The sequence below is a fragment of the Malus domestica genome, chromosome 15 (genome assembly GCF_042453785.1).
Source record: "Malus domestica chromosome 15, GDT2T_hap1".
In the NCBI taxonomy this organism is placed as follows: Eukaryota; Viridiplantae; Streptophyta; class Magnoliopsida; order Rosales; family Rosaceae; genus Malus; species Malus domestica.
The window spans coordinates 36,534,966-36,607,054 of NC_091675.1; the positions used below are offsets into that span (position 1 = coordinate 36,534,966).

Here is a 72,089-nt window from a genome sequence, read left to right on the forward strand (position 1 = left end):
GGTAAATCAACAATTATGTTTAGTAATTACAGGCAACTAGAAAATATAGAATATGATAAGAATGAGATAAAAAATGAGAGTATTCATATGGCTTTTGATAATTTAGATATCAATTTAGTTGAGCAAAATTTTGATCATATTATAGATAAGCTTAGAGAAGATATGACACACCCCGACCAAAGATCAAGGTGTGCTAGCCGTCACATGAGAGTGACGTAGCCATGTGCACAGTACGGAAACAATAAGGATAAGAAATATATGAATAAATAAGAACCGAAAGCTAATTAATGTGCACTAATAAACAGAAAGTGCTAGGAATGAGATACAAGTGTAAATACACCTAATCAGAGTATAGAAGCCTAGGTGCAGTCCAGTAGGACAAGTACTAGTTATACAGTACCATAAGAAATCCTACGAATATTATACTTTGTCAGAACCGCCAAGATCCACAAATGCCACCAACAGCAAGTCTACCTAAAACCTAGAGGGACACAAAACAAAAAGTGTGAGTGGGCAAAAATAAAGCTTTTCAAAATCATTTCATTTACCAAAAGCTCTAACCCCTCGTCGTAAAATATGTATAATTTTCCCAGAAATGTAATATAAATATATATATATATATATATATATATATATATATCAAATCATACTTCACAAATCCATAATCATAAGTATGCCATGCCAAAAATATTATTTATCAAATCATGCTTCACAAATCCATAAGCATAAGTATGTCATGCCAAAAATATAAAACAGAATAAGTAACTCGGGTGAAAATTCATGGAAAATAACATATTAGCCGGAACCCCTGCAGAAGTCTGTACGGTTGAATTCATAGCTCATTAATCAATCTAGCCGGAGTCACTACAAGTGACCTATACGGCACTACACTGCACACGAATCGGAACCACTGTAAAGGTTTATACGACAAGACTGAGTGTAATATAGTTATACTCAATGCTATGCACTTATGATAGCTATGCGATAAATCGCTAGTCACCAATGAGTCGGAACCACCTATGATGGTCTGTACGACAAGACTGTGCACCTAAATTGAATCCAATGTGAGCATAAAGTGCGTGAGGTGACATTATAAACAGGCATGTACCATATCTCTGCCTAAATCACAATCACCCGGGATGCAGGTTTATGAGCCTTATGCTTCTCAATTAATCACAACCGTTATTCACATTCACAATTTATAAACTCACTTGGGCTTACCTGAGCGTCCACAACACCACAATTATATATTATGCATCATATACTAATTCATATGCTGAATATAAATTATATACATGGCATTTCAAGGCATACATTTATTTAAACGCATTTTTTGGGAAAATATCAAGTATAAATATATACTGAAAACCAAAAGCTCACTTACTAGTATGTCGAAGGGTCGTAGCCCCTAAGTCGCCCTTGATTGCGCTCGTCCTTGGGATAAGTCTTCTCTATATGCGAAACAATTATAAAAACGTTAATTTAAAGCACATAACCGATACTAACTAATAATTTCTCATACATTGTTCAACTGAGGTATATAAATATACCATCGTGACCTACACAACTTCATAAACACGCTCAAAATTTTAAAATAATTTTTGAAGCCGTCACGCATCGACAAGGGCACGGCCCTATGTGCGACCACACGCAGAGAACCCTAACAGAATCCCCTGACCCCGTTAGGAATATTATGTTAAAAAGTAACAGAAACCATTAAACAGGCTTTTACCATATATGGCTGCTAATCCGGTCACGAAATATATTGCTTTGGATTATCATTTCGTCCAAGAACGTGTTGCTTCAGGAATTCACCATGTTCACTTTCTTCATTCCATTTCGCAACTGGCTGATCTTTTTTACCAAAGGCTTGTCGAAGACGCGTTTTTAGTCCTTGTGTTCTAAACTTGTCTCCTCTCCGGTGTCAAGTTTGCGGGAGAGTGTAAACAAGGGCAATTAGGATGAGCTGTTATCATTTAATTGTAATTTGTATTTAATTGTATTGTATAGCTGCTACAGGACCATTATATTCTATAGACCTCTTGGTGTATAAAGCCTTGTAAAGTTTGCTTAAAGTTTAATGAAAATCTGAAACTTCACAAATAGAAATCAGAATCTTGACACACATTTCATATTAGAATCCCTAATTTTATTTCAAAACCAAAATCAAAATTTCGAAACTCTAATCATTAATTTTAGAGACCCATATCGAAATCATAATAAAAATTCTGAAATTAGAATCCCAAACACATTTTAAAATCAGAATCCCGAAACGCATTTCATATCAAAATCCCTTGTTTTAATTCAAAATCAAAATCAATATTTCAAAAGTCCAATCCCCAATTTCAGAATCCTACATCGAATTCGAAATCAAAGTTGACAAATGAAGGTGCAATTTCTTAACTTGTGCAATGCAACTGTCAGATGAGAATAATAGAAAGTCGAAAGACAAATTGCCACCCAACTCGAGCGAGACTGGAACCAGACTCGGGCGAGAGAGAGAAGGAGACCGAGAAACTACGAGAGAGAGTGAGAGAGTCGATGTGGTCACGATGGTGTGGTGTGGCCAGGGGCGACACTTGAGAGCCGGATAATTAGGGGAGGAGGAGAGATCGGTAAAGTTGGACGGAGCCTCAAATGAGTCGAGAAAGATAGACAGACATGAATGAGTTGAGGTTGATTTTAATTCAGCGGTTGAGATTAAATCTCAATCTATTCGACGGCTATAATAATTTATAATCTTATATATTATAAATTTAAAATTAAAATCATACTTATTTAATTCAGTTCGGTCATACAGAACTAACCAACGGTTCATACCAATTCTCGTACTCAATGTTTCAGTTTAGGTTCGATTTCCGGTACCAGATTTATTGGTATTTTTGGTACTTTTGGTTCAGTATTTTTCAATGAAGGACGTGAGAAAACGTGATCAAAGACATGTGGAGAGGTTATTTTCATAATGTTTTTAATGAAGGACATGAAATGAATACGTACTTTCTTGGGGGAGTTGAGTAACTCAGAAGAGTGTAGAAACTATTCTTTTTATCGCCGAATTAGGAAGAAAGAAGTGGTTGTAGTATTGAAAAAGAAGAAGCATAGAAAAGCAGTAGGCACATATGATATACCGATCGAAGTCTGGAAAGTCTTGGGAGAGACGGGTATATCATGGCTCACAAACATTTTTAATAGAATTTTGAAAATGAAGAAGATGCCAAATGAGTGGTGAAATAGCACTATGGTACCTATCTACAAGAATAAGAGCGAAGTACAAAATTGCATGAACTACATGGGTATTAAGTTAATGAGTCACACAATGAAGTTTTGGAAGAAAGTAATTGAGTATAGATTGAGACAAGAGACACGGGTCTCAGACAACCAATTCGGGTTCATGCCAGGGTGCTTAACCATGAAGGCAATCTGTCTCTTATGAAGATAAATGGAAAGATATAGAGATATGAAAAATGATTTGCACATGACCTTTATAGATTTAGAAAAAGCGTATGATAGGGTCCCAAGATACATTCTTTAAAGGATTTTAGACAAGAAAGAAGTACGAGTAGCATATATCCAAGCTATAAAAGATATGTATGATGAAGTAAGGACTGCTCTAAGAACTCATGAAAAACAAACCGAAAAACTTTCTCATAACTGTAGGGTTATTACATTAAGACTCATCTTTAAGTCCTTACCTTTTTGCATTGGTAATTGATTAGTTAATGAGACATATTCAAGATGATATTTCTTGGTGTATGCTTTTCACAGACAATATAGTGTTGATAGATGAAACTGAGGAAGGAATAAATGCGAAGCTTAACTTTTGGAGAGAAGTGTTAGAATCTAAAGGTTTTCGCCTAAGTCAGTCAAAGACAGAGTATATGGAGTGCAAGTTCAGTGCAAATAGAGGCACAAATGAGTTAGGAGTGATGATTGGAGATCAAGAAGTACCAAAGAGCGATAGCGTTTGCTACCTAGGATCTATCTTGTAAAAGAATTAAGAGTTGGATGGAGACCTCAACCATAGAATACAAGTTGGATGGATGAAGTGGAAGAGTGTATTCGACGTGTTGTGTGACCGTCGTATGCCAACGAAGCTCAATGGAAAATTTTATAGGACGTTAATAAGGCCATCAATGCTTTATGGCATGAAATGTTGGATGCTGAAGTATCAACACGTACACAAAATGGATGTAGCAGAGATGAGAATGCTTCGTTGGATGTGTGGGCATGTGAGAAATGATAAGATTAGGAATGATGATATCCGAGGTAAAGTATGAGTAGCTGAAATTGAAGGAAATATGAGAGAAAATCGGTTACGGTGGTTTGGACATGTGAAACAAAGGCCTACTAATGCTCCGGTTAGAAGATTTGATTACATGATAGAGGTTCAAGGTCGAAGAGGTAGATGAAGACCTAGAAAGACTTTGGAAAAGACTCTAAGAAAAGATTTAGAATACTTGAATCTAACGAAAGACGTGACACAGAACCGAGCGTAATGACGTTTTAGGATTCATATAGCCGATCCCACTTAATAGGAAAAAACATTGTTGTTGTTGTTTGGTTCAGTATTTTTGCAGTTGGATTTCTGTATAGTTTTGGTCTTTGATTTTTAAGATATTTTATTCCATCCGTACACGTACAAGTAAAAGTAATAAGCCGAAAGACACAAAGTAAAGCGAGTCACGAAAGTGGCATTTATGTAAATGAACAGCAAGAAGAGGACTATTACCGTAAATGCAATCTTATATATATTTGTGTGCCGTGCTATGTTGGGACCGTCTGCTCTCCTCTGCTTTTCCTCCCACCAAAGCCCTCAACTTTTCTGGGTTTTTTAATTTTTACTTTTAACTATTTTCGTTGAATTTGATTTATCTTGACAATTATAAAGGTGGAGGATCTGGGACGAGTCTTTATCTCATGGAGGATCGAAAGGAGGTGATTCTCTTTTTCTTCTCTCTCCTTTTAGTTGTTTGGTTTCTCAAAAAAAAAAAAAAAAACAGTGGGAGAAGTATAGGAAAATATGGGAGTGTGTTTATGAGTGCATGTTTGAGTTCGTTTTTCTTGCAGACGGAGAAAGAAAGAAAAACACAATTAGCTAATTTTCTTTACGTATGCAAATAGCTCTATTCTGGATTCAGAAACATAGTGTGTTTTATTTTCTTCCTGCGTTTTCTGGGTAACCAAACAGAGCATAAACATTTTTTGGGCTTTTATTTGTTGCTGCCAGGGGAGCGGGGTTGGTTGTGAAATCTGTTTTATTTCTTTATTCGCTTGAAATTGGAGAGAAAATTAATTAGATCCATGAATATGGTTTGAATTAATTGTTGGTCCATTTTCCTTGTCCTTGTTTGTCTTAATTCTGATCAGAAAAACTTGGGTGTTGAATTGGTTTTGATGTATCAAGCTTAAGAAAGAAACAGTCAAAGTTATTACCTGTTTTATATAATTTTGGTTTTTTTTTTTTTTAATTTCAATGCTTGTCACAATCAGCTTTAGAGCCCTCCTGCTGTATACAATTTGACAATTTTGGGGATGAATGAATTTTGGAATCGCAAGTGGAAATTCAGGAATTTGTTTTCAAAGTTTGAATCTTTACCCAAGTTATTTTTTTTAGTTGTCATATCAATCGCGCATAGTATCCTACTTTTTAGAGATTTTTCGTATCGTCATCCATAGACCACATCCTATTAACCAAAATCTTATAAAGTCCGCCGTCCGTTGGCTTGGTCTTACCCAAACTCTTTCTTACAATTCACTTCAATAAATCCATTGGAGTGATTGCATGAGATTAAAATGGCTAATTTTTAATGTGTATTTATTTCATAAATCATGTCTCTTCATTATATCACCTGGGTGTGATTGAATTTTTTGTATCATGTTTCCTTCCACCAACAGAGACTTTAATTGTGGCTTTGGAAGTCACTTTTAATCTTACCTATGAGTGGATGGTGAGCAGTGCCGCCAAGTTAATTATCGTTGTTGGATGAGTTTGAACTAATCTATCTGCTACACAAATCTCAAAATTTGAACTCGTCCAATGTCAGTCAATTAACTAGTTTGTTTGTTGAATGCAGAAAAATGCGCCATGGTTGTCAGTGCCGCAATTCGGGGACTGGGATCAGAAGGGGCAAGTGCCAGACTATTCTCTTGATTTCTCAAAAATAAGGGAAATGAGGAAGCAAAACAAGAGGGATGTTTCCAGAGCCAGTCTTGGAAATGAAGAAGAACTCGTTGCCTCAAACACTGCTAATGCGGGTGCTGTTCACAATGAACCCCATTACCATCAGACCTCCCACTCTCCAACTGTATGACTCCTTTCCCTTTTCTTTCAATTTTTTTTTATTTTTTATTTTTGCTTGGTATTAAACATGCAATTATTGAATATACAACTACATATACAAGTAGTAGCAGGAGTAGTTGGTGTACTTATAAATGAAGCTTTATGAATTATGAGCATGTGGTAGCACTGGCACTTGAAGGATGGGTGGGGATTGGGGAATGGACTACCCTTTTATAGGTGCTATCTAATATGGTATTGACATGTAATTTACAATTTTTCTTCAAGAGTACGTCGCAATGAGTGGTTCGGGAAATGAATGACTGAGATTGAAAATAAAAGATGTAAACAGTTGCAAAATCAAATCTAATGAATGAGTGCTACGTAGCAATGAATCCACACCCTTAAGGGACTTTTGATGCACTTATTTTAACATAATTCAATAGGCCTAATTCTAATTGCGACTTTAGTTAGGTTGAACAATGACCATTGAATTGATGCATCTGTTTTCATGAAGATTTTTTGGCTTTGTGGTTATTATATTTAAAGAAAAAAAAATCACCTGATTTGGTCAAGGAGGTTCATTCTGGTCGTAGTTGATGATTCATGATCACTTTCAAAATTAATTTTCAAGCTTCATCCAAATTTGGAAGACGTGGCACCAAAACCGAGCGCAATGATGTTTTAAGATTCATATAGCCGACCCCATTTAGTGGGATAAAGATTTGTTGTTGTTGTAAGCGTCATCCCAATTTCGTACCTTTAAAAGATTCTTTGCCCCCTAAGGAGTACATAGGATGGATTAAAATTCTTTTATTCCTGGGAGTTTAATACAGGGTAGGAGTCATCTAAGATATAATAAAAACGCAAAATTCGTTGTGTTTTGTGTGTGAGGGTCGCACGGTCACATGGTCTGAGACAGTTGCAGAAGAAAGCTTTTTTGTTTAATATACAGAAAATTCCTGGGAAAATCCCATGAAATGGAGATTGTGCCAACTTTACTGTTAAATGGCAGAAGGAACTCAGATGGTTGCACTTAGAGAAATAATATAGAATGTTCTTAGTAAATGTATTAAGGATGCATACATTCCATCCTAAAAGACGAGTGGTTGGCACATGCATGAGATGAGGTGCGCTAATGCTCTAGGTCTGGGCCATTAAAATAATATATCTTCTTTTTTATTAAAAAGAAGGAAGATATTCTGACTTGTGTGTGTTAGAAAAACAATTGAATGAGTGATCCTAGATACTTACACGCAAGTCCACGTGGTGCACGTGCACCGGCCATTTTAGATTTTAATTTTGTTGGTGTGTGTTTGGACTTTGGAGGGGAGAACACAAGATTATATGCATCATCTGATCCATTGGATCATTATCCCAATGGTGTTGTTTGCGATGGTATTCATGTCGTTTTCGATCGTTTTTCTTTTTCATACAGAGATATATTCGAACTTAAGATCTCTCACTTACAAGTGAAAGAAAAATACTACTTGAACGTAGTACTAAGTGGCCGATCGTTTATATAAACAAAGAAAACTGATAAAGTAATTAGTATGGATCCAACTTTTATAAGCCTGGCCCTAGTGAGTAGTGATGGTGAAAGGAAAGGATTTGACTCAGCTACTTGGTAATCAAGTGTCCTTTTCACTTATTTTGAATTTGAAACTTTCTTTTTAGAGGGATATATATCTTTACACGGGAAAGGATTATAAAATTATAAATTGTGCTGCTGCTTATTGTTGACAACTTCAATCTTTAATTTGTTTTTTATTAACGTAATTGTGTTTTTATATTTGTATTTTGCCAACAGACTCGACGGAGCATTTTCAGCTACTTCAACTGTTGTGTGAAGGGCTGATGATGTATGTGCTCGAAGATTACCTCTACTGCTCCTTACCCTTGTTATGTCTTTCATTGGTTTGTACTTGATAAAACTAGTATTGGCTTCTTTTTCTTAGCACGATAACGATGTGCTTGTGATGTATTTATCGGATTCGGTGATTAGTGGTTTTTATCTGATTTTGCTTTCCTCTAGTTGTTGCTCTCTGCGTGTATAATGCTGCCTTGGCCTCTAAATGCAAGATTTCTTCCTTTGGTGCTTTTACTGCTCTAGTAATCTTATATGAATTGTACAAAATTACTATATATAAAGGGCACCACATTTTTTTACACAATTTTTGACACAAGTCTTTAGCCATTCGATGCGAAGACTCTCAACGGGTTAGATGATAGCTGACATGGATTTTTAATTTTGGAATTAAAATAAATCAAATGCTTGCTCCTCAATGCAAAGACTCTCAATTGCTTGCTCCTTAGGCAAGTTGAGTGAAACTATATTTAACATGAGGCTAACTTTGTTGTGGATGCCTTGGCCCACATTGGTCTTTCCTTGGAATCGTCACATGTTTGGGATTACTGCTTACCTACTAGTGCCCTTCTTGCTTTTAACTTTTATTGTACTGGAAAAGGTTGTACTTGTAATTTTCGCTTTAATGCCAAATCTTTTTTAAATAAAAAAAGTATTTCAATCAAATCTCTCTCTCATTTATGTCTAATAATAGGTGAATAATGAGAACAATTATTAGATTTTTCATCAAATCAATCAATCAATCAATCTCTCTCTCTCTCTCTCTCTCTCTCTCTCTCTCTCTCTCTCTCTCTCTCTCTCTCTCTCTCTCTCTCTCTCTCTCTCTCTCTCTCTCTCTCTCTCTCTCTCTCTCTCTCTCTCTCTCTCTCTCTCTCTCTCTCTCTCTCTCTCTCTCTCTCTCTCTCTCTCTCTCTCTCTCTCTCTCTGATTACACAAAAGAACCGAAGAAGAGCAAGTGATTTTTACACATAATGAACTTTTTAAGGTTTTGAGATTTTAGTATAAACAACAATAGCCTCTTGTGAAGTCTAGAATTATTGTTTGGCTTCCTTTGTCAAATGCTATAATTGTACCACCATGCTCTAGTTAGATTTAGGGTTAAAATGTTACTTTGAGATGTTGCTGCTGGAAATATCATTTCAAGAGCTTAACTTCTCACATCAAGGTTTGTTCATTCATATGAATTTCACGCTATTATTTTCAATTCATTCTGTCTAGTGGTTTTGTCTCATCAAAACTTCTTGCTGCTTTCACGTAAGCTGGGCACACACACACTTTAAGACAACCCACATGAGACATCTAACAGCTTTTTCCCGAAAATGGTTTTTCTACCCTAGATCTTTCTATATTGATTTTGCACATGACGTGTGGCTTTTCTGGTCCTTTTCTTGTTTGAACATCAATCCCTCTTTAACTCAATCTAGGGTTTCAATTCAACTTGCTAGGAGATTTACATTTTCGGAAAAGAGTTGTTTTAGTTTTGAGTTGCCTCCTTGTGTTCCTTATCAGAAATCCTAGCCACAAAATCACACTTATGCACTAAACACCCAAATCCTTGCATATTAGGGTAGTATTGTTTTTGTGATTTTGATTTATGGTTTTGGTCAAGTTTTTCTAGTTTCAAATCTTTGAACTGGCCCATTTTCAGATTCTTTTTAGTTTCTTCCTTCTATTGTTTAAATGGAGAAACTGATTGGACATTTGAATCAAGATCTGCAAATCATCATCATATGCATAGTTTGTGTGTTGGTCTTGATGCCACAAGGTTAAGAGTTCAAGAAGAGCTGCCATCTTATGAAGACTGGAGACAACACCATTTCGGTGCCACAAGGTGAAGAGCTCAGGAGGAGCTGCCACTTCGTGAAGACCAAAGGAATCCTTCTCGTGTAAGGCAAGTTTGCACAAAGGTAAAGTTGTTCCGTGGACTAGGTCTAGAATTGAACTTGGCGTGGTATTTTGTAAGAATCTTGTTTACACTAGTGGATTGGACTCAGTGGAGAGTCCTTTATTTTTTAACCCAGAGGTGGGTTTTTTCAACCAAAAACTCCCTGTGCAGTTTATTGCTCGAGTTTACTTGTCTTACTTTTAGCTTGTGATATATGTTCGTCATTATTTGCAAAAAGTAAGTCAATGCAACTAAGCTTGTCAGAGTTAAAATGTGCACTGAACTGGCCTTAGTTAACTAGGAACACTTCAATAAATTGAACTTTAAATTAACTACTTCTGTTGTTAACAAACTAACATATTTGATCTTAGTTGTTTGGTGCTTTGACTAGTCAGATAAGCACATATATGGATTTTTAATTTCAGGATATTCCGCCTCGTACCAATTTCACCCCCAACAACTATCATGGATTTTTGCTTTCTATACAAATTATAAATTAAAATAAGTTTTGTGATTTTATTATAAATTTCCAATATTTCCAATGTTCTTTTTTATAGTGGATTATAGAAGTATGGTAAAATTCTTTGTTTGTATCATACTTGACTAATCCCGAAACTACCTAGCACCGGTTAATGTCATACCTTCAAGGACCCATTAAGGGGTTCATGCTAAGGTACCCTTGCCGAAGCACAAGAGTTTCCCTTCAACCAGGAGGCCAATCACAGCGCGACACATGTCAACGTCAGAATAAAACTCATAGAGTCCCACATCGACCAACAACAAAAGCTAAAGACTCTCCTCAACTATAAAAGGAGACCATTCTCCTACACTTAATCCCTAATGTCATTATTGTACTTAAACTAGTCATTATAACTCACTAATGATGATTATGCTTGAACCTATGTATTTGTGTAAATCTTTCACTATTAATAAGAACTCCTCTACTCCATGGATGTAGCCAAGCTTAGGATGAACCACGTACATCTTGTGTTTGCTTCTCCATCTCTATCTCTTTACAGATCATCATCACTAGGTGACCGGAGCAACCGAGCGAAGGTCAAAAACTTGACACTTTACGTTGTTCTAAAGTCTCACTGATTTTGTGCATCAACATTCTTATTTCGCATTTTGGTTATAAAAAAAAAAATCAAATCTCTCTCTCTTTCTCATAAGGCTTCACGGAAATTGACTTTTTCAGGTCTCAATAATGTTAATAAAACATAACCAATTCCAAGACACTGTTAGCATAAACTTTAACAAAATAAAACCAATTTTAGAAACTATGAAAAGTGAAAGCTGCAACAAAATAGCACAACTCAGTGACATTCTATCCTACAAAACTTAAACATCATCACTCTCCACATATTCGCCCAAGTCTTCTTGTTCCTCATTCCTTGATAGATTGCAAATAACAAAAAAAAAAAATATTATACACAAATAGGTAACCTGACATTGGAAAATATCAATAAAAAAAAGTTAATTTGACATACATTCTTTAGTTGATTCGATCTTTCTTCTTTTCAGATTCGATGCGCAAGTTCTTGTATCATGTCGTACTAACTTATTGCATGAACTACATTTACTTTTCTTCTTTTGTTGAGCCCATTCAATACCACTTTTCATCATTTTCGAAGTGCTAACATTGTCCTTTTTATCCATTTGTGAGATATTTGGGTCCAAAAGTAGCAATAGAGAGTCACTTTTTGTTGAGGAATCAAAATTTTGGTTCGATTTCGATTTTGGCAAAAAACCGAAGCAAATGAAACCGAACCCACCCTTACTTTTGGCCACTTGATTCTTTTAATGAAATGTTAGTGTTTTTACACTATATTAGTCAACTTGTTTTACCACAATTAGGTGTCTCAATCATTTACGAATTGGCTAACAATTTTAAATGATTTATGAACTAAAACTTGAAAAATAGACAGTTTGGTTATTATATAGGTGTGTAATATCCACATACCACCTTTTACTTCTTACACATCCTTCTAATTTTCAACCATTAGATCAGATGAATTGAAAAAGATCAAAAAATTTAAAAAGAACGTATGAGAAGTACAATAAAGTATGTGCATAGCACACCCCATTATATATTATGTATTTTTTTTTCACTTCCTTGCATTCGTCTTGTGACTTCTGTCTGCTCATCAACTTTCACCCCCTTCCCCTTCATTTCTTAAACTGAACTAATCCATCATTATCTACCCCAACCAAATGTAGCGCACATTGTGATCGCAGTAAACCAAGAACACAAAACTTGACCATAAAATAAGAGCTTCCTTATCCCATTTCTTGAGCTCTTTGGACTTGCAAAAATTAGACAACTTATCTAAATAGCTAAAGCAAGGGAAATAAACCGAGCCCAAAATAGAAGCGATCCTCCCAGGCGTTAGGCTCTACTACTATTTACGGCATTACGCTCATGCAGTAATCCACAATTCGATGTAACCTCACGCCTGGAGCATCTCACTTCCGTTACTTTCTTAAAAAAACAACTTTCTTTGTGATGGATGATACTTTTTATACTACAAACTAAATAAATTTTATGACGACGTGCAGTATGATATTAAATATCAAACTGCCTCAAGTTCTGCCTACCCCCAATAAGCAGACACCGGAGGAGGTGCTGTATGGTCTACAAAATACAAACAATCCAGTCGGGAGAAAAGAAAAGCTTCATCTCAAAATGCTTTACCTCTCGTACATGACATCCTGATATTCACCAAATCACACCTTTTTGATAATCTGAACAACATCTTCGTCTTCAAGCAGATGTTCCTGTTGTGTCAAAGCAGCAAATATGCATCTTAATTAACACAGTCAACGTCCATTAATAGAAATAAATCAAGTAGTCGCACGTGGAAGAGATGACCATGGTGTAGCATATATTTAATATTCAAAAATAAATAAATAAAACTAACCAACCTTGCCAACTCTTTGGGGCTTGTGCTTCGCGCTTGACCCCCAAACAAGAGCACTGCAAAAAAATAAAAAAAACACCAAAGTTAACTTTAAATGAAACAATGAGCCATATAAAAGTGTCCGTGGGACACGTCCCAAGTATAGCAACCAGATTTACATGGGAATAAACAAATGCCATATTTTGAACCACTAAAGAAAGAAAGGAAAGAAACAGATTCTGAACTGCTATATATTTGAAGATGGATGAAAAATACTTCAATGTCCAAAAAGTAACATACCGCCACCCAATTAAAACTACGATGCAAACATAAAATCTGTGTCCACCTTAAAGCTTTAACTTAGCACGGAAGTTGACACAAGCACCTTTTTCCTTTCCCCAGAAGTTGGTGTTATCATTTTCAAATCAGAAAAAGATGAAGAGTCTTTTAATGTCCAGAAGTACCATTGAGTTGAAACTTCCAAAGAACGTGGAAGCTTATATTACTTAAAGCTCTAATTTTGCACAGCTGTTGAGACAAGTGCCTAGAGTACCTTTCTCAGTTTTCAGAGTGCTTGATATCATTTAAAAAAACAATTAAATATTAAATGGTTCAACATTAAGAAAATTTAAGAGAGGTACTTGCTACTTAAATTGTTTGATAAAATCTTTATGAATCCGTTCGCAGAAATCCTCAACGGTCCTTGTCTTAGATGATAGGATCACAGGGTCTTCATAGTCTGGATTCATCCCCTTAGGTTTTGTATATATGCGAGTTAAATTAAGATACTCCCATATTTTCTCCAGCAAACCATCAAGGTTCCACTCCAGGTGAGCACTGCAGATCAGCCATGGAAAATTGCACAAGTTAACAAAACTACTAAACAATAATTTCAGAAATTATATGCCAGCCAAACTATACCTGAAAATGAAGAAAAGTTAAAAAGAAATAGAAGCATTAATATAATAACAAATATTTCCAAGGAAAAACAAATCTAAACAATGATTCGTGGGCGCTACACAATCCAACTCCAACTGGATCAATGACTAGAAGCTGTGCACTATTATTGAAATTTATTCATTTTGCCATGCTTTGTGTAACTGCAAACTGTTTTAACACCGAGTCTGGTGTTTAATTAAGCACTATTAAGAATTACAATGTTTTTCATGTGCTTCAATTACAATGGTTTATATATGCTTCAATTACAATGTTTTCTATAGAAACTCCTGATAACTAATGCATTGTAGAGCTGTCAAACACTGAAGTTCAAGTTCTCTAAAGAGAGGTAGATGGAACATCCAAAAATTTCAAATAACCAAGATTTTGCAACAATAATCCAGCATGAAACTATAAACTATGGTATTAAATAAAAGATTACCTGACAGGACAGTAGTGAGGAAGTTTATCCAAAATCTCAAGCTCTTCAAGTGTAATCTGATCAATCTTGTTCACAACATAGATGCAAGGCATATATATCCTACTGCCTTCAATAACATCAATGAGATCATCGGCAGTTGCATCAAACCTAAGAGTGATATCAGCATTGTGAATTCTGTATTCACTGCATATTGCCTTCACAGTTTCAAGATCCAGATGTGTGTTTGTAACCGTTGAAGTGAAATTGATACCACCTTTATCTTTCTTCCGGAATGTAAGGTTAGGTGGTTCCTTGTTTAACCTGCTCACAATAAGCATTTAGCTAATTATAAGTATAAACTATTTAGGAAGAGAATGTACGAGCAAAGAGTCTAGACAATGTGAGAAAGATTACATACACATACATCTAGATATACTCATATACACATAAAAAAAATATTATAAGCATTACCTGTGTACGTACGTGGACACTTGAATAAATTGTCACAAGCATGTAACTTATAGGTTTTGTCAACTAACTCACTAGGCATGGTGTTTGCAGTAAAACAATCCATATTTGATAAAAGGAAGGATTAATAGCCGCTGACGTGTACCAAAGGGGAAAAAAGCTTTGAAGAAGCATTAGAAAAAGGTTTCAAATCCAGACAAGCCTTTACCAGCTAAATTCAACAACACATCATCCACAGAAATGTAGATCCTAGGAATATTTCAATCAAATTTTTATTTTTATATTAAAAAAATGTTGAATCAGTATCATGTAAAGGCTTTCGAAAAGAGTTTATATGATGTAATCAAAACGTAGAGCAAAGATACAACCAAATTTTGAAAATCCAGCAGATTCAAATTATCTAAACGAAAAGGAGAACTTCTGAAAGTCATGGATACTGACCAATGCATAAATGGCCTTAAGATCTGCTAAACTGAAGTAACTAAATAACAAAGCTATAGCGATCAGAAACAAAGCTATAGCTGACCTTATGCCAAATCCCTCGAGCTCTTTTTCAATTAGACGCTTGTGAGTTATTGGCTTTATTGCATCAAGAACAATTAAAATGCAATTGCACGTCCTAGCAGTGCTGATAACCTGGATGCCATGAAAGTTCAATAAGTGAATCTAAAAGCATATAACGAACACCCATGCACAGAGAAAAAGGGGAAGAAGAACAACTCATTTTCTGTATTCCAACAATCTCTGACATATCTCAAGCCTTCATTAGTGCGACATATCAAACAAATTATAACAACATTAATCACAGCCAAAAGGAAAATATACCTCAAGCATGTTTCACTACTAGAAAAGGTTCATAACATATAAGGAAAGTCCTTTTGCAAAAGTATGTAGTCCAGATCTTTATAAACTACCCAAGATCATTTTTATGCAAACCTATCTTTCTGGAAGCCATTCAATACACTTGCATGATCAAAAACCATCAGAACACTTGTAAATCCACGCAAGGGTGCAATATTGGTCATCTAATTATTTGAAAGTTGTTTAGTCTATCTAACAACATATTGTATAAATTTCTTGCAAGGAAAACAGAGCTTCTTAGGGCAAGCATCTATATTCATAGAAAACACCCTTGTTCAGGTCTTGTCCAGCGGCCTTGTAAATTATAGCCTACTTTGCATGGACATGGACAGGCTATTGAAGCATATATACACACTGTATGGTTTGGCTAGAAAACAGAAGACAATTATGTGAGAGGCTTGAAGAGAAAGAAAACAGCAAGTTCAAACAAAATAAATAAAAATAGGGGCCTGTTTGGTAACACACTTATATTCTTTTTCTAATTTGTTTAATGGAAAAGTGACAGGGAAGAGGGGAGAAGGAGAGAAGAGGAGGAAGATGTGAAAGAAGTGAGGAAGGATGAAGGAAATACACAGGATGATGTTAAAGATAACAACTGAAGTTATAAAAGGTTTAAATGAGTTTCGGTTATCAAAAAGACAAAGGAGAAATGTTATTATACGGGTTCTACCATTCAATATCGGAATGCAGACATAAAAAACAAACAAGAGTATAAGAAATAAGTGCACTTAAATAAATCAGCATGTTTGGGTAGCACAATGAGAAACAAATATCACATTTTACCTGTCTTCCTCTACCCTTTCCATCCTTAGCACCCTCAATAATTCCAGGGAGATCTAACAACTGCAAATTGAAGTGCGACAATTAAAAAATATTTATGGTAAGGGATCAAATGGATCATAAATCTAGAACAGCTATTTTGAGTATATCAAAAACTTCTCTTTATTGGGAAAGAGCTTATAAAACACACACGCACAAACAAATAGACATACATACAAGAATAGTGAACAAGAATTCCAAATCTAAAAAAACACAAAACTGTAACCACCAACTAAATTATAAAAATTCCAATTATATAAGCAAATGTAACAAACAAAGCAAAATATTATAATACCTGAATTTTCGCACCTCGATACACAATCACTCCTGGTATGCAAGTTAAAGTAGTGAATTCATAGGAAGCAACCTGTACACAACACCCATTAGGTGGTCTTAAAAAAATATCAAGAATTTTCTTAGCAATGATAGCATATATCTTAGTAGGCAGCCTACATTTTATTGCATGGCTGCACAACGAAGGAGAGAATAACAATAATAACATTCAGGTTTCACATAGCAAGCAAGAATTTAGGTCTTATCACACACATAGACATTAGAAGTATACAAGGGAATCTTGAAACCCCCAACCCCAACGTTTTCATACAGAAGGTACAAATCAAATTTCGAAAGGATTTCAATACAATCCTCCACCCAAACAGTTCCCTGGAGTTTCAGTGCATTATAAAGCTTGGAAAACATCAGACCAAAGAGAATATCAGGAACCTGTAAATGGGTGGGGCCCTAATATTGTGGTTGAGGCTCCAGGTAGGATCAATTGTTTCTATCATTTCTGCATTAATATTAGGTTCTAGGAGGATTGATGATCCAAAAGTAACCAATTCATATAATTTCTACGCCATAATGGATGCAGGACTCTAAACTCTTAACACTGCCAATTTGTCAATCTCTGTTGAATCCTTTTCCAACCAGTAAGAACTTTCTTTTCCAGAGAAGTTTAAATAATCTGGAGGCAGGGGAGCTGTCTCTCCATTCTCTTTGCTTGAAAATAGCTCCTTTCAACCGAATAAAGGTACAAAAAATTAGTGAACAAGGAGGTCCACTGATAAAAAAGTACAACTGATTACAAGGAAAAAAAAACAACTAGAAGGAAAGAAGAATGTAAGATGTCTGACTTCTGATGTAACTGAAGACCAAAGGAACAACAAAAACTTCACCCTCTCCAACGATCTTCTGGCTCTAGATTAGATTAGAGCTCATGACAAAGTCAATACTTGCGACATAGTCCAGAGGAGGCCTTATGTTTGCTTATCTTCCTATTGACTTTATTTACAAGAATGAGGTTGCACTTGTTGACCACCTATTTTTTCATTGTTATACCACTTTAAAGCTTCAAAAGAAATTGATTGTGTAACAGGTGATTTCTATACTTTGCATTTCCATGCTTGTTGAGAAGCACTATGCTTTTGGAGAAGTGGAGAGAAAAATTCTTGGAGTTGTGGGCTGGCTGCTTTTTGGGCAGTGTGAATGGAATGAAACTCAACTTTCGAAAAATCTAGGGAGGAGGTAGGTTATGGGGTAGGGTAGTGTGTTACTTTTTGGCATCTTCGTGCCTTCAGTTTCCTCTGAATTTTGGGATGTCATTTTTCCTTATCCATGTATACTCTAAGGCAGCTAAATATACACATTTACATATTAAAAATAAACTATAGGGTCACTTGTATATACAAAAGTTAAGATGAAGGTAAGCAAAGCAGAACGTTCCCACTGGACATAAATCATATGTCTCATTCCACTATACAATCTCAGGTCATCCTGTTCTAACAACATCAATCAGAGTAGAGCAAATTTTATGGTCCATGAGCCAAGTTGTGGAATAAATAGATCAAAGGTTGAAAGAGGGCTTATCACTATGTTCAATTAGTTTTAGTGCAGACCTGAATTTCCCATTAAGTTAATCCATCTAAGAGAAGAAAATTCAGCTAATATTTTACAAATGGCATCACTTAAAATAAACTTTTACATTTGTGATGATGAATTTCCACAGTATATAAGATCTCTATACAGACAGAAACCGGTTCTAAAGAATCTCTGGGAGACCAGGCAATGAGTCCCAGTAGACTGCACAGATTGTTAGAAGATCAAATTCGGCTTAATATTGGAGACCCACATTTAAACATAATAAGTGATCTCAATCAAACTCTACATGCTTTCATGCCTAATATAAATAATCTCTGGGAAATAATTTTATCTCTCTTCAAATAAAAAATGTATTTGCCTCGCATAGATCATGTGTGAAATGAGATAAATGGAGAGTTCTCTACCTCTGAAAAGGTCCCAGTTAATTTATTCAGCAGTGTAGATTTCCCAACTGAAGGGAAACCCACCAAACCAACTCTTGCATCTCCGCTTTTAGTGACATCAAAACCTTCACCAGCACCGCCACCGCCTTTTGATGGAGGCTCAAGTAGATCTCTCCTTAGCTTTGCAAGTTTAGCCTAGCAAAAATTGATAGATCACTATTGTCAAAAAATTTGACCATGCACAGCAATATATTGACGAACATTACAATGAAAAAGAATATAACTCACCTTCAGCAAACCCAAGTGATGGGCAGTAGCTTTGTTCTTTTGAGTCCTAGCCATCTGCAATTAATAAGTAAAGAAATATTAAAATTCTAGTTACTACTCAAAGAATCTGACATATCCAGATGCCAGAAACACCACCTCCAACACAATAAACGCATTTCAACGGCAAATTGAAAAAACAAGAAATCAAATTTACCAAAATCTGGACCTATAACTATTCCATAAAACTAAACTTTACATGTTAATCATACTGGTCTACAAAAACAAGATAATAAATTAAATTTTCAAATTATGTTTTCCTTGATTGGAGAGAGTTGAGTTGGTAATGCTATAACAAAATTTTTACTTGACAAATTTTGTTTTCCTCTTCTAAGTTACATTTTATTCAACTTTTTTGTTAATTACTCGAAACCGAATAAAAGGAACTGCCCAAAAAAAAAAAACATTGAAACCCTAAGCATCTAACAAGTGATAAGGCTATACATAAAGTATTCAATCTTCCCTAAATTAATTTAGGGTTTGTCGTTGGCAGAGAAAGTAGAAGAGAGGGTATTGGGGTTGCAGGCAAAAGTACCTCATCTTCGATATCCTTGATTTTCTGCATCAGAGTCGCCATTGTTGAAGCACGCTAGCTCCGAAACAGAGGAAAGGTTTAGTCGGCCTGTAATGGATTCTGCTCAAATGCTTCTCCGAGAAAGAAAGAGAGAGAGAGAGAGAGAGAGAGAGCAGAAGGTACCAGAAGTAAATAGGGTTAGGGCGCGTCCTAGTCTAACCCGTTTATGAATATTTTGTAGAGTCCCATTTTACCCTCCAACTTGCCTTTTCGCGCGGTCCACACGAGAAATTACAAATCATGTGTCATGTGCGACTTCCAAATTTTTGAGACAAAATTTCATGCATAAGCTTGTGGGTTAGCAACTTCCAAATTTCAAGGAATTAGATATGTTGCGATCATAAAAAACTAAATATAAGGGATTAGAAAATGCAGCACATAAGCATGGCTGTTCCTAAGGGTGATTTTTTTTATCGAATTGGATAGGAGGTTTCTAATGCCAATCCCAAAAAATGGGGATCAAACTTTAGCACCAATGTTAGAATATTCAGCTTTTTTGAAATCAGTATTATCTCGAAGTTTCATAACATAATTCAGATTTCCTGTATTTTGCAAGATCTTACAAATTTTCAAATTATTATGTATTAACATTCATTTAAAAAAAAATAAAAATAAAAAACTGTTATGTATTTGTGTATACTTCTAATTAATGACGAGTATGTTTGCATGCAATTACAGGTGTGTATGACACATAATCATATCAAACAAGATAAAATATGGATAGTTAGAGTTGATGCAAAACTTGGCAACTTTCTATGTCCCTAAGGTTGGTGGCAGTCCTTTATTTATGCTTTTTGTTCTCTTCCTTACCTTCTGCTACTAGTTTCCCCCTACTATCCTTTCCCACCAGTGTGTTTTGTCCACCCCACAAGCTGTTGGTCTTGCTCACCAATGTCCTTAGAACCATTCCTATCTTTTCTCTAATCCATGCTTACCCCTCCAACTTCAAGGCCCTTCTCCATCCTTCTAAATCTTTTTTGATTTAGCTCCATCCTTCATCAATATTATACCAACTTCGATTTGCAATCACTTTTAACGGCAATATGTTGCAGTACATCAAGAAGGTGTGTAAAGTTCAAGAGTTTACATCGGCTCGAGTGCTCACACCACCTCCTTCTCTTGGTCTTCTTTCGTTAGCAATTTCGCAAATGGGTTTCCACTATCTTCTTTGATTTTTTCTACTTGGTGGCTGCAATCGGAGAAGGTTTATTTGCTAGATGATGGAGCCTTCCTTCCTTCCATCTCTATGGCGTTGTTTAACCAGATTTATGGTGATCGATGAGGTCGATGGCTCGTGCTGATCGGAAGGTGATGCAGTGAAGGCTATGGTTTTCTCTCTCTGTTGGTTTGTTTCTATTTGTGAACCCAATCTATTGGTTAGGCTCTTGGTGTTTGTTTTGCAGGCCCACATTTTCTTTGTATATTTGTTTGGGACCTCTGCTTTGTAAATTTCTTTTTGTTGGCAATGAAGCTTTGTCTTTGTACCAAACAAAAAGTGATAATTTCACACACCCTTGTTATTTTTTGGCCGTTGATCTTCTTCAATTCATTCGATACGAGAGCCAAAAATTGAGAGGGACGTGTGGGAAGTCAAAATGGGTGTATATGAATAGCATTTCTCTAAAATGGATAATGCTAAGGGACCATATTTGCAAACCAAATGATGTGTTTGTTGATGATTGGATTATTAGTTAAGCGTTGATTAACGTACCTTATTTCCTATCATTTGGTTTGCAAACTTGGTTTAAAATTTTGGTCTTCATAGCATTACCCTCCTAAAATATTATGTATGCTTATACTCCTCATTGTTAATATATCTAGGGGTGGTTTCGGTCGGGATCTCGAACCGAAACTCTCAACCCGAATCCCAAAATCAAAATATTTCGATATGAGATTTTATATCCTGAAATCAAACCAAACACTCAAGATTCCCGAATTTTAGGATGCCTAAATTTTTTTCGGGATTTCTGGTCACTTTGGGATTAGGCCTTGATAATGTTGGGCTTTTTAAAAACTTTAGACTCAAATCACATACCAATCACTCCCTTAGGTGCTTGTTGCACCTACCTTTCTTTGTTAGCTTCTCAAGGTACTTCTTCCATTTTATGCAACAACTAGTATTATGACCTAGACCATGATGGAATGCATGTACTTTATTTGACCAGTCTGATGATGTTTTCCTTTATGGGTGGTGGTAGCTTGAACCAAGATTTGTTTTTGAAGTCGGAGAGAATGTGGTGGATCGGAAACTGAGAAATTGGTGAATGTCTTAGGTGTTGAGCCTTCTTTTGCTAGAGAATGGTCCTTGCTTTTGTTCCTTAACTTTTTCTATCACGCCACGATCCCAAGATACCTCCAAAACTGACACATGATATCAAGGCATAACTGTACCACCAACACGGATAGCTACCAAGACATGACTAAAATAAAACATTAGTTTAACAAGGCGAAATTGTTTTCTTTTATGTTATGGTTGCATCTAACATTTGTGTTAGATTGCGTACATACCCAAAAGATGAGATCAAACCATTCGTAGTTCACCTTTCTCTTAAACTCTATAATTTCTCAAGGCATTAATTGGCAAGAAACATAGAGTTCCAGAATCACTCAATGAAACTTAACTAGCACGACTCACTAGATTCTAGAAAACTTAACGCAACCATTTAACAACCAGAATACTTGACAACAATTCCACAACCACAATAAATAATTAATCCAAAGAATAAAAGGTGTATAATATTAACATTAAACTATGTTAATCAACCACTAAGATCATATATCACTTCAATATGTTTAATAAAGCCGACCTCTGTAAGGTTTGCCGTATTTCCCTACTTGAAATCCAAATCTCCAACATTGTAACCTTAAGTGACAAAACCAGTATAAACTTGAGCAACTTCTATGCACAAGGATCTACGGTTCCAAACCAATGCAATGAAACCAAATAAGGAAAGGAATTCTAGACCACTCAATGAAACTGAACAGAGAAAGAGATTCCGGACCACTCAACGAAATTCAACTAGAAAGTGGTTGCCCATTGTGGATTTGCCAAGCACAAATACTCCTTACACAATGCAAATTAACCAAGATAGGCAATGATTACTTATCGTCGATATACCAAGCATGATCACCCTAAAATATATATAGTCCCCTAATGCAGAGTAACCAAGTAGAACAAAAAACATTCATCTAATAGTGTGGTCCCCCCCCAACCCAAATGCGGATTAACTAATCAGGATCATATCTTATAGTACTAGGTAGTGATCACTCATCGCAGATATACCAAGTATGATCACCCCTAGAATGCATATGGTTCCCCATTGCGGATTAACTAAGCAGAACCAACCATAATCACAATCTAATAATGTGGTCCCCCAATGAGAATTAACTAGGCATGACCATTTCCTATAATAATAGGTAATGGTCACTCATCGTGGATTACCATATAATGCGTATTGTCCCGCTTTGCAGATTAACCAAGCAAGACCTTCCATGTACCACACTGCTACATTGTGACATCCCATATCGCCCAGGGAAGTGGATCATGTAAGCCTTATATGTATATTCCCATCTTTACCTAGCACGAGGCCTTTTGAGAGCTCACTAGTTTCGGGTTCCGTCGGAACTCCGAAGTTAAGTAAGTTCGCGCGAGAGCAATCCTATGATGGGTGACCCACTGGAAAGTTCTCGTGTGATTTCCCAAAAATAAAACCCTGAGGGTGTGGTCGGGGCCCAAAGCAGACAATATCGTGTTACGGTGAAGTCGAGCCCAGGATGTGGTGGGGGCCCAGGTTAGGATGTGACTTACATAGTGCAGTCGATCATCACCCATCATACAACATATCCATACATCATACATCTAAGGTTCTAAAAGACGCTAGGCGCTAGTCGGGTAGTGGGCTACGACCTAGCGCCTAGGCGGCTAGGTGGGGCCTAGTCAAAGACTTAGACGAACTAGGCGAATTTAATTAAATTTATTATATAACATATAAATAAGTGCCTACTTACACTCTAAAAAATAAAAATATACTTGTATTGAGAATTTGGGAAAGTTAAAACTTAAAACTTAAGTCATCATGGCAATGCCATGATGACTTAGACGGACTACGCGAATTTAATTAAATTTATTATATAACATATAAATAAGTGCCTACTTACACTCTAAAAAATAAAATTGAGAATTTGGGAAAGTTAAAACTTAAAACTTAAGTCATCATGGCATTGCCATCATCACAAATTAATGCAGTAAAAATAAGAAAGACCTAAAACAAAAATCAAAATTGAAAATTCACTAATTCGTTATCTAGGTTCTTTTTTAGGAGGTTAGAAAACCTTTTAAGTTAATTAAAAAAATTAAAAACAATAAAATCGCCTAGCCACCGCTTAACTCATCTAACCTGTCTAGTCGCCTAGGCAGCCACCTAACCTTTACCTGATTTTTCTGTCAGTTTTGGCCTAAACCGCATCGGTCCTCCATCGCCTAGTATATGGGCAGCTGCCTAGGCCGATTTGTAGAACAGTGCATACATTATACATCAACACCCATGATTTGCATTGTGAGAACATATATTATCATGTTCGCATGACAAAAAAAATATCTAGTCATGCAGATAAGTCCTATAGAATACTTTTAATATAGTCATCGCCTCATCTTTGCATACTTGCAAACACATTATCCTTCATTTCCTTTAGAAGTTCAATACACATTTAAATCTCGGTAAGGTGCCACTTACATGCAAATTGAGTGGTTCATACCATGCTAATCAAAGTAGGCCTACTAAGCTCCATTGGGTCTCTAATAATACTAATCTCAGTAATTAAGGTTGATTTGAAACATGTTGACCAAAAGTTAACCATCGGTTTAAGGCAACAACCTAGTAATCCAATCTGGAATATTCATACATAAGATTTTTGATCTGTAAATTTCTAAGATCTTCAAATAAAATGCACAACATAATATAATTTCATAACAATCCAACGGTAGGATCTTCACTTACCACAAAGGTCAATTGGTGACCATTTACAAAACTAGACTCAAAGAATGGAATATATCAAACGAATATGAAATATGAATCTAGAGCATCACAATTAGCTTAGAAAGAAAAGGTCGGGTTACTAGTCAAATGCCTCCGCCACGCATCGCCGTACGTGGTGGCATGCGGCCTTGCTTTGTTGGAATTTTCGACAATCACCAAGATGACTCAAAATTTACTAAGAGGTAGATTTCAAAGAGGAGAGTAATTTTTATACATTCGCGGGAGTCTAGAACTGGTCAGCAGACGATGAAAACCATCGGGAACACTTAGGTCGCTGGAAAGGTTGAGCCTCACCGTTCAACCATCATTGCACCGATAGACGAATGAAGGGCAAGGTTTTGGTCAAGAACCCAAAAATTGTAAGATGGGGTGGTGGTTCTTAGCCTCATCAATGGCGACGGCGAAAATTGTACCTACAAAACAAATTAAGCACCTTGGTTACGACCAAAGCCACACGCCCAGTGAAAGGGGGGTTTGGCCAATGAATTTCAGTTCGGGGTGTGATATCCACACACCCCTTTTTACTTCTTTCACACCTTTTTAATTTTCGACCGTCGGATCGGATGAATTAAAGAAGATCAAATGACAGAAATTAACAAGGGGTGTGGGAGAAGTAAAAAGAGGTGTGTGGATAGCACATCCCTTTCAGTTCCCAAGTCAGTTTCTCTGGAAAAAAAATCAACTTCAACTACTTGAGAAGTGTGTAGAATGAGGTATTTATAGGAAGCATGGCCGACCATATAAATGGGGAACCCTACGCCACATGTCAATTTCTAGTTGGACAAGTTGTGCCATTCAGTGAATGAAATTGTACTTATACAATGACACTAACAAGGCGTAGGGTTCCCCACCTATACTATGACTATTTAGATACTTCTGATGAATACTCAAGTATTATACTATGACTATTTAGTAAATATCACATTAATTTTTGGTTAGATAACTTGTAAAAAAAGGGTGAGCCTATGTAAAAAAATGAATATAAAAACACATTTTAGTTGTGTTAGTACTGACATATGCCACGTAAGAAAATAGTATAATGATAAGCTAAACACACCCAAAACGGTATCGTTTATTACCCAATAAACTAAAGGCGTGAAGAATCCCTAAAATTATTTGGGTTAAGTGTAGACTGTGCAGTGGACTGGAAGTTTCACATCGCGACGAAGCAAGCAAGCCTAGAATGATGACTACAACTGTGTCGTTGAAGCTCTAATTAAATAGAGAGACGAAGAGCACCGCCATGCCTTGAATTGTTTCTGGTAGGGCACGACATCATTTTGGTAAGGATAATAACATTTTCTTATGTGGCAAAAATCTTCACCATAGGAAATTGTTTCAATAACTGAGAATGAAAGTAGGCAACATAGGAGAGAGAATGTACATCCAGAAAACACGGGGAAATTAGGAAAATAACCAAAATTTTGGATCATGAATAGAATTTTAACCAACCATTATAACTTTTTATAATTCTGACCAAAACTTGACAAGAATATACTACAGTGCTTTTTACTAAAATATTTACAAACTATATGTTTTCCGTGGTTGGAAGGCCATCGCCATCTCTTGCAACAAGATGAACACCAACTCTTGCAAACAGATGAAAACCAATTTTGGCACCAGACACTCCACCTTTCAAAAAAAAAAAAAAAGTTATAACATCAATTTTGAAGTAGATAACTGAAGCAGAACTGCTTGAGAGAGCACAGTCCACCATTCTTCAGATTTTCTGGGTAGACCCAAGTGCAACCATGGCTACAACTACCCTGCCACGAAAGCTCTGTTTGCTACGGTGTAAAAACCCAACAAACCTTATCAAGATTCAATGTAGATGAATCATGGAAGCGGGCCTTTGATTTCCTTGGACCATGTAACAATTCATCATCCAATTGAACCTTCTTGTTCCTGGATGCTCTATAGAAATCCATTGCTATTTCTTTTCTTCCACTAAGAAAGGTTCATTCCAAATCACAAGAAAATTTTCTTTTTTTTTTCTTCTTTTCATTATGGTTGTTTGGGTTAATATTTGAACTTTGAGTTGCAAGTGTGTGGAAGCCCAAAAACACCAATTAAAGGAAGACCTGCCTAAAGCCCAGCATCAGGCCCAGAGACAAATTGGCACTTTCTCATTAATGTATAGGCCATGTGCCCATGATTTAAATGTCAAGTGATGGGGACTAACTCATAATTAGCCAAGAAGCATTTTTCAATGGCAATACAAGTAAAAAGATGATGACTCACTACCCTTCAATTGTTTTCGGGCAAAAGCAAAGTTACAACAGTTGGGTTAATCTGCCTATAAAAGGAAGAAGAGGCCCCAGTGATAAAGACACTTAACCAATCAAACAAACAAACATACAAACTCTACTCTCAAGCCAGATTTGCATATAAAAGATGTAATCAGCTCATATCTCAATCATTTTCAGAATCATCCCCCACAAAAGCCATTTTTTGTCTAGTTTAGAAGCTCTGCTATCACCCCTAGTGGCGTAGTATCGATTCCCTCGTGTAAACTTGTTTACCATCCATCCCTTCTTAGCATATAAACCCTGTAAACTTAAAAGAGAAGTGATTGTAAGAAGTTCAACCTTGCCCGACAAAGTAAAATCTTGCTCAAAGCTCTTTGTTTGTTTTATAAGTTAATAGATCTACTGCTTAATGTATTCTCTAGCATGTATTCAAGTCATATCCATCTATTTTCATACTTTAAGAGTTTCATTTATGCCTGGATCTGGTCACCTTAATGAATACGCCTTCATTTAAAACCAATCAAGAACCGACTAAATGACTTAAGGGGATCTGGACTCCCTTTACTCAAACATACAAGACTATGAACTGAAAGTCCTTGGTCATAAGGCAAGAAAAAGAACTTAATGTGGACTTAACCCATCCACGACAATCCTTTGATAACAAGAAGTCCGAGTAACTTGGGATGTAAGTAATCAACTAAATACACTTGTTCTACATTTGCTATACTGAGATAGTAGTGGCACGTCTAGCACTCAGTTAGTTTTTATTGCGAGCTTCAAGGCCTACATCTAAGGCCCTACAAAGGCACCTTTCAAAACTAACTCTATCCTCTTCTTGCACTACATCAGCAAGCAAGAGCCTGACTACACATCCAAAGTGCCAATTCCTTGGGGAGCTGTGCTAAGAGCCGATGAGCCTTCTCTGAAGAAATCTTTACCCGACCGGTGGGACCATATTAGTCTTGTATGCTAAGAAAGAGAAAAAAGGAGAAAACCTTCAGGTGGAACATAGAGTACAGGTTACCCCAGTCTCTACCAAAATCAAACATGGCAGACCGTACAAAGAAAGTTCATTCCATACAAGAACCAGCTGTTTTGAGAAGCCCGACCTCATATGAGAAGTCAGGAGGAATGGTAAGCAATGAAGACTTTCAAGCCACCATGGTGCAAGTGTTAAAAAGTAAGGATAAAATTTCCTTGGAAACCAGAGGAGAAGTCAGCAGACCCTGTTCTTTAACAGGGAGTTTGCAGAGACGACTAGATCTGGAGTATTGTACTCCAAAAAATGGTTATGTAAGGGGAGCATGCCTCGAAGAAGAACCAGTTATTCCATTCTTTCTTTTGCTAGAGGAGAAGAATGGTAAGGATAAAAACAAGGAAGAATTTGGCACCAGTGAGCTAGTGTTGGAGGAAATCCTAAAAGTAGAGTTGCTCGACCCTTCACTATTTCTATTTAATAATAGGGGGCAGGGTGGTCAAGAAAGAACGAAGTATGGGATGCCCCAATTGATCTAGGAATCTAGTGGAAAAGGCGGGCCTACCAAGCCAGATAAACTTCTTCCTTATAGGCCACCACCATTGGCTAGTAAGGGAGGGGATGCTAAGTGGAAGAAGCTCGATCCAAGAAAAGAGCCTTTTTCGGGCAATGATCGTAGCCCGAAATAGGAACCCCCTCATACTCTTCCTCATAATACAGCTCACCAACAACTAAGGGATGAGTTAGCCGAGTTAAGGAGGATGGTAGCCTGGAATGCTCAGCCACAAGCTTGCCCGTTATTTAGGATCACTTATCAGAAACCCTATCCTAAGTACGTTAACGAGTAGAATCCTTTTCCAGTCAACTTTAAGATGCTCGCATTCCCAACATTCAACGGAGAAAATGGTAATATGTCTTCCAGAGATCACATTTTCAAGTTCTCTAATTATTGTGTGGCATTTGAAGACAATCCCAACTACAAGTTGAGATTGTTTAGGAACTCCTTGGTGGGCTTAGCATCTCAATAGTATTCTTTGTTGCCCTCTAATTCTATTGCCAACTAGGGGCAAATAGAGATGACCTTCCATGAGCAGTTTTACAGGGTCGAGCCCGAGATGTCTATCAATGACCTTGTAGAGGTGAAGTAGTACGAGCATGAGTTTACAGAAAACTTCATGATGAAATTCAGGAAGATAAGGATCAGGTGCCAGTTCCCTATAAATCATGCACATCTTATAACTATTGCTCAGAAGGCGTTGAGATTACCTTTAAGGAAGAAGTTTTATGACGTGCAGTTCAATGAGCTGCAAGAGTTGGTAATTGTGGCTACCAAGTATGAGAAGCTGTTGATAGAGGAATAACAAGTAAAGCATTTATCTAAGGTGCCTCCTTTGTACAAAAACAAAGCTGTTATTCACCAAGTGAAGTTTGAATGAGAATCAGAAGAGAATAATGGCCATGAATGAGAGAAAATGGATGTGTATGCGGCGGAGATGACTACCCTTTCAAACGTTTGACTGTAAAATGGTTAGTCCAGCCAGTAAAGGACCAGAAAATGGTCACGAATGATGGTGGATTTGTCCCTATGAAACCCCCCCAAGTACCAAAGTTATTCCTTTGACTTAACCAAGGCCGCGAAGATCTATGAGGAGTTGGTTCGGGCAAGGGTGATTATGCCCGACAGCGCTAAAAAGCTGCCCAAGCCTGAAGAGTTGAGAGGAAAAAAGTATTGCAAGCTGCATTACACTTTCAATCACTCCATAATCAACTGTGTCCAGTTCAGGGACTTGATATAAGACCTTATAGTAAAGGGAAAGTTGTTGCTGGAGAAACCGTAAGCCAACATAATGATTTACATTGACCCCTTCCTATAATCCCAATAAACATGATCAACCTTATGTGGGCTGAGAAGGGAAAAGAAAAGCTACTTGGGAGGTGAAAGCAGAATGAAGGCAAGTTGATAGGCCAACTGAGGGAGCCATAAAGTTGCTCGAGAAACCCAAGACGGCCATAATCAAATGAGTGGTATTGTGCAATAGATGCCAATGGGAGTGTGAGCTGGAAGTTTCAGCGTCAGGAACCATTATTGATCAAGAGCTGATCAAGAGAAAAGAAAAAGAAAAGCAAGAAACCCGTAGAAATGTCATGCGGGTAGCTGAGAGAGAGACCTCTAGGAATGTTTTCCAAAGGTTGGGAGCTAACCAAAGGGTTTATCAGAAGTATTCAGAAATTACGAAGCTTCTGAAAAGGTGGAGGACAGAGAGGCCAAAGTGCCAAGATGGGTAGATGTGAGGCCACCTCAACCAAGCTATGCTGGTGGAGATGTCAGAGTTAAGGGGTGAAGCATGAATCTAGTCACAAAGAAGAATCTTGTGTCACATCCCAGACTGGCTTTGCCGTAGCACGATATTGTCCACTTTAGGCCCCAGCCACTCCCTCACAGTTTTGTTTCTGGGAACTCAGACGAGAACTTCCTAATGTTGGAAATGTGCCCTAAAACCAATCATATGATGATACTTTACGGACATTTCACATGTTAAACTAATCTAGTTTAATATCAAGGGTAAAGATTATTGTTTGAGCCGTCTCATATAAATGTTATACGCTTAAACGATAAGTCCAAGGAATATGTGATTGGGAGAATGCGATCTAAAGAAGTTAGATTCATGAGACCATTCTTTCGTAGACACATCCTAAACGTTCCTGATCATAGGATTGCCAATTGGGCATTGACAGTCTGTTAAGATCAGTACGTGCTGTGTCTTCTTTCAGGGAGAGTGACTAGTCTCGAGTCATTGGTGTGTGTGACATCAAGACAAGCATGTAGGTGCTCAATAATGAATGAGTCCACTGAACACGATCAACGAGGAGTTCTCATACTTATGTCACATGAGAACTCATGGTTGGGATAATGCAAAGTAGTCATTTGACATGAGGCATCATAGTTGTTTTGTGGTTAAGTCCTTGATCTTTGATTATGTCAAAGTCACTCCATCAGGAGGGTGTCCACGGCATCGTCGGGGTTAAGCCACTTAGCCATGGAGGCAATTGAATGCGCAATAAGGGATCTCTAACCTTCAAACCGTTTGGGGAGAATACTCTATGATATGATTAAGAATCTCTGGCCAGAGTATGAATGAGATTTAGGAAGTCGTTCCAAATCACATTCAAGGTAATCATATAAGCACACGAATCATATTGGATAGTAGACATGAATAAACTATCAAACCAAACAATGTGGTCAAGAGTATTGTATTAGAGAAAGACCGTATTGCATTTGTAATCCTAAACTGAATAGGTTCTCCACCTCTTCTGATTAGCTTGGGTAACCATGATATGCTGCTAGGTGTCACTCATGGTTTGTGGAAGCCCTAAACGTGTATAATCACTAAAGGGAGAATTGAAAGTAAGTTTCAATTCACAATCGATTTGAAATGGTTTTAATCGCCCACTGCCTCGCTAAAAGGAACCTAATGGATCGTACACCGTGTAAGATGGAGATTGAAGAAACAATGGAGATGAGTAAGAATAATTAAATGGTTTAATTATTTATGGCAAGGATTAATTAATATGTTAATTAATCAAACGAATAAGTTCGTTAAAGACCTCGGGATAGTTTTGGGCCTTAAGGCCCAATGGGCTTTGAACGTCAAGCCCATTGACTTAAGTTGTATGACAACTTAATTACAAATAATTCACAAAGGCCTTAAAAGCCCAATGAAACCCTATGGCCGGCCATTTTGTTAAAGGAGTGGGTTTTGGACTTAATTACAAGTTTGCCACTCCAATGAATAAAGGTATAAATATGACTTTATAGCCAAAATTCATTTAGGGTTTCTTTTAGAGAATTGGAGAGAACATATCTCTCTCATTTCTCTCTAAGAGGCCGGCCCCCCTTGGAGGGATTACCTAGTAATCTTTCTCCTCCAAGGTCACTCATCTCTTCTTCACATTTTACCTTGGTGTGGAGACTTAGAGGTTCTCTATTTTGAGAACTTGGAGAAACATATTCTTCCATCCAAATCCATGGATCTAAGAAGCAAGGAATGAAGGCCCTCTCCTTGGGTGATTAGCCTTTGCTTATGCAAAGAGGAATCTACAAAGGTATAAATTTCTCAACTCACTTTGATTTGAGTTGAGTCTTGGTTCACCAATCTACTAGGCTTTGAATTTCATGGTTAATGTTTTGTTTTTAAGTGCATACAAGCATGATTCCGCCTTTTAATTGTTAATTGCATGCTATAGATGTTGCTTAAATGAACATGTTTTTCCCAAAATTTCCTTCACCTAATGGGTCACCTGTCCTAGGATTGCTCTCTTCTGAACTCGCTTAACTTTGGAGTTCCGATGGAATTCGAAGCTAGTGAGTCCCTAAAAGGCCTCGTGCTATAGGGAGGGGATCATGTACATATAAGGCACATTACCCCATCTTCGTTGGTCTATGTGGGATCTTACAATCCACCCCACTTAAGGGGAACCCGGCGTCCTCGTCGGCACATCCGCACCGAATGATAGAGTGACTCTGATACCATTTTGTCACATCCCATACTAGCTCCGCCGTAGCACGATATTGTCTTCATTGGGCCCCGACCATACCTTCATGGTTTTGTTTCTAGGAACTCAGACGAGAACTTCCCAATAGGTCACCCATCCTAAGATTGCCCTTGCTCGAACTCACTTAACTTTGGAGTTCCGATAGAATCCGAAGTTAGTGAGTCCCTAAAAGGCATCGTGCTATAAGGAGGGGAGCATGTACATATAAGGCATATCACCCCCTCTTCATTGGTCGATGTGGGATTTTACATCTTGCCTGACTCGGGGCGGAAATGGTATGTGGTCAGAAATGATGGAAGACCTGTTAAAGAAATGGGAGCCTCCATGATTAGGAGAGTCCATAGGCAACATAAAGCCCACATAAACTCATTGAAAGTCCCCGCTGCCTCAGAAACCTCAGAGAATGTAAAGTTTGAAAAAGTACCCGATGAGAGAAGAAATCAACTCCATTGGAGAACTAAGAAGGAAGTGGAGAAGGCTAATAGCAAGACCGAAGGGGAAAGAGACCATGTGCCGCAGAACCCTCATCTTGGGAAATACAAAATCTTGAGGAGGGCTTAAGAGGATATGGTGATGATGCCAACTCCAAGATGGAGCCCAGAACCAATATACTTTGGAACTATCTCACCTGAGAGGGGGTTGCTCGCATCATTGTTGGTTGATACTCTCTACAAGGTTCCAGAACAAATGCTAAACTTTGGCATAACCTGGGAAAAGAGGGTGTCGGAGCTAATGTTGCCAGAAGAAGCACAGGCGCCGCCACCATGGGCGGGAATGTCCCAAACCCGACACATCATATATACTGAGGCAACACGTGATGATGTGCGGGAATGTCATCCCTAGACCAATGGATGCAGCCTGCTTGCCACGCTTAGGAGGCTTGACAAGCCTGGTTAGATAAGTTCATGAACCACATTGGGGGGCAAAAATGAGAACTTATTCGGACCTAGCAACTTCCACGTAAACATGACCTATGTTTTATCTGCCATGTTTTGTGTTGAACATGATCAACCTGCCATAATAGAGGGTGACTACTTAGCAACAGAACCTATGATGGCACATGTTAGTGTTGAAAAGGCGGGAAAAAAAAGAGTTGGGCATAGTAGATTTGTCCAAGCCCACAAAGAGAGAGCCCAAGAGAGTGTACATATACATGATGGTCTTCAGTCGTCCGGGTTTGGCCATGGCCAACCATCTCAAGCCCATTTATGTAACTGCTCATCTGAAGGAAGTGCCCTTCAAAAGGGTTTTGATTGATGGATAAGCCGCAGTCAATGTGTTACCTTTCAAACAGATGAAGAAGGTATGCAAAAGTGAGGAGAATTTTATCCCCAAAGACTTAACAGTTTCCAGTTTCTCTAGAGCCATCACCAAAACTCATGGGATATTGCCCTTGGAGGTTAACTTGGGTTCCAAGCAGATAATGTTAGCTTTATTCGTTGTGGATAGTACTTCCACATATGGAGCTTTATTGGGCCGAGATTGGATTCATCAGAGTCTCTCGGTGCCATCCACCCTACATCAATAAATGGCAGTTCACCATGAAGAGAGAGCTATGAGACCTAGATTTTGAGACAAAATCCAGTGTTCAGGACTTGATGATAACGGTTGCCTGATTAAAGTGACGGCTTAAAAGTTTTTGGGACAAAGGTTGTTCCTTACAAGGGAAGAATGGGACTAATCCCATATTGTCCCAACTCCCCAACACCAGTAATGTCAGAACAAAGAAGAAAGGACCAGATAGTTGTAGTCAGGTCCTTAATCAAAAGATTGTTGGTGTATGAAAGAGATAAGAAGCAAGAAATGGAGAGCTTGGCCGAGAAGCACCAGGAAAAAGCCTCAAGCAGCAAGAGCGGATAAGAGTTTTTTAGAAAAGAGTTGGAAACGACCATACAAATGTCTGAATGTATATACGACTTGGACGAGCCAGAATACTTGCCCAAGAGTCTAGAGTTAGTTGAATTCTTGTGCGCAGAACCTGACAAGCCACCACTAGAAGTACAAGACCCCTTGGAAACCATTGATTTGAGAACTAAGGAAGATCCAAGGCCTAACCAGATCAGTGGCTTATTAGAAACGGAGGATTGGGCAAAGGTAGTCAGCCTTCTGCATGAGTTCAAATACTGTTTTGCTTGGCATTACACTGAAATGACAGGTTTAGATTTAACCTTAATAGAACACATAATGCTCATTAAGGAAGGGTATAAACCTGTCAAGCAAGCACCACGTAGGATGTCAAATGAAATCGAGGAAAAGGTCAAGGAAGAGATTGAAAGGCTGGATTTATTAGGCCTGCCAAGTATGTCAAGTGATTGGCCAACATTGTACGTGTATTAAAAGCTATAACTAAGGTAGTTCGATGTTGTGTTGACTATAGGAACATTAATGGAGCCACGCCTAAAGATGAATATCCAATGCCCATGACTGACTTATTCATAGATGTAGTTGCCAAACACAAAGTCTTATTTTTCATGGATGGGAATGCCGATTATAATCAGATAAAAATGACTAAGGAAGATATACACAAAACAGCTTTTAGATACCCAGGTCATGTTGGAGCATATGAATATGTGGTAATGCCATTCGGGATAAAAAATCCTGGAGCGACCTATCAAAGAGCGATGAATGCTTTTTTTCATGACTTGATTGGCTATACCATGGAAGTGTACATTAATGACATTGTGGTAAAGTCTAAGACTAAAGAGCAACACTTGGTAGACCTCAGACAAGCTTTAACAAGAATGAGGATCCATAAGCTAAAAATGAATCCAAAGAAATGTGTTTTTGGAGTAAGGTCGGGCAACTTTTATTCATTAAAGGGGTGTGGAGGTTGACAAGAACAAAGCTTGGGCAATCATAGAATCACTTCCTCCCACCAATAAAGTACAATTACATAGGCTACTAGGAAAGATCAACTTCTTAAGGAGATTTATTGCCAACTTGGCGGGCAAGATTCAGTCCCTAACTCTTTTGCTAAAATTGAAAAACAAAGACGAATTTGAGTGGGGCCCACCATATCAAGAGGCTTTCGACATCATAAAGGCTTACTTGGCCTCTCCACCAGTGATCATGCCACCTCAGAAGGGGAAGCCTTTAAAGCTTTATATTTCTGCCTCTGAGAAATCAATGGGAACCTTGTTGGCTCAAAATAATGAAGGCGAAAAAGAACAAGCAATCTATTACCTCAGTAAAATCCTTACTGAAGTAGAGACAAGATATACACCATGGAGAAGTTGTGTCTAGCTCTATACTTCACGACATGCAAGCTAAGGCATTACATGTTACCTTGCCACATCCACATTATTGCCAAGACTTACGTAATCAAATATATGCTGTCAAAACCAATGTTAGGTGGGAGGATTAGAAAGTGGATTCTAGCATTTTCAGAGTTCAGCTTTCAGTATGTGCCTTAAAGAGCGATCAAGGGGCAAAAAATTGCAGACTTATTAGATGAGCACCAAGAATCCCAAGATGAGATTATCAATATCTCGGGAACTCATGAGGTAGCTAGTGTGTGGATCCCATCGAGCAAAGCTTTCTCGGGCAAAGAATAATGGATCCAGCAAGAGATAAACATAATAGCTAGTCTTTGGATCACTCATTGGAGACTGTATTTTGATGGTTCTTGCACCCAAACTGCCGCGGGAGTCAGGATTGTTATCATTGATCCCCAAGAGTGCTCACCATTATTATTCATTCCTCCTAGACTATTAAGAGACTACTAATAACCAGCAGAATACGAGGCATTGATAATTGGCTTGGAGATCTTGATAGAGTTAGGGGCAACTGAAGTTGAAGTATTTGGTGATTCAGAGTTGGTGATCAATCAACTAAATGGAGAGTGCAAGTGCAGACACATCACCATGGCAGGTTACTATTTGGCATCTACATAACTATTAAGCTATTAGGGCACTGAGATATCAGTCAACCATATCCCCGGAGGATTAAATGCAATTGCCAATGAGATGGCACAATTAGCTTCTAGAGCGTTGATTCAAGAAAGAAAGTATGAAGGGGATATAGAGGTTCAGAAAATAAATCTCCCTTCTATCTTTGAAAAGGGATCCAGCCTAGATGTGATGACTAAAGAGGTGAAGGTTAAAGATTGGAGGACACCTATACTTCAGTATTTAAAAGATCCATCTTTCCCCACAAGTAAGAAGAATAGACAACAAGCAACTAAGTACGTTTTGTAGGGGGAAAATCTACTAAGAAAGACTCCATATGGACTAATGTTGAAATGCTTAGGCTAGGAAAAATCAATGAGGGTAATGGTCGAAGTACATGAAGGGATCTGTGGAGCACATCAGGCGGGAACCAAGATGAGGTGGCTACTTAGGAGATATGGTTATTTCTGGCCTGAGATAAAGAAAGATTGCAAAGCTTATGCCCAAGGGTGCGAAGAATGCCAAAGACATGGACTTCTCAAACATGTGCCTTCAGTACCCTTAAACCTCGTGGTCAAGCCTTGGCCCTTCAGAGGATGGGCAATGGACTTTATCGAGCAAATTCTAACATTTTCTAACAAAGGGCACACGTTCATAATTGTGGCAACAGACTACTTTACCAAATGGGTAGAAGCTTCAGCAGTGAAGACCATAACCACAACTGCGTTCAAGAAATTCATTAAAACCAAGATTTTACACAGATATGGGGTGCCCGAGACAATTGTTATAGACCGTGGGCCGTCTTTTATTTCAAAGGAAGTAGAAGAATTTGCAAGTAAGTTCAAGATTAAGATGATCCAATCCGATCCTTACTACCCTCAGTCAAATGGTCAAGTAGAAGCCAGCAACAAAGTCTTGGTGAACATTATCAAAATGATGGTGGCAGATAGTCCAGAAAAGTGGCATTAGAAGTTGGAAGACACTTTATGGGCTTACAGAACCTCCAAGAGGACAGGAACTGGAATTACTCCTTATGCCTTGACATTCAGGCAGGATGCTGTGCTTCTCATGGAAATAAATGTGAGTTATGTTAGGATTCAAAATCAATTTGGGTTGCATAGTGAAGAATATATTCAAGCTATGTATTAAAGAGTTGAAGATCTAGATGTAGCCCGAATCGAAGCTCTAGATAGAATTCAAGAGGGGAAGAGAATTGTTGCCCGAGCATACAATAAAAAGGTGAGGGTGAAGAACTTCGAGAAATTAGAGATAGTATGGAAGGCTATTCTGCCTTCAGAAGCTCAAGTTAGAGGCTTTAGGAAGTGAAGTCCCACTTGGGATGGTCCTTTCATTATCAACCAAGTACTAGACAAAGGGGGATATTATTTGGCAGATTTGGAAGGAAGTTTGCAGAGGCATCCAATTAATGCTAAGTTTTTTAAGAAGTATCATCAACCTTATGGGATGTTAGAGATTGCTACATTGAAGAAATATTGTGAGAAGTTTAAAGTCAACTTATTTACCCATCACAGTTGAGTTTCTAGAGAGAAATGCAAACCAAAGTGGATTAAAGAAATCATTTTCATTTCATTGAATGTTGAAATTACATCAGAATTAGTTTAATAGTTCTACATCCTTGACTAGGGTAGCTATCCTAGAATGTTACTATTAGCTAACTATGCTTCAACATCTTTAAACTTCAACATTTACTCTCTTGACCTCTTCAAACTTCTAATGAAGCTAATTGGCAGAAGATCATGCTAAATGGTTACTGGTGGCCACTGCCACTTTCATGTATAAACCCCGTCGTTTGAATCAGTGAGGGGCCTTTTTCCACAAGTCCTACCAAAGTCTTTGACATTATTGTGGTAGTTGATCCCAAAGCATACATCTATGATGATGAAGTGATCAAGGAAGCAGAAGCTATAAGGAAGTCTGGGCTTATGGATATTAGTGCAAGGAATGTCAGCTATGTATCTACATGTGGGATCTACTAATGCGATTAAAGCTGCTCGGCTACCCCACAATGCCATAGAAATCATAAAACTGAAGTTGGATACAGTGCGTCTTTCTGGGGATGATGAAGAAGCCAATGACTGAGAAGTCCATGCAGGTCCTAATGAGTGCACTCCCCATTCCTTGAGGAAAATCTCAGTGTGCAGGCCTGCCCGAGGGTGAGGAAGGCCGTTAAGAAGACATCACATGGTAGAAATCCCCTCACCAGTCTCGCATAAAGATTAAGCTCGAGCCACTATGGGTACCATTAGGAATTCTGAGGAGTTTTGAAAATTCAGAGGCTTGAAATGGCTAGGGTGTTTTGCCAAAGAGATTAAGTGAGGATTATATAGGGGAGCAGTTAACTAATGGTGCAGTTCATGGGGTAGTGCAAAGGGTTTTAGATAAACCAACAGTTGCTTTAAAATGGCACAAGTTCTGAGTGAAGGCGTGCGACAGTTGTTTAATGAGCAACTGATATTTAATCATTATTAACGCCTGGGATTGCAGCCTTAACAATGATTAAATGGGGCACTGTTTGGGTTAATATTTGAACTTTGGGCTGCAAGTGTGTGGAAGCCCAAAAACGCCAATTACAGAAGACCTACTCGAAGCTTAGCATCAGGCCCAGAGACAAATTGGCTTCTTCCCATTAATGCATAGCCCATGTACCTATGATTTAAATGTCAAGTGATGGGGACTAACTCATAATCAGCCAAGAAGCATTTTTCAGTGGCAATACAAGTAAAAAACAGATGACTTAATACCCTTTAATTGTTTTCGGGTAAGAGCAAAGTTACAACAATCGAGTTAATCTGTCTATAAAAGGAGGAACAGGCCCCAGAGACAAGGACACTCAATAAATCAAACAAACAAACATAAAAACTCTGCTCTCAAGCTAGATTTGCATCTAAAAGCTGTAATCAACCCAGATCTCTATCATTTTCAGGATCATTCCCCACAAAAGCCATTTTTTGTCTAGTTTAGAAGCTCTGCTATTACCCCTAGTGGTGTAGTATCGATTCCCTTGTGTAAACTTGTTTACCATCCATCATTTCTTAGCATATAAACCTTGTAAACTCAAAAGAGAAGTAATTGCAAGAAGTTCAACCTTGCCTGACAAGGTGAAATTTTGCTCAAAGCTCTTTGTTTATTTTATAAGTTAATAGATCTATTGCTTAATGTATTCTTTAGCATATATTCAAGTCATATCCATCTATTTTCCTACTTTAAGAGTCTCATTTGTGCCTGGCTCTGGTCACCTTAATGAATACGCCTTTATTTAAAACCAATCAAGAACCGGGTAGATGACTTAAGGGGATCTGGACTCCCCTCACTCGAACATACAAGACTATGAATTGAAAGTCCTTGGTCATAAGGCAAGAAAAAGAACTTAATGTGGACTTAACCCATCCACGACAATCCTTTGATAACAAAAAATCCGAGTAACTTGGGGCTCAAGTAATCGACTAAATACACTTGTTATACATTTGCTATACTGAGATAGCAGTGGCACGTCTAGCACTCAGTTAGTTTTGATTGCGAGCCGCTCTACAAAGGCACCTTTCAAAATTAAATCTATCATCTTCTTGCAGTACATCAGCAAGCAAGAGCCCGACTACACATCTAAAGTGCCAATCCATTGGGAAGTTGTGCTAAGAGCTAAAGAGCCCTCTCCGGAGAAATCTTCGCCCAAACAATGGTAATGCAATGCAAAAGAGGTCTCGAAAACTGGGTTTTTTCTGATGATGAAATGATCTTTCACCATAAATGCAATAATTGTTGCTTCTCAATTCTTAAAAACACACCATAAATGCAATAACTGGTTTATAATTATTTGCCAGAACCCCACAAAACATAACAAAATACAAACGAAAAGCACACTGATTCAAAACTTTTCAATTGTAACCTATCAGAATTAGAGCAACTAGATCTATATATTGGTATAAGAAGCAATTTGAAAAGAATGTATTTGTATTTTAACAACAGATAAGTGTGAGGGGAAAAGAAATTAGGATCAAACACCTTTCAAGTAAATATGACATAAAAACATAAAAATGAAAATGATTTGGGCTAACTTTAAGTTAACAAAAAAAACTACCATAAACTATTATTTAATGAAAATGACTTAAACTTTAATGAAAGTACAATATAATAAAAAAAGTAATAAAAAACTGACGTGCAGGACCTCGCACATTCATTACACGCACTATTTCTGAAATTGAACGGTACAATACTATTTCTGAAATTGAATGGTACTACACTATTTCTAAAACTGAATACTATTTCTGAAAACTGAACACTAATTATTTCTGAAACTAAACATGAGTACTATACTATTTCTGAAATTAAACAAGGATACTAGACTATTTATGAAACTGAACACGGGTGCTATTTATAAAACTAAACATAGTTTGGCGGACTATTTCTTAAACTGAATATTGTATCTCTCCAACGAACATTCTTCTCTCTCCCCTTTTTGAATTTTCTTGACACTTTTTCACCTTTCAAAAACCTTTTCTTCTAATTTTTTTTCAATCCTTATCAAATTTTCTATAAATCTCTTCAATTTCTTAACTTTTTACACCAATTACTTAATTTTATTCTATTATCAATTCACAAACCAAGAAATAAAAAAATAAAAATAAAAAATAAAAAAAAGCATTCCTCGTGCCTTCCCTTCCTTAAAAACCCGATCACCATCCCTTCTCAAATTGGGAGAGAATGTGTTTGGTAGGTAAAGAAAATAGTATAAATATTAAACTAAACATGGTAAATACCAATATTAAACTAAACATGGTAAATACCAAAAATATATATGACCATATTTGGAAATTTCTTATATCTTCATTAATCTCCAAAGTGGAGTCTATATAGGAGTTACAATTGGTATTACATATGTACTTCACCAATGTGGGACAATAAACTCTATTTACACTTTAACTAATATATAACTCGCAACACTCCCCCTCAAGTTGGTGCAAAGATGTCACGTATGCCCAATTTGTCAAGCGAGTTGGAAAACACACTATTAGACACAGCCTTAGTAAGAACATCAGCAAGTTGATCTTCAGATCCCACAAACGGAAACATAATAATTCCAGCATCCAATTTTTCCTTAATGAAATGTCGATCAATCTCCACATGTTTTGTTCGATCATGTTGCACTGGATTATGAGCAATCTCAATAGCAGCCTTGTTATCACAATGAAGTTTCATATCACCTTTGGGTTTAAACCTAATATCTCTCAACAATTTTTTTTAACCACAACAACTCACATACACCATGAGACATACCACAAAACTTAGCTTCTGCACTTGACCTAGCCACCACTTTTTGTTTCTTGCTTCTCCAAGTAACTAAATTACCACCCATAAACGTAAAATATCCAAATGTAGATTGCCAATCAGTGACAGAACCTGCCCAATCTGCATTTGTATACTCTTTGACATTCAAATGACCATTCTTGGAGAAAATCAGGCCTCTGCCAGGAGCCATCTTCAAGTACCTCAAAATACGGGTTACTGCATCCATTTGAGCTTCACTAGGTGAGTGCATAAACTGACTTACCACATTAACTGCATAAGCAATGTCAGGGCGAGTGTGAGACAAATAAATTAATCTCCCCACAAGCATTTGATACTGTTCCTTATGAGCAGGAACTTGATCTGGAAATAAGCCCAGATGATGATTCTGCTCAATCGGAGTATCAACAGGTTTGCAATCTAACATACCTGTTTCAGCTAACAAATCAAGGACATACTTCCGTTGAGACAGAAAAATACCATGCTTGGATCGTGCAACCTCGATTCCAAGAAAATACTTCAATTCACCCAATTCTTTCATCTCAAATTCAGTAGCTAGGTACTTTTGAAGGTGTTGTATCTTCTTTTGATCATCATCAGTCACTATCATGTCATCAACATAAATAATCAATGCAGTTAGCTTACCATTTTGTCGCTTTAGAAACAAAGTATGATCTGAATGACTCTGGATATACCCAAACTTCTTTATTAAACTTGTAAACCTCCCAAACCACGCTCTAGGAGATTGTTTCAAACCATACAAAGCCTTTCGTAACCTGTATACAACACATTTTCCAAGAGATGTTCCAATACCAGGTGGAAGATCCATATAAACTTCCTCCTTAAGATCACCATGAACGAAAGCATTCTTAACATCAAACTGCAATAGAAGCCAATCCTGGTTTGCTGCTAAGGATAGAAGAACACGCACAATATTAAGTTTGGCAACAGGAGCAAAAGTCTCATGATACTCCACCCCATAGGTTTGAGTATAACCCTTAGCAACTAATCTGGCTTTATACCGGTCAATAGAACCATCTGCTTTGTGCTTAATAGTAAACACCCATCTACATCCAACGACTTTCTTCCCATTTGGTAAAGGAACCAAATCCTAAGTAGAATTCTTTTCCAAAGCTTCCATCTCAACTTTCATGGCATTAACCCACTTAGGGTCAGACAAAGCATCTTGCAATTTTGTTGGAATTGATACACTAAATAGCTGACATATGTAAGATGCATATGGTTTGGACAAATGATGAGTAGACACATAATTGTTGATAGGATATTTGGCTTTAGCATGCATATCAGACTCATATTGTACTTTAGGTTTTCCACGATTAGCTCGTGGAGGTAACTGATAAGTAGAAGAATCGTCAGAATTTACCTCATGTATGCCACCATCTTGTGCCAAACTGTTAAAAGAATCATCACTGGACAAACCATCATCAGGCAACTTGTTAGACATATCAGCAGCAGACAATCGATCATCAAAAGGTAATTCATCAGACATACTAACAGGCAACTCGCTAGGCACATCTGATCTGTCATCAGTAGAAATAGTTCCGGGAATTACAGGTAACCTATCACTATCTGTAGCCGATTGATCAGTATCACGCAACATAATAGGTTATGTTCCCAACTCTGCCTGTAACACATCATTCATACCATCTCTTTGAATCTGCACTTCACTCCCCATTTCCCCCTGAAGTGGAGAGTCGGAAGAGGGCTTCACAAAATACGAAACTTCCTCATGGAAGGTGACATCCATGGTAATATAAGTTTTTTGAGTCGGAGAATGATAACACTCATAGCCTTTTTTATTGTTAGCATACCCAATAAAGACACACCGGAGAGCACATGCATCAAGTTTACTCCGCTGATGAGAGTAGACATGCATGTACGCAATACACCCAAACACTTTTGGAGGAAGCTTTGATGTAGAAACAAGATAAACGTGTTTTTGTAGCACATCAAACGCTGTCTGAAAATCAAGAACCCTACTTGGAACACGATTGATCAAATACACAGCAGCCAAAATAGCATGACCCCACAAATGATTAAGAACACATTTATCCAACATCAATGAGCGAACAACCTCCATTATTTGATGATTCTTCCGTTCGGACACACCATTTTGTTGGGGTGTAAACTGAGTAGTCGTTTGGTGAATAATACCATGATCACGAAAAAAGCATGCCAAAGTGTGATTCACATATTCTTCTTCGTTATCAGACTTGAAGACCTTAACTTTGGTCTGAAACTGAGTAGACACCGTTGTACAAAATTCTTGAAGAAGTAACATAATATATCTTATTCTTCATCAAGAACACCCAAGTTAATCAAGTACAATCATCAATAAAAGTAACAAACCAACGAAATCCATTAGAAGTAACCTTCGCCGAACCCCACACATCAGAATGTATCAAATCAAATGGCAAAGTAGCTTTAGAATCACTTACGGGAAGGAAGCACGATGACTCTTAGCCATGACACATGTTTCACACTTGAACTTTGAACAAAGAAGGAAATAGATGCTTCATATAACTGAATGATGGATGTCCCAATCGTCAATGCCACAACCAAATTTGATGTTTGTCATCCACTTTAGCACTTAAAACTTGATGATTATTTGAACCGGAAACAACAGTATCTTCCATAGTCAAGATGTACAAACCCTTTATTCTTTTACTACGACCAATTATCTTCTGAGTTTGAATGTCTTGAAAATAACAATACGTAGGGTAGAAGTGAGCAGAACAATATAAGGTATCAAGAAGTTTTCCAACCGACAAAAGATTGCACTTAACATCGGGAACAAGTAAAGCATGGACCAATGATAAGGTTGGAGTAAGAGAGATAGTGCATTCACCCTTCACAGGGGAAAGTGCTCCATTTGCACTAGTAATATACGGATCACGAACATAGTCACATAACTCATCAAACACTCTAGAGTCACTAGTCACATGATCAGTGGCCCAGTATCAATTATCCATTTATTTGTTCCATCAAGATGCATAACAACACTATGATTATATTGAGTCATTGAACAAAATCACGAACAATAAAGGCACAAAAGATACGTAGTGGAATGAAAACAATTTACCAGAACACTGTAGCATCACTATTCACGACACTGTAGCATAGACTATTCACGGCACTGTAGCAATCACTGTTTACGGCACTGTAGAGGATCAATGTTCACAAGCAGACAACTGTTCACGCAATGTAGCAAAGTGTTGTACTGTAGCGCGACACTATTCACTTTTTTTTCACGAAGGAAATTACGAAAAATGTGGGCACAAAATTAAAGCACACAGGTCACCAAGAGCGAACTGCTCTGATGCCATATTAAACTAAACATGGTAAATACTAATATTAAACTAAACATGATAAATACCAAAAATATATATGACAATATTTGGGAATTTCTTATATCTTCATTAATCTCCAAAGTGGAGTATGTTGATGCACAAAACCGGAGGTCTTGGAACAACGTAAATCCGACCTTGAATCTGCAAGAAATGTAAATAGCACAAGATGTATTGTGGTTCACCCCAAGGTTTAGGCTACGTCCACACTGAATATGTATTTATCTGAGGGAGAGAGAGCTCTGAGAGTGAGAGCTTTGAGAGGGGGTGAGAAGGCCTAAGAATTGGCCTCTCCCTAATTGTGAGGGTGATGGGTCCTTTTATAAAATAAGGGCTCCTCATTTATTACATATTTGCCCATTCCTTTATCACATAATTATATTTAAGTCCCCCGAGTATTTGTATGAGATCTAAATACGGAGACCCTAAATATGGTATAAACAGTAGTCCTCCAAGTCTTCAGTCAAGAGAGTCTTTTGGCTGGAGACTTGAAATTCAATCCATGTGTGGGCCGAAGTAACTAGATGTTGTCTTGAACTGATGCTCGATGTGAGGCGGTACTCAATCTGAAATAATGCTCACCTAGGAGTAGCACATGCTAGGAGTAGCACATGCGGCGAGGCTACTCGGCTCGTGGCTTATGTTGCCTTGGTTGGCTCGGCTTGTGGCGTTGAAGGTGAGGGAGTCCCTTTTATAGAATAAGGGCTCGCTCATCAATACATGAATGATGGGCTAGAGTTGATGCTCTCTAATGATGGTGAGGGAGTCCCTTTTATAAAATAAGGGATCACTCATCAATACATAAATGATGGGTTAGAAGTGATGCTCGTGGCGAGGCGGTTGCTTAGCTGGTGGCGATGCTTTCTAACAAAGGTGAAGGAGTCCCTTTTATAAAATAAGGGCTCGCTCCTCAATACATAAGTGATGGGCTAAGTCCCCCAAGTATTTTTCATAAAGCCCAGTTGAGGCCCAATATATGGTACATAATGTAGTTCCCCAAGTCTTCGTTCAATAGAGTCTGTTGGTTGGAGACTTCAAATTGAATTCATGTATGGGCCAAAGTGGCGGTTGTTCAGATGCGGTATTTGTATACCCTGCACTGAAGCTTTGTAGGTGAAGCTTTGCAAGTGAAACTTTGCAGCTGGAGCTCTGTAAATGAAGCTTTTAAAGTTGTAGCTCTGTAAATGAAGCTTTTGAAGCTAGAGCTTTTGTAAATGAAGCTTTTGAAGCTATAGCTCTGTAAATGAAGCTTTTGAAGCTAGAGCTTTTGTAAATGAAGCTTTTGAAGTTGTAGCTCTGTAAATTAAGCTTTTGAAGCTAGAGCTTTTGTAAATAAAGTTTTTGAAGCTGATTGACATGAGTGATGTTCATGAATGTTTATATTGATTGACATGAGTGATGCTCATGGATGTTGTCATGAGTGATGCTCATGAATGTTGACATAAGTGATGCTTATGAATGTTTATGTACGATTGATATGAGTGATGCTCATGAATGTTTATGTATGATTGACATGAGTAGTGCTCATGTATAATTTTGAAGTACTGGGCGTATTTTTGATCACCTGGTTGGTGGTAATAGCAGCAAGCTACTGAATAAATTTGGAGTATTAGGTGTACTTTCGATCACCTGGTTGGTGGTAATAGCGGCAAATTGCCGAATAATTGTGGAGTACTGGGCATACTTTTGATCACCTGGTTGGTGCTATTTTGGGCTTATGGGCCTTCCCCCTCCACACAACATTGCAACCTATTTATTTTCGGCTTTGTCATTTTTTTTTGTTTTTTTGTTTTTACCCTTTGATGGGGTTTATACATATTACTCTCTGATGGGGTTTATACAGATGTCTCCGAAAGATAATAAAAATAAATTACATCATTTAAAGTAAAGAAAGTAAGTCACATCATTCCGGTGGGGTGTTTATTCCTTGCTTTTGCTTTCTCTTTTGCTTTTTGCTTTTCTTTCTGCTTTCTGCTTTGGATATGTCGCTTGATGACATGATTAAAGGCAACAGGGATAATCGTGACAGAAATAGAAACATCATGGTAGGGGCTCTTGTGGCCTCGGTAGAGCACGTGGCTCCTTTAATGCTGAAGGGATGGCCTGGTTGCTTTTGCTTTTGCTCCTGTCTGTGAGCAAAAGCTGCAACTTCATCGTCACCTTCACGTGAAGCCCACCCTATATCTGTGACCTTGAGAACACTGTGATCAACATCATATCTCCTGACATTCTTTATCTTTGCTGCTCAAGAAAAGATTCAATCTTTGGAAAAGATCCAAGACCAATGACCAGCTTAATTAATCTGCAAAATAAATCCAGGTCCCTTCCTGTTCCTCATCTTACCCTTTCTGGTGGGTCGAACAGTGGCTTCAAAATATTCCAAATCGACGAGAAACAACTGCTTTCCATTTGATTTGATTAGCTGAGAAGTCAGCCTGCAATCCAAATGCCTGTACTCCACCGACGGAGACACCGTTCTCGAAGAACCACCGGGCCCTCCGAAACCTGATAATCTGATCCCCGACCCGGTGCCCAATTGGGCGACCCATCTGCAAGCCGTAACAGCAGCCATTCGAATTTGATTTTCGCACCTGATTCATCAATGCTAATCTCAATCTCAATCCCTCAATGGATTCTATATCAAAACCTTAAATCGGTTGATTGCCGTGAATCTATCCGTATCGGAAAGTTACGAGCCGGAGAGCTAGGAGAAATACATGCTAATTTTCCTACTGAGAGATCCTGGAGGACTGGATAGGATTGTTGTCCCCTGTCCGTCTTGAGATTCACGAAATATAAAAGATGGAGGGCACCGGGAGATCCCGTTGATTTCGCGGTTTGCTGCCTCCTTTGGTTAAATTAGCCTGTGTGCCAAACAGCGCAAACCTTTGACGAAAAGGTCGATGAATTTCGGGGCGGACCCTTCGAGCGCGGACTGGAACTCAAGAAACCCGTGGGAAATATCAATTTTGGAGTCTGTCACGAGGCTGCATAGCTCGCGAACCGATTGGTCGACGACGGCGGGGGAGGTGGAGTGGAGGCACTACGAAATAGCTTATCTTCCGGGTTCGAAGTCAGAGTCTACATACTTCGTGGCGGATTAGAGCTTCGAGAAAATTGAGATCACGGCGTATTTCTAGAGCGACGGTTGGGGAACCTGTGTCTTCTCCAGCAGTGGAGTGTACCAGTCCATTGAGAGAGAGAGAGAGAAAAAAAAGATTTGGATTTTTCAGTTTCTGGGTTTTTTGTGATTGTGCAGATTTTGCAGATCCACGACGGAGGTGAAAAAATGAGAGAGAACCGACACATCTTTTCGTGTCGTTTCCCACAGACAGCGCCAAATGTTGATGCACAAAACCGGAGGTCTTGGAACAATGTAAATCCGACCGTGAATCTGCAAAAAATGTAAATAACACAAGATGTATCGTGGTTCACCCCAAGGTTTAGGCTACGTCCATACTGAATATGTATTTATCTGAGGGAGAGAGAGCTCTGAGAGTGAGAGCTTTGAGAGAGGGTGAGAAGGCCTAGGAATTGGCCTCTCCCTAATTGTGAGGGTGAGAGGTCCTTTTATAGAATAAGGGCTCCTCACTTATTATATATTTGCCTATTCCTTTATCACATAATTACAGTTAAGTCCTCCGAGTATTTGTACGAGATCTAAATACGGAGACCCTAAATATGGTATAAACAGAGTATATATAGGAGTTACAATTGGTATTACATATGTACTTCACCAATGTGAGACAATAAACTATTATTTACACTTTAGCTAGTATATAACTCGCAACACTAAAAACAGCATAACAGATTGGAAGAAAATATCACCCAGTCAAAAGTTGTTTGTGCTTGAAAATCATCGACCAAGTTTTCAATTCTCGAGAATAATGTTACATTCGTAGGTGTTTTTTTATTAATTATTTTTACTTTGGTCAAGATTGCATTAAATGGGAGGAAATGATTTGATAATTGAGTCAAGTATGGATGCGTTTAATTTGTTTTCATTAATGGTATTGGCGTGCGCGTGTGCTTCACGGGCTTTGGTTAATTTTTTTTTCGTCTTATTTTAAATAAAGTTATTAAATAATTTTTAATTAAAATGTAAAGTTTGAAAATTCTTTTCTTTAATTTTTCTTACAAAAACCACGAAGGCTTTCCCTGATAGCCTTCTTTTCCCTCAAACGAGGAAAGAATCTGGACCCTTACGTCTAATGGCCTCTTCACCATCCAGTCAGCCTACAAGGCCTTAACTCCTCCTGCTACCTCCCAACCATAAAAAACATATAGTTTTGTAATTATTTTAATTAAAAAAATGAAAATGGTAATATATTCATGTCATACTTTAATTATAAATTTGAAAAATTATTATAATAAAATTATAATAAAAATTATAAATCAAATGCTCTAACCATTCGCCGTAAAATATGTATAATTTTCCCATAAATGGAATATATATATATATATATATATATCAAATCATGCTTCACATATCCAAAATCATAAGTATGCCATGCCAAAATATAAAACAGAATAAGTAACTCAAGTGAAAATAAATTCATGGAAAATAACATATTAGCCAGAACCTCTGCAGAAGTCTGTACAGTTGAATTCATAGCTCATTAATCAATCTAATCGGGGTCACTATAAATGACCTATACGGCACTGCACACGAGTCGGAACCACTATAAGGGTCTGTATGATAAGACTGGGTGTAATATAGTTATGCTTAATACTACGCTCTCAAGATAGTTGTGCGATAAATCGCTAGTCACCTACGAGTCGGAACCACCTATGATGGTCTGTACAACAAGACTGTGCACCTAAATTGGATCCCATGTGAGCATAAGGTGCGGGAAGTGACATTATAAACAGGCATGTACCATATCTTTGACTAAATCACAATCACCCAGGGTGTAGGTTTATGAGCTCTATGCTTCTCAATTAATCAAAACAGTTATTCACATTCACAATTCATAAACTCACCTGAGCTTACCTGAGCATCCACATCACCACAATTATATATTATGCATCATATACTAATTCATATGCTGAAAATAAATTTATATGCGTGTCATTTCAAAGCATACTTTCATTTAAACACATTTTCTAGGAAAATATTAAGTATATAAGTATATACTGAAAACCAAAAGCCCACTCACTGGTATGTCGAAGGGTCGTAGCCCCCGAGTTGTCTTTTACTGCGCTCGTCCTCGAGATAAGTCTCCCCTATATGCGAAACAACTATAAAAACGTTAATTTAAAGCACATAACCAATACTAACTAATAACTTCTCATACATTACTCAAATGAGGTGTTTAAATATACCAACGTGATCTACACAACCTTACGAACATCCCCATATTTTTAGAAAAATTTTCCAACGTCCCACGCGCCGATACACGCCGGCAAGTGCACGACAACACGTGCAGCCACGCTTAGGAAAGCCTAACGGAATCCCTAACTACCGTTAGGAATATTCCATTAAAATAAAGGAATATTCCGTCCAAATTACCTGACGTCGTTACCCTCCGTTAAGAATATTCCGTCAACTTTGACGGAATATTCTTCTTTCTTCTCCGATGAATCTCACCGGTCGTCGCCGTCGCCGGAAAACTGGAAAATGCAAAAACCTTCATATCTCATCCAATTCTCAACCAAATTCCATGAAACTTGAATCAAATTGAAGCTTAGGCCGAATAGAACACAATCTTACCAATTTCAAGCTAAAAAAATCACAGAATCTCGCTGGAGAAAGCACGATAATTCCGGCTCGCCAAACTCGACTTCTTGACGTCCAAAACACCTCGTTTTTCTTCTTCGCGCTTCGTGAAGACGTTCTAAAGCTTTTTAGAGGCTTAAAATCTTTTGAAAACTTCACATTTACATGTGCATGAACAATACCTCGAATTTGGGTTCTCGGGAAATCGAGGATTCCATGTCCAAAGAAAGGTATGGATGGGTTCATGACGATGAGATGAAGATGATGATGGTGTCTACAAGCTCGATCTGTGAATAAATGGGTTGGTTTGAAGATCGTCCGTACGATTGTACGAATAATGAAGAAAATCTGAAAGGGAGGGGAGAGAGAGAGTATGTGTGTGTGTGGTCCACGGGGGTCACCAACCAAAACCAAAGAAAAATACCATCTAAGTCCTAATTGGTTCCAAATTAATAGGACTTAGCACTAATTGGTCCAAAATCTAACCTACCACACCACCACACAAAACGTCCAAGGGTATATAAGTAATTTCACGCCGTCGAAAATAAATATTTCGGGACGGGCTGTGACAAGTTTATTCTTGGAATTTTCCAATATGAGACATAGATATTTGAAAACATGGAAAACACTTAGATTTTAAAAACCATAAAGACCCTGCAATGAAAAGAAACCAATTATCAATTTTTCCAACAGTAAGTAATTAAACTTGCTTGTCTTGATTCGAAAATTACAGGAAGATTGTTGTAGCTAGTTCCCTTTTTCACATTACCAATTTTTCCACCGTGAGTTCTAAACTTAAAACATGATAGAAAATAAACTAAAAAAAAGAAAAAAAAATTTCAACTTATCTATCAAAACATAAGCTCTAAGCTTGAATTATCTAATCATAGTGAGGATGAAATTTTCGTATGTTTACTCGAAAAATATAAACTTTCATCAATAGAAGTAATATGTTGAAAGTACACAAGCTCTCAACTAGAATTATTGTAAATTTTTCGTTCTTTTACTAGAAGAATATAATTTGTAGTAGGGGCCTGATCTCACCACATCTCACCACATGTCAGGTTTAAATCGATTAAATTGATGCCAAATGGTATTTTGTCTGCAGGGAAAAACAATAAAATGGATGGTAGGATAAACAGAAAGTGATTGTAGGATTTAATGAGTTTATTGACAAATTTGTGTTTTATTATTAATTTCATTTTGTACTTAATAATATCTATCTAATAGAATAAAATAGATGAATAATTTAAATTTAAGTTGGTGTAAACAAAAATAAAATTTTCCCAAAAAAGAATCCCCTAGTGCGCAGTCAAGTGAGATAGTAGTAGTTTCTCACTAACTCAGCCGCCGAAAAACTGTTGTGCAGCAGCCTCCAGCAGCCCAGTGCGTCTGCGTCTGCGTCTGCGTCTGCGTCTGCACCTCCAAGAGTCAGTTTCTTCTTGCTGCAATTTTATGTTGAATTAAATGAAATGGAGTTGAATTGAATCTTTCTCTGTTTGATGTTGGTTGATTGAGTGAAAGAGATAGTTTGGTTTATAGAATTAGAGGAGGTAGAAGACAATGGAATGGCTAGATTTACGGATTTTTCAAATTTCCTGGAAACTCGAATCCATCTCTCTTTTCCTTTTACATAATTTTTACTGAATTATGACAGGATTTTCTGTTGATTATTTCTTTAGTTGTTATAATTTTGGATGACAGTAAGGTGAATCCATGAGGGTAAATTCAAATAAAATACTCCATTAGCTACACTACCACAAACCCAAACCCAGCTAACAAACTTCTTTTTCTCAGGGTTGATTATCCGGTTTAGGGTTTAGGAGGCGACTGTGAAAAACCCTCTTCAACCATGGCGGCTGTCTGCACAAACCCTAAAATTTTACCATCACCGGCAGCTACCATGTCCTCTGTCAACATCCCCAACACCTCCCAATCCCAGCTCCTCTTCCGCTCGCATTTGCACAAACCCAAGATGCCAAAATTTCTAGTTTCCCGTCCCAATCTTCACAACACTTGTAATCCCCACATTCTCTGCTCTCAAACTGACAACCCCAAACCTACTCCCCGACCTGATTACATCCCCAACCGCATCTCTGACCCCAACTATGTCCGCATCTTCGACACCACTCTCCGCGACGGTGAGCAGTCCCCTGGTGCCTCCTTGACCTCAAAAGAAAAACTCGACATCGCCCGGAAGTTAGCAAAGCTTGGGGTTGACATAATTGAGGCTGGTTTCCCCGCCTCTTCCAAAGACGATGCCGAGGCTGTGAAGATGATTGCAAAGGAGGTTGGGAATGCAGTTGACAAGGACGGTTATGTTCCTGTCATTTGTGGATTGTCAAGGTGCAATAGAAATGATATTCAGACGGCATGGGATGCTGTGAAGTACGCCAAAAGGCCAAGGATTCATACTTTTATTGCGACCAGTCCCATTCATTTGGAGTATAAACTGAGGAAGACCAAGGAGCAGGTAATTGAAATTGCAAGGAACATGGTCAAGTTTGCCAGGGAGTTGGGATGCGATGATGTTGAGTTTAGCCCCGAAGATGCTGGGCGGTAAGGTTTTTGCTTTCACTCTACCATATGTATCTTTGAGCATGTGTGTGTAGTGTATTGTTGTGTAATTCATTGATATTTTTTTTAATAATGCTTATGTGTTGTGACCTGCTATAGCCTGATTTGCTCATTTTCTGAATCGTGAAGTTCTTTCTGTCCTTCTAATTTTTATTTTTTCTGATATAATTCATTTCATTTTCTTGTGTTTCGAAGTATAATTTTCCTTTTCTTCGTTGTCCCATACCCTACCAGATCCGAAAGGGAGTTTCTATATCAGATTTTGGGTGAAGTTATAAAGGCCGGGGCAACAACCTTGAACATTCCTGACACTGTAGGTTATAATGTGCCAGATGAATATAGTCAGTTGATCGCTGACATAAAATCTAATACCCCTGGAATTGACAACATTATCATTTCTACTCACTGCCAAAATGATCTTGGACTTTCTACTGCCAACACTTTAGCGGTATGCATTTGTTTATGTTTCGGTGTTCTTATTAGGCTCCTACTTAATAACACAATGCATTCACATCTTATCTCATCCATGTTCAGGGGGCATGTGCAGGTGCTAGGCAACTGGAAGTAACAATCAATGGCATTGGTGAAAGGGCTGGGAATGCTTCATTAGAGGAGGTGAGGGTTACTTCTGCAGCAACATAAATTTGCATACTTTCAAGATTAATTTGTGTCGTTGAATTTGAAAATTTTAACATTGTTTCAAATGAAGTTCTTTTTGTAAACTTGATGCCAACAGTATCCACTTAGATTTCATGTTGTTGTTTGCAACAAATAACACCTCCAAGATGTCTTGCTATTAAAATTTCCTCCAAGATGTTTGGCTTAGAAATCGTTGCTAAGAAAAGGAAACAGTGACTGTTTGGCAAATTGGGAATATTGGTGAGTAAAGCTAAAGAGGATGGAGGATTTGTGGCATAAGTAAAAGTAGATATTGGGATAGTACAGATTGGTGGGAATTATAATATAGAGACTAATGGGGGCTGCCGTAATCCTTGGGAGGAACTGAAGGATATAAAGATTTTCAGAAATTCTGAAAGTTGGCGGTTGAGAAGTCTTGGAACTGATGTTTTCGTGATTTTGAAATTTTTTTTATGTTCGGACCTCATTTACAAAGATTCTGATATGTATTCGAAGATATTACAGATTTATTCATGTCCTATGCTGATACAGTTTGAATAATTCTTCTGGAGAAGTTTCTGTGCTACATGTTTCTAGCATCTTACAACATTCTCATTGATCTTGTTACCTAACAGTATTCAAGAATTCACTGATTAATTTGATGCTTTCCTATGTAAATTGGTGTCAAAACTATATGCTCTATGTTATTTGCATTCTTCGTTGGGAAATATGACTGAACCTTAAAATATCTTTCTGAATATGGCTCCTTAATGTTTCTGGGGCAACATTGATTGTCTTCAAATGTATTCCATTGTTTTATATTGTTTGACTCAGTTCTTAAAACATTAATATGCAATACTCTTCATATGCTCTTGTTTTACTTTATATTACAATTTTAAACGAATATATGTGCAGGTTGTCATGACCTTAAATTGTCGCGGGGAGCATGTTCTTGGGGGGCTTTATACCGGAATCAATACTAAGCATATCTATGTAACAAGCAAGATGGTATCTCGTTAACTTCTTTCAGAACTTCAACCAATTACTGCTTCATTACCATAAGTCCTTTTATCAGAGTTTCATGCTGAATGATTTGCTTGTTTAGGTGGAAGAGTACACTGGGTTGCATGTGCAGCCACACAAGGCTATTGTTGGAGCTAATGCTTTTGCACATGAAAGTGGTATCCATCAGGTTCTGAAAAAAATGTGTCTATTTGATGGCTCATCATGGTACCTAAACAATATAACCTGATGCCTCTTTCCAAATTTAAATGGAAAAAGGAGGGGGAGGGGGGTATTAATCACTCATACACTGTTGTAGACTTAACAAATTTTCTATCTGATTTTCATTACTTTTATAGACTCCATGAAAATTGTGATAGACTTTCATAGAGTTTAATAAACTTTTACGGACATGCTTTGTACATTCATCTTTCCTATCTTCCCAAAACACATCCATGGTTTCTATGGTTATCACCGTCAAAAGTCTCTTTAAAGTCAACCATAAATTTCTAATTGAATACACCTCCCGTAAATGTCTTTGCTAATTTCCATGTTTCAGGTATTATATTGAATTTGTTAATATGTATTTGTAAAAGACTTTCTAATCTGTAGGATGGAATGCTTAAGCACAAAGGTACATATGAAATCATATCTCCTGAAGATATTGGGTATGAACGGTCCAATGAAGCTGGTATTGTTCTTGGGAAACTCAGGTATAATGTATTCTTTTATGCTAATTCCAATTTGTGGTTTTGAATACTTTTTTGCCCCTGTATGGCACCTTGTGTTGATAAAAACAACATGCAAAACTAAGTGTTCTGTCCTCCTATTGCAATGATTAATAACCATGTTACATGCTTCTTTATGGCTGAGGTGTTAACTACATCTTGAGAATTGTGTGTTCGATCTGTATATTTTAAGCAGTCTCTCACTACATTAAAGCTTCCTCTCTTCTGGTTTGTAAGTTGCAACAAATTGTTTATTTTCAAGTTTCAAGTTAAATTTCAACACGTAATGGCTTGTTTGATAATATTTTCTTTTTTGGTTCAGGTTTTCCATTTGAATTTTTTATAACGGCGGAAGAAGATTTTAATTTTATTATGATTATTTTGTTTTGCAAGGGGGAGATGGGAGGTGCATATGCATGATTCTATATACTTTTCCTGATATCTCCTGTACATCTGTCATCTCTTTTCGCATCTCTGTTTATAATTAAAACAGATTTCCTAAAACCAAAATTGTTACCAAACAAGCCTTGAATTTTTTCTATTTTAGTTTTGAGAGACTTCGAACCTTCATCTTCCAACTAATTTCGTATTTTTTTTATTACACTTTCACTTCAGTGTTGACCTAGACTCAGATCAATACAAGGGTTTCAGATTAAAAACCCGAGGTTGGGAGGAAGGACTTGGATAGTTGCGTTTTGGTATATTGTTACATTACCTTGTGATCCTTATATACAAGTTTGTGAAATGGACTACATTTTCTTCTTAATATGAGTTCTTATTGTATAATAATCAACCATGCGTGTCTGCAACCAGGGATGTGCTAGCATGCCTTTTGTTCTCTCAACGTACTGTTCTTGTAATTCTTGGGGAAATACTGTAGCTCAAGGTCTGTTACGAAAGAATGAGCTCATCAAGAATCTTGAAGCCTTGGCTACTTATTCAATAAGATAAAAATGCACCATTTTGGGTGTTCTTTTTTTCACTTAAACATGGATTACAGTTGCTGTATTTTATTGGAATTTACTTATTTTATGTGTGCACTACTGATTTAATCCCTCAAAATGTAACTTTTCCTTTCCTTTTTGTTCTGGGTATAATTTTCTTCTGTAGTGGGCGTCATGCTTTGAGAAATCGACTTGCGGAGGTATGCAATGACTCTTATTCTTTGCAAGTTATATCCATTAAATTTATTAGTTGCTTTCGCTCACCTCCTTTCTGCTCTTCTTTACTCTTGTTAGCTTGGCTATGAGCTTGAGGATGATCAACTTGCTACTGTGTTCGAGCATTTCAAAGCTGTAGCCGAACAGAAAAAGGTAAATTCAAAGGTGTAGCAGTATCCCCATGTGAGTCTTAGGAAATGTCAAATCAATAAATAATGCATTAATCAAACTTGTAAACTTTTTAAACAGTCCATCCATGATAAATGCATGACATCCACAGGTGAACATTGTTAAGATGACCATCATATGGAAAATGGTTGGGTTGATTGCTATTGAAGAATTATAAATTCATGTTATTATTGTAAAATTAAGGATATTTGCTATATCATCTAATAAGCCAGTAGATAAGCCTAATCTTAGATTCAAAGTAACAAGAGTTGGACATGATTAGAGCAACTCATTTTCTTCATAAATTTTGTACTCTAGCTTGGAGTTGGACATTATTTGTTAGCTGTGCAGTCTCTCAACTTAAATCAGACAAGAATGACGGGAATGTAATAGAGGACACCATCCAATATCTTCAAACCTTCACTATTTATACCAAAAAATTCACCTTCACCATCTGCTTGCCTTAACAAATAACTTACATAAATGTGAATAATCATGAAATATGCTAATATTTGGAAGCAGCACATGGCACCAAAGAGGGAAAAAAACTTATGCGATCTGTAATGCATGTTTGCTTTGCTGCTACCAATGCGTTTCCAGCCATTGGAGGTTTTGTGGTGAATGTTGGGAAAACAAGGCTTATCTTTGTTTCAACTGTTACAATAGTAGACTGAAATGTTGATGTATGGATCGACATTGTATAAATTGGTCAAAATTATATCGTACTAGCAGCTTTTGACGACATGTACAAGAGATTAGATACCAAAAGAGAGTTGGATATCTATAAACTGGCTAGAGCACAAGAAAGGAAGACAAAAGACTTGAACCAAGTGAGGTGCATCTAGGATAAGAATGGAAATGTTCTAGCTATGGAGAATGCGGTTAAAAGACAAATGGAGAGCTTATTTTCATAATCTTTTCAATGAAGGACACGGCATGAGTACTTCTTTGGGTGAGTTGAGTAACTCGGAAGAGTGTAGAAATTACTCCTTAGAGGAAGTGGTTGTAGCTCTGAAAAAGATGAAGCATAGAAAAGCAGTGGTTCTAAACGATATACCGATTGAAGTATGGGAGGTCTTGGGGAGATAGGTATAACATGTCTCACAAACTTTTTCAATAAGAAAACGATGAAGATGCTAAATGAGTGGAGAATAAGCACCTGGGTGCCTATCTACAAGAATAAGAGTGACGTACAAAATTGCATGAACCATAAGGGTATGAAGTTAATGAGTCATACAATGAAGCTTTGGGAGAGAGTAATTGAGCATAGATAGGGGTCTTAGAGAATCAATTCTAGTTCATGCCAAGGCACCCGACTATGGTGGCAATCTATCTCTTATGAAGATTGATGGAACGTTATAGAGATATGCAAAAGGATTCGCACATGGTCTTTATAGATTTGAAAAAGGTGTATGATAAGGTCTTAAGAGAAATTCTTTGGAGGATTCTAGAGAAGAAATGAGCATGAGGAGCATATATCCAAGCAATAAAGGATATGTATAATGGAGCAAGCACTCCAGTAAGAGCTCATGAAGGACAAACTGAAAGCTTTCTCATAACCATAGGATTACACCAAGTCTCAGTTTTAAGTCCTTACCGTCTTGCATTGGTAATGGACGAGTTAATGGGACATATTGAAGATGATATCCCTTTGTGTATGCTTTTGCAGATGATGTAGTGTTAATCAATGTATTAAAAGGAGGAGGCGTAGGCGAGAGGTGAGACGTTCCATTGATAGCCCCGCCTAGGCGTGAGGCGAAGCCTCATGGGACCTAAATAACTTAATATATATTGCATATATAATTACATATATAGCATAAAACTTTGTAAAACAAATATAATTATAACTAAGCCAAAGATAATATCTTCTTCTTCATTACTAAGTGTAGTTGTACTTGGAAATTATGTCATACTTAAAATGTTGTAATTACATATTTTATTGTAAGCAATTATAGTGAACTTCAAGAGAAATAAGGTTGAGTGGCCACAATTATAGGGAGTTTGAAGGGAAATAAAGGCAGAATGTCGCAATTATAAGCAATTCAAAAGGAAATAAAGGCTAAGTGGAGCTATTATAGGGAATTTAAAATGAAATAAAGATTGAGTGGAGCAATTATTATAGGGAATTTAATGGAAATAATGGTTGAGTGGAGTAGTTATAGGAATTTTGAAGAGAAATAAATCTTGGCCAATCAAAATGCTAGGTGGTAGAATTTGAATGGGCAATAATTAATAAAAAAAAAAAAAAAAAAAAAAAAAACCAGAAAAGAACTTTCTCTTTTTTTCTTCTCTTGAAACTAGAGTGACACACAGAGGAATGGCAGAAACAGAGGAACGGCAGAAATAGACCTGGAATTAGAAGGAAAAAAAGGCTCAACTGAAAGCCTAGGCATGCCCCGAAGTCACCTTACGCCTACCCTCACAAAACAAAGCCGAAAACCCAGCAGCCCCGCCTCCAAAAGAGCCTAGGCGCACCCCAAGGCTAGTTTTTTAAAACACTGGTGCTAATAGATGAAACGCAAGAGGGAGTAAATGCAAAGCTTAACCTTTGGCGGGAAGTGTTGGAATCTATAGGTTTTTGCCTAAGTAGGTCAAAGATAGTATATGGAGTGCAAGTTTAGTGGGAATAGGGGTGCAAATGAGATGGGGGTGAGGATTGGGGCTCAAAAAGTACCAGTGTTATCCTGGATATATTTGCAAAAGAACGGAGAATTAGATGGAGATCTCAATCATAGAATACAAGCTGGATGGATGAAGTGGAAGAGTGTATCAGTTGTGTTGTGTGATCGTCATATACCACTAAAGCTCAAGGGAAAATTTTATAGGACGACAATAAGAACAACAATGCTTTATGACACAGAATGTTGGGCGGTTAAAAACCAACACGTACAAAAATGAGCGTAGCGGAGATGAGAATGCTTCGTTGGATATGTGGACGCACGAGAAATGATAAGATTAAGAACGAGGATATCTGAAGTAAGGTAGGAGTGGCCACAATTGAAAATAAGATGAGAGAAATCGGTTAAGGTGGTTTGGACACTTGAACCGAAAACCTATAGATGCTCCGGTTAGAAGATGCGATTAAGAGATAGAGGCTCAAGGCAAAAGGGGTAGAGGAAGACATAGGAAGACTTGGAAAGAGACATTCAGAAAAGATACGAAGTACTTAGAGCTAACGGAAGACTTGGTGCATAACTATGAAGCATGGATACGTCATTCTGGTCATATATCCCGTATTAGGTACTTGGTTGGATACAATACGCACCAGATACGTACAGATACAGGTTGGATACGTATCTGGATCAACAGATACGGTTTGATCCAATGGATTCAGGTATCTTACTACGGGATACAGGTGTCCTACATACGGGATACGACTGTCCTACATATGGGATATGGGTGTCCAAGTTTTGAGGATGAAATGACTGACAAAAACCTAGAATAGCAGCTCATCTGAACAAGGCAAGAGAGGGAGAGAGAGCGCCGTATCTACCATTGGAAGGAAAAGGAGCTGACTGCAGCGGACTTGAAATGGTACGGCTGTTAGGGTTTTTGTTTAATGTTAGGTGGTCTTTTCTTTTAAACCAGGCCCAATTTTTCTTATGCTGAGAAAACAAAAGCCCAACAAAAATAAGCTTCAAAATTCTATATTATAATTTATATCTATAATTGTACCTCATAGATCATCCTTGCAAAATATTAGCTAAATCTAAAATATTTGAGGCATCTAATTGAGTTCAAAGAAATTGACGAACACTTTGCTCTCTAAGAAACATTGAAATTTCGTTGTGGTAATTATATAGGCAAATGGTTTCGGATTGAGTTGAATTTTTGTATGGATGATCTATGAATCGAATCGAGACTTACAAAATAAACGGTTTGAATCATGGAAGTTCGACGTAGAGTGGGTTCCACAACTAATCCCAATTTTTTCCCTTAAGAGGCCTATATATATATATATTATATATATATATATATATTGTATGTATTTAATTGTCGTATCCATGCCACATCGTATCCTCATTTTTAAAATTTTGCCGTATCATATCGTATCACCGTATCCTTATTCGTGCTTCGTAGCTGAGCGCAATGGCGTTCTAGAACTCATACAACTATCCCCACTTAGTGGGATAAGGTTTGGTGGTGGTTGTTTTGTATTCCTTCTTATTTTAAGTTTTCTAAAAATCTGATGCAAGCACCATTAAGACGGTAAACTTATTGGATAGGCATATGGATATCATTGCAGAATAGAAAATGAAGCGATTATAGTAAATTTTTTCTTGAAAGACGAGAGTCTGAAACATTGGAATCTGCATAGGAACCATCCAATTGATTAAGATTCTCAGTGAAGATGGATTTTGGACCGAATAAACTCTGAAACATATGAATCTTTAACATATTTAAATCCTTGTTTTGGTGCTTGAAGATATTCTTGTTTTAACCTCTTTTTTCCACTGTTGGTATCCCAGATTATAACTGATGCAGATCTCGGAGCACTGGTGCGAGATGAAGTTTTTCAGCCAGAAGTTGTCTGGAAGCTTCACGATTTACAGGTTTTTCGAGATAGTGTTCAATCATGTTCATTATATGCCCAATGAGTTTTAAGAGTTGATCATCTCTAATTTATTGGACTGGATGCTCAGGTTACCTGTGGAACTCTTGGTCTTTCTACAGCGACTGTTAAACTAATTGATGCTGATGGGAGAGAGCATGTGGCATGTTCAGTTGGAACGGGTCCAGTAGATTCGGCTTACAAGGCTGTTGATCTCATTGTGAAGGTTTGATAAGAACATTAGTTTTCACTATTGCAAGTTTACATGTCTGCTTCGATGAGTTTATAAAATTTGTCACCAAAGATGAATGATGGACGATGATTATAGAACTTTCGTTGGAAGTACTTTCAATCTTGGACATTCGTTATATTGTGAACTTTATTTTCCCACAAGCTGTACATGTGCTACCACACCATTATACACCTGTGTGTTGTAAAGCAGTTTGTTTACTTTTTGCATAGCAGGAACCTGTAATGCTCGTTGAGTACTCTATGAATGCGGTCACAGAAGGAAATGATGCAATAGCAACTACTCGTGTTGTAATCCGACCAGAAAACAGACGTATGGTTACTCATGCTCACACCGGAGAATCAGTTCAACGGACATTCAGGTTTGGTGTCTATAAGTTGGCTTGTTTTCAAATACTTCCCTCTGTTCGCGTATTAACAGAATAAAATTCTCTGTTGTCCTCTGGTGGCAGTGGAGTTGCAGCAGGAATGGATATTGTTGTCTCTAGTGTCAAGGCCTACATCGGCGCATTGAATAAGATTATAGGTTTCAACAAAAGGTCGCCGACAAAGATTCCAGCGGAACTAACGCCGGTGTCTGCATGAAGAGTGGTCGGTGCAATTTACATGTGATTTGTAAGCTCGCAAATCATGGTTCCAGTTGGTATCTTGTACAAAGATGTCCAGAAATTCACTTCAGGGACGACCTACATTGGCTCAATTGTGTATGCAATGTTTTGGAAGAGGAATTATTCAGAGATTTTGTATTATTGAAACTGTTTTTTGTTATGAATTTTATAGTTTCGATTGCGAAAATATAATTCTGGCCTTGTATCATTGTAGTTCTCTAACGTGTATTCCAGTTCAAGATATCTCCAGCTCGAGGCCATAAAGTATTTCAGGATTTGGTTTGAGACCCCAAATGTCACCATTGCACTAAAATAGTGACTTTCATGTGGCGTTCTGTGTCAATGAAATGAAATAAGAACATGTGAACAAAAATTATAAATGCTTTTAATTCATAGGTAAGAGGCATCATTTACTCGTACCATATATGTCATCCTCTAAAAGTAGTCGCGGGATTTGAATTTTGAGCAGTCGGGATTGAATTTTCCGTTGAGAATTCCAGTGGGGGAAGAAAGTAGGAAGGCCCAGAACGCCAGTTCTGATTGCTTGAAATTTCTAGGCAGAGCTTTCAGTTTCTACAGCCAGAATTGACAACCAGATGTTATAAAAAAAACAATATTTAGCATAATTATAAGTGCTTGAAAATCCTACGTTGACTGAAAAATTGCTCGAAAATATAATGTTTACCGCTCACACTACGGCCAATTCTGAAACTTTAGACTAGTACAGTAGCACTCAAACATTAAGGGCCTGTTTGAAGTACTTTTAAAATAACTAAAAGTGCTTTTAGTAAAAATGTTTGTGTAACTAGTTCTTAATAAAAGTGCAAGTGAATCTTAAAAGTGTTTTTGGAATAGAAAAACATTTTCTCTAAAGGTGCTTTCAGACATTTTAAAAGCACTTCTAACGTTTACCGCTTTTGGCTTCTTGAACCGAAATATTTAATTTTTAAATCTTCATTCGAGGATTATTCCTAGTAAGCTCAGTCGGAAAACGTAAACCTCTATGATTACTCCAATCTGGTCCTTGAACACGTTTACCAATCGTTGGTATGTTGCGCTTGCGCTCTTGAGACCAAAATGCATGACTCTGTAGCATTAGGTGCCCCACTCAATCACGAACGCGGTCTTCTCTTTATCATGTCCATACATGGTAATCTGATTGTAGTCTAAGTATGCATCCAAGAAGCTGAGTAGTTGGTTCTGAGATGTTGAATCCACCAGTATGTCGATTACGGAACAATGACTTTGCTGAGAAGAAGGTAGAAATGGAAAACCTAGTAGAGGAGAAGGTAAGAGTTCCACAAGATATTTAAAGATATTTCAAGAGACATTTGAGTCATTGAATACGGACTGATTTCTCTCTGAATCAATGAAATCAATAGTTGCAATCAGTTGAGAATATTAAAGAAAATTTCTCGTTTTGTGTGCATATGCAATAAAGGCAAACTTCAACATTGCAACCCTTATGGCACAACACTCGAGATCGCACGTCTGAATTTGAAATGTCTCCGCTACTCCACAGAACAAGATCGCCATCTGAAGATAGAAGAATAAACCGTACGTATTTCAACTAATTCTGAAAGGCATAGTCTTTGGATAACTATCTATCCTCGAGGGGAACAAGTTCATTTCAAATACGTAATTAGGGGTAATTGTGGAACTATAATTTTCTAAGGCCGAAGTAAGGCAGTCGGAATGCCGTTACCTTATAAGTCCAGTAATGAACTCAACAACTTTGAATAGAGCTAGATTAGTGGAGATGGCAAAAAGACTATTGAGCAAATAGATTAAAAGATGAAAAAAGAACCCCTAATCCCTATCCCGTAAAAGGCAAAACGTCACTGCCTTCGCTTCCACCTCACCAACAGTTATTAAGGTAGTCTCCTTAAGGAAACCAACTCCGAAGTATTGCAACAAAAAGCTTTTCAACCTGCAACCAGGAAATAAATATTACGATTTGAAGTTATAAGATGACTGTTTGTCAAGCAATTTTTCCAAAGTTTTAAAGAATATGTTAAAATGGGCGAATGATAAGGACTTGTTTGGATGTACTTTTAAAATGACTGAAAACGCTTTTTGTGAAATTGATTTTGAGTTGTAAAAGCACTTTAAGTGCTTTTCGAAAGAAACACCAGATATGTGCTTCTTGCAGGAATCACTTAAAGTACTTTTTCAGGATCCACTTGGATTTTTACTAAGGATTGGTTTCAAAAATATTTTCCCCAAAAACGCTTTCAGTCATTTTAAAAATACATCCAAACGAGCCCTAAAGTGTCACTCGGGTGGTCTTTATTGGAAGAAAAAAACCTCATAGATTTTGCAGGTAAAGATTGAGAGAGGATCCTCACCGGATCTTATTTGTGAGGATCCCAGGGATCCTACAATCACATTCATTCATCATACATCATGTTGCTAGTTTTTGTTAGGTACTGTTTATATTCGATTTTAAATAAAAAAAAACATATAATGATTTTTGACCGAACGATGTATGATGAACAGATGTGATTTGAGGATCCTCGGGATCCCCACAAAAAGAATCTGGCAATGATCCTCACAAAGAGGATCCGGCGAGGATTTGTAAAAATTGGTAGCTGGGGTCATCACTATTCACTGATCTTTTAGTGTGGACAGAGACTTGGCTCCTTAAGATTGAAGAGGAGTTTTTCTTTATGATAAATAACTAATTGATTAACGGAACTTTGTGCTTATATTTGGAATTATTCATATTATAAATAACTATATAAAGATCATCTTTATAAAAGATCAATTAAAAATAAGGTCATTTAGTCAATTAATTGTAACAAATAGATAGACTATCCGAATATGACATTTGAATGAAGCTGTCTGGTTATACCAAGTCTAGTGCACCTTTATTGCTTAATTTATAGTAAGTTAGTAACGCTTGCAGGCTTGGACATAGACGGATTTGTCCATTTGTTTTTATATAATTGATAACTAAACGATCTCATATTTTATTGGTTTCTGTAAAAATGATCTTTGCACAATATTTTATAATATAAATATTTTCGATCATAAATATAAAATTTCATAAATCGATCACATAGCTCATTCATTAAGTGGCCAAGTTTTTTTTTTTTTTTTGGAACGAATTATTCCTTAGTTTTTGGTCAATCACCGTCAAAGTCTTTGTTTTAGTGGTTGTTTGATATCATTGTCATGGTCTGTGGGACCATAGAAGCATTAAGCAATAAGCATATTCATGTGAAAAATCTGATCGAGACACAAACCTACCTCCTTACTCGTCTAATAAAATGTATAAACCTTTAATCGCGTAAATTAACTTACTCAGGGGATTTTCAGGTTTGATAAATGAGTGGCAGACATATGATGTAAACATTTTTATTTGAATATAATATAAAATTTTGTCCCCAACAAAAGGATTAGGAGATAAACACATACAAACACGTACGCAACTTTGAAATCAAAACAATGCATCCTAAGAAATAAAAATATATCAACTATAGTACTATATAGTTTAGTCATTTTCTTTTTCACTTATAAATAAGAGATTTCGGGTTCGGTTCACAAGAACTGCGAGAGCATATTGTATTTATATTGGGTTTAATATCTTGTAAGGCAATACGAAGAATAGCCAAACCTTTTGTAAGTCCTTACAAAGTTTCTCTTTTCAGCGATGTGGAATTCTTTTACTTTCGCATCCTTACACGTCTTTCATGTGTGGCGAATTACAAGCCAAACAAGTAAACAACATGAATCGGGTGGCATGGAGTTCTTGTGGCTGTTGTGTTTCACATGTGTTCCAACTTGCTCTGATACTATAAAGAAATTTGAGATTCCACTATAAAATCAATTGGCAATATGTGGAATGGCCCAACCTTTTATTGGTTCTTACAAGGTTTCTCATTTCACCAATTCGAGACTTGTTTATCTTCACATTTTCACAATTGTAATTGCCGGTCCTTATAACGTGAACTTGTAACTAAGCAGGACTAGTTCAATCATCTCTCCCTTTATATGTAAAAAGATATTTGTATTATAAAAATAAGATAAATCCGGTCCTAAATTTCTCACAACCCAAAATTACCCTTATTGAATAAAAACAAGAAGAATACTTGGCTACTCAAAGGAGTAGGAGTTCCTACTCAAAATGATTCGTTGTCAATTATAGAACTCCGTTTTTATAATCAGAACCATTAATATTATAAATCACTCTATAAAGATCATCTCTACAAAAAAATCAATTAAATCTAAAGTCGTTTAGGCATCGAACTATATAAAAACAAATTAATGGAATTGGTAAAAGCATTACGAATTGTCTATGTATTTGCTAGAATAGATTAACAAAATGACCTTAGTTTTAATTCATTTTTTATAGAGATGATCTTTATAGTGTGTTTCATAATATGAACGGTTCTTATCATAAACACAAAGCTCTGTGATTCGAACACAAAGAGTTTTGAGTAGGAGTTCCTACTCATCTTTGAGTAGCCAAACATTGTTCTAAAATTAATTCAAAACAAATGTACCTCATATTGTTTTTTAATAAATTAATTGAGTAATGCTAGGGAGCCCAAATTTTTAAACTAAATTTGTGAATCAAATGACGTGTTGGTTGATAATTGGATTATTATTTAAGTATTGATTAACGTGCTTATATCCTATTAGTGACACACCCTTTAGTTTGCAAAAGTTGGTTTAAAATATTTGGTTTCCCTAGCATTACCCATATTAAACTAAGGGATGAGGAAGTGTACTAAACTTCACAATTGGGCTAGCCATAATAATTTGGATTGAATTCATTTTTGACGAGAATTGAACCTAAAATCTTTCATTTACAAGTGAAGAGGAATACTATTGTATGTAGTACTGTGTGAGATATGTGCCTCATATTAAGTGGACAAATATGAGGATAAGAAAAGGTTAAAGATAAAAATTTACTTTTGACGAGAATTGAACCTAATTCTTTATTTGATTGAGTTGATCTTCAATAAAGAAAACTTGAAAATAAGAATTAATAATTAATCCTATCTTTAATTCTCTTTTCTGATCTCTTTATCATGAACAACAGAGCTTGAAGAAGTTGTAATCGGCAACTCATTCCTCAGCCAGCCACAAAGGAAGTCTCCCGAAGAAAACCAACTCCGGATTTAGTTTGACAAAAATATTACAACAAAAGGCTTTTCAACCTGCAACGCGGAAATATTAGGATTTTGAAGTTATAGGATGACTATACATAATGATTACGATCTGCACGCAATTTTTCTGCGGACCTGGATCCTCTCCGAGGTAAACTCTCGGAATCCTACTGAGCAACAAATACGGGCCATTGGATTTCGATCCAAAAGCTACAAACAAGGAATCTCTCTTAAAATTATAGTAATTGTACCTGTTGGATCGAAATCTAACAGCCGTGTTTATTGCTCAACACGATCCCAAAGGTATGCCTCGGAGAGGATCCAGTTCCTTTTTCTGCAGTTTTAATGAAATGGACGAATGATAAACTGCCACGCCGGTGGTCTTTATTGAGAAAAAACTCATATATTTTGTAGTTAAAAATTGGTAGGTGGGATCATCACTATTCACTGATATTTTAGTTTGGACAGAGACTTGGCTCTTTAAAGTTGAAGTGGAGTACATCTTCTAGATACTTTGTAATTGATTAATGAAACTTTGTGCTAATAAAACATCGTTTGTATTACAAATTACTCTGTAAAAAATTAATTAAAATAAGATTGTTTAGTTAATTAACGGTAACAAATAAATAGACGGTTCATAATTCTTTTAGCGGATTCATCAATTTGTTTTATATGGTTCAAGCTAATAAACATGAAATTTCATGTAGTGAATTGAAGAGGAATTCCTCCTTATTCATTGAGGAGCCAAGCTAATAACATAATTTTTGGTCGTTTTGTTTTTGTTGTTGTTGGATGTCATTGTCATGGAAGCATATTCAAGGTAAAATCTGATTGAGACACAAGCCTACCTTCTTAGCACTTACTCCAGTAAATGTACAAACCTTTAATCGCATAAATTTAACTTATTGGGGGGATTTTTAGGTTTTTAGGCCATCTCCAACCGATGGCTGGCCAGAGGGCTCGTTTTAGCCCTCTGGCCCTCCAAGATTCTCCAAGATATTAATATTTTAATGAACAGTACATGGCCATATTTGCCTCCGTCTCCAACCGAGGGCCAGAAGGCCAGAGGGCTCGTTTTAGCCCTGTCACAAAAAACCGTCTCCAACCGAGGGCCAAAGGGCCATAGGGCCAAACATAATTTATTATTTAAAAACTACAATTTAAATTCAAATCTAACGGCTAGGTGACGTCAACATGATGTCAGCTAGCCGTTGGTAGCTGACATCATGCTGACGTCAGCTAGCCGTTGGATTTGAATTTTTTTTGCTATAAATAGGGTGGATATTGGGCTATAATTCACACAACTTTAAATTCAATCTATTTCAATTCAATCTCTTGCAATTCAATCTCTTTCAATTCAAGTTTGCAATGAATTCCAACTTTGGATCTTCATCCAATTCCAATTGGGGGTCCTCATCCAATTCCAAATTGGAAGCAAAATGGGCGCAAATGAGACGAGAAGATGAGGAGTCTGATGAAGAAGCTGAAGTAAGGCGCAACACACAAAACATGGCAGCAGCCATGGCTGCGGCCATGGTGTGTCAGCCAACTGAGGAACAACCTCAATGGGGTGGCTCTGTTGCTAGTCGCTCTTACAAACCACGAAACAGAGCGATGGCGCATGCCAATCTGATGAACAACTACTTCAACCCCGACTCGGTGTACACAGAAGAGGATTTCAGACGTCGCTTCCGGATGAGGCGTCATGTCTTCGAGCGTTTACTTCGTGATGTCCAACAGGTCAATCCATACTTTCGACAGAAGCGGGACAAAGCAGGCCGCCCTGGTTTCTCACCTCATCAGAAGGTTACTGTTGCACTCCGAATGATGGCATATGGCTCCTTAGTTGATTCGATGGATGAAACCCATGGTATGTCTGAGTCTACATGCCTTGATACTCTTGAAGAATTTTGTAACACAATTGTTCAGGTTTACAAAGACGAGTACCTCCGAGAGCCAAATCAAGAAGATCTGAATCGGTTCCTTCACAAAGCTGAAGACCGTGGGTTTCCGGGCATGATAGGGTCATTAGACTGCATGCATTGGGAGTGGAAGAACTGTCCCACTGGATGGCAAGGAAGCTTTAGCGGAAGGTCGAGAAAGCCAACTGTTGTGTTAGAGGCAGTTGTCTCATATGACACATGGATCTGGCATGCTTTCTTTGGAGTCCCTGGATCCCAAAATGACATTACAGTTCTTGGGCGTTCACCCCTCTTCAATAACTTGACGGAAGGTAAAGCACCTCAACTTGACTACTACATCAACGGCCGTGAATACAATATGGGGTATTACTTGGTAGATGGCATCTACCCAAAGTGGGCAACACTTGTCCAAGCAATTCCAAACCCTAGGAATGATGCAGAAAAGTTGTTTACCTTACACCAAGAGGCATACCGGAAAGATGTTGAGAGAGTTTTCGGTATTCTACAAGCACGGTGGAAGATTATCAGCGAATCGGCAAGAGGGTGGAGTCGAGAAAATTTGAACTCCATCATGATGTCTTGCATCATATTACACAATATGATAGTGGAGGATGAGCGAGATGGGTATATTGATGGAGAGTCCGATGATGACCAAGAAGATCCAAATAGGTCAAGAAGGGCTCTAGCAAAAATATATGATGGGCCTAATTTGCCTTTCAATCCAAGAACTGGTAATATCTCTATAAATGAGTATATGAGGCGCTATAGAATGATACGTTCTCATGCCACAAATACGTACCTACAACAGGATCTTGTTGCACATCTTTGGGCCAAAAGAAGCATGGAGTAGGCTTTTAAGTTTTATGTTGTTAAATGTTTTTAAAAATGTTGTTTAAGTTTCATGTTGTTAAATGTTTTTTTTATGTTGTATAATTTGTATGTTGGTTAATGTTATTTAATGTTATTTCATATTGTTTAATGTTGTTTCATGTTACTTAATTTAATTTAATGTTGTATAAATGGCCTAGGAAAAAAATAGAATTGAAAAAAATTATGAAACAAATTTTGTGAAATAGAAGTTATAGGAAATAAAATATGAATCAAATTTTGTAAAATAGAAGTTATAGGAAAAAAATAGAATTTAAAAAAAAATTGAAACAAATTTTGTAAAATAGAATTGAAAAAAAATATGAAACAAAATTTGATTAATATAAAAAGGAAAAAAAAAAGTTAAAAAAAAAAAAAAAAGGCCTAATAATACAACGGCTACTAGCCGTTGTATTAAAAAACATTCAAACTATTAGTGTCGGTTATAACCGACACTAATAGTAGAACTATTAAAAAAAAATAAAACCTGTTTAATGCTGTCGGTTTTAACCGACAGCAATAGAAAACATTAAAAAAAAAATAAGCCAGCCCCGGGCTGGCTGGCTGGCCGAAAGCAGCCAGCCCTCCAGCCCTCTCCGATCCCGTGGGGCCCTCCCAGATTCCAGAGCCCTCTGGCCTAGCCCTCGGTTGGAGACGGTTTTAGGGCTATTTTCGGCCCTCTGGCCCTCTGGACCCTTCGGTTGGAGATGGCCTAGGGAATATGGGTAGAGGTTGATAGGTTGCTTAGACAAATGAGAGCAGACAGATGATGTAAACATTTTTATTGGAATAATATAAAATTTTCCATCGTTAATATAATTAAAAAAAAAAACAAAAAACTTTGTCCCAAACAAAAGGACTAGGAGAAAAAGACATCCAAGCACATACGCATCTTCGAAATCAAAACAATGCATCCTCGAAATAAAAACATAACAACTATAGTATAGTCTATTCATTTTCTTCTTTATTATGAGGTCTTGAATTCGACTCACATACATTGCAAAAACATTTATATTTGTGTTGAGTTTAATCCCTAAATGATTGAATCATTATATAGGCTAATTCAATAAAATAAATAAATAAAACAATGCAGCTTGCCCTACACTAGCTAGCTGCTAGCATGTCCATATATTTCACATGTCTGATATACTTCCAACACAAAAAATATAAACATGGATATGGTTCACATATTTAAATGTTTGATACATAGCGCATGTTGAGCGTGGGTGCATATGAATCTCATGAAATTTGTGGTTTTGAAATAATATTCTTTTACTTAATTTCCAGAACAAAACAAAAAACAGCTCTTCATTATTTTATTTATTTATTTATTTTAAAAGGATAACTAGTGGTAAAACACGGTTATCTACCATTTCTAGGCATGAATAGACTATAGGGAATTTTATTATTCAGTATATAGAAAAAAAATACATAAAATCCCTAATTACTCAATAACCCAAAATTACCCTCATTGGATGAAAACTATTCGTAACACATGTACCTCATATTGTTTTTTATTTATTTATAATAAATACAATATTATCTACAATTAAACTTTAAAGGCATAATAATCTGGTTTGACTTCGCCTTTAGCGAAAATTAAATTTAAGACCTCTCGCTTATAAGTGAAGAGAAATACCACTAGACGGTAGTAAATTAAACTTTATCTAAATAAAATGAATAAAAATCATTTATTTCTATCAAAAACAAACAATTTTATATGAAAAATTCAAACACATACAACTAACAACAAAGTACCAAACTCAAAAGGCAACAAAATAACGAGTTAATAGAGCAAAAACTAAAGGGGACAAAAGTTATACAAACGACTACAAAAG

General features: G+C 37.2%; 3 protein-coding genes and 1 long non-coding RNA gene across 5 annotated transcripts; 2 read left to right on the forward strand and 2 right to left on the reverse strand.

Moving 5' to 3' along the window:
* Window positions 1-248: 248 nt before the first annotated feature.
* LOC114821797 (uncharacterized) lies at window positions 249-2,653 on the reverse strand. Its single transcript, XR_003769603.2, has 3 exons — window positions 1,733-2,653; window positions 1,385-1,451; window positions 249-481 (listed from the first exon to the last, which is right to left on the reverse strand). It is a non-coding gene; the product is annotated as an uncharacterized lncRNA (long non-coding RNA).
* A 2,024-nt stretch (window positions 2,654-4,677) lies between these two features.
* On the forward strand, window positions 4,678-8,381 carry LOC103405610 (uncharacterized). The gene is made up of 3 exons (XM_008344625.4): window positions 4,678-4,935; window positions 6,075-6,305; window positions 8,088-8,381. The coding sequence occupies exons 1-3, from the start codon at window positions 4,918-4,920 to the stop codon at window positions 8,133-8,135; spliced, it is 297 nt and encodes a 98-aa protein (XP_008342847.1). The 5' UTR covers window positions 4,678-4,917; the 3' UTR covers window positions 8,136-8,381.
* A 3,905-nt stretch (window positions 8,382-12,286) lies between these two features.
* On the reverse strand, window positions 12,287-19,868 carry LOC103405611 (developmentally-regulated G-protein 3). 2 transcript variants are annotated; one of them, XM_008344626.4, is made up of 10 exons: window positions 19,555-19,868; window positions 18,984-19,037; window positions 18,717-18,890; window positions 16,730-16,801; window positions 16,399-16,458; window positions 15,281-15,390; window positions 14,308-14,607; window positions 13,575-13,766; window positions 12,955-13,006; window positions 12,287-12,807 (listed from the first exon to the last, which is right to left on the reverse strand). In XM_008344626.4, the coding sequence occupies exons 1-10, from the start codon at window positions 19,594-19,596 to the stop codon at window positions 12,757-12,759; spliced, it is 1,107 nt and encodes a 368-aa protein (XP_008342848.3). In that variant the 5' UTR covers window positions 19,597-19,868; the 3' UTR covers window positions 12,287-12,756. The 2 variants fall into 2 exon arrangements, 1 of the variants encoding a protein (XP_008342848.3); XR_003769028.2 differs by having other exon boundaries at window positions 12,509-12,807; window positions 13,571-13,766; window positions 19,555-19,739.
* Window positions 19,869-51,846: 31,978 nt separating this feature from the next.
* On the forward strand, window positions 51,847-62,553 carry LOC103405612 (2-isopropylmalate synthase 1, chloroplastic-like). The gene is made up of 13 exons (XM_029093626.2): window positions 51,847-52,113; window positions 52,481-53,242; window positions 53,495-53,708; window positions 53,795-53,875; window positions 54,794-54,886; window positions 54,984-55,070; window positions 55,493-55,593; window positions 56,719-56,752; window positions 56,847-56,921; window positions 61,406-61,489; window positions 61,580-61,714; window positions 61,954-62,099; window positions 62,190-62,553. Exons 2-13 carry the CDS (start codon window positions 52,536-52,538, stop codon window positions 62,320-62,322), a joined length of 1,890 nt encoding a protein of 629 aa, XP_028949459.2. The 5' UTR covers window positions 51,847-52,113; window positions 52,481-52,535; the 3' UTR covers window positions 62,323-62,553.
* The last annotated feature ends 9,536 nt before the right edge of the window (window positions 62,554-72,089 follow it).

Coding starts and splice junctions, on each gene's coding strand:
- LOC103405611 (XM_008344626.4), bottom strand. CDS start 19,596: ATGGCGACTCTGATGCAGAAAATCAAGGATATCGAAGATGAG. Junction 16,802..18,716: donor TAACTGGGACCTTTTCAGAG/GTAGAGAACTCT, acceptor TGTTGTGTACAG/GTTGCTTCCTATGAATTCAC. Junction 15,391..16,398: donor GAAAGGGTAGAGGAAGACAG/GTAAAATGTGAT, acceptor CATGGCATCCAG/GTTATCAGCACTGCTAGGAC.
- LOC103405610 (XM_008344625.4), top strand. Junction 6,306..8,087: donor AGACCTCCCACTCTCCAACT/GTATGACTCCTT, acceptor TTTTGCCAACAG/ACTCGACGGAGCATTTTCAG.
- LOC103405612 (XM_029093626.2), top strand. CDS start 52,536: ATGGCGGCTGTCTGCACAAACCCTAAAATTTTACCATCACCGGCAGCT. Junction 56,922..61,405: donor CTGTAGCCGAACAGAAAAAG/GTAAATTCAAAG, acceptor TTGGTATCCCAG/ATTATAACTGATGCAGATCT. Junction 62,100..62,189: donor TCAGTTCAACGGACATTCAG/GTTTGGTGTCTA, acceptor CTCTGGTGGCAG/TGGAGTTGCAGCAGGAATGG.